This window comes from Primulina huaijiensis, chromosome 17 (genome assembly GCF_012295235.1).
Source record: "Primulina huaijiensis isolate GDHJ02 chromosome 17, ASM1229523v2, whole genome shotgun sequence".
NCBI lineage: Eukaryota > Viridiplantae > Streptophyta > Magnoliopsida > Lamiales > Gesneriaceae > Primulina > Primulina huaijiensis.
The window spans coordinates 4,600,640-4,671,885 of NC_133322.1; the positions used below are offsets into that span (position 1 = coordinate 4,600,640).

General features: G+C 36.5%; 6 protein-coding genes and 1 pseudogene across 9 annotated transcripts in view; 5 read left to right on the forward strand and 2 right to left on the reverse strand.

Moving 5' to 3' along the window:
* Nucleotides 1–6,807: 6,807 nt before the first annotated feature.
* LOC140963561 (peroxidase 44-like) lies at nt 6,808–8,547 on the reverse strand. The gene is made up of 2 exons (XM_073422936.1): nt 8,294–8,547; nt 6,808–7,658 (listed from the first exon to the last, which is right to left on the reverse strand). The coding sequence occupies exons 1-2, from the start codon at nt 8,489–8,491 to the stop codon at nt 6,861–6,863; spliced, it is 996 nt and encodes a 331-aa protein (XP_073279037.1). The 5' UTR covers nt 8,492–8,547; the 3' UTR covers nt 6,808–6,860.
* Nucleotides 8,548–11,146: 2,599 nt separating this feature from the next.
* LOC140963297 (protein PNS1-like) lies at nt 11,147–15,114 on the forward strand (annotated as a pseudogene).
* Nucleotides 15,115–19,464: 4,350 nt separating this feature from the next.
* Nucleotides 19,465–21,857, forward strand: LOC140963298 (uncharacterized). Its single transcript, XM_073422580.1, has 3 exons — nt 19,465–20,347; nt 20,442–20,989; nt 21,077–21,857. The coding sequence occupies exons 1-3, from the start codon at nt 19,465–19,467 to the stop codon at nt 21,572–21,574; spliced, it is 1,929 nt and encodes a 642-aa protein (XP_073278681.1). The 3' UTR covers nt 21,575–21,857.
* A 9,446-nt stretch (nt 21,858–31,303) lies between these two features.
* LOC140962279 (villin-4-like) lies at nt 31,304–43,130 on the forward strand. Of its 2 annotated transcripts, XM_073421136.1 has the most exons (23): nt 31,304–31,632; nt 33,055–33,157; nt 33,371–33,470; nt 34,589–34,657; nt 34,736–34,972; nt 35,061–35,238; nt 35,321–35,450; nt 35,934–36,096; nt 36,197–36,344; nt 36,501–36,601; nt 37,477–37,632; nt 38,453–38,521; nt 38,616–38,684; nt 38,791–38,928; nt 40,282–40,410; nt 40,675–40,822; nt 40,955–40,965; nt 41,169–41,309; nt 41,446–41,571; nt 41,652–41,717; nt 41,871–42,198; nt 42,279–42,490; nt 42,565–43,130. In XM_073421136.1, exons 2-23 carry the CDS (start codon nt 33,102–33,104, stop codon nt 42,676–42,678), a joined length of 2,889 nt encoding a protein of 962 aa, XP_073277237.1. In that variant the 5' UTR covers nt 31,304–31,632; nt 33,055–33,101; the 3' UTR covers nt 42,679–43,130. The 2 variants fall into 2 exon arrangements, with proteins under 2 accessions (XP_073277237.1, XP_073277238.1); XM_073421137.1 differs by lacking the exon at nt 40,955–40,965 and having other exon boundaries at nt 31,305–31,632; nt 40,675–40,837; nt 41,176–41,309.
* Nucleotides 43,131–46,129: 2,999 nt separating this feature from the next.
* Nucleotides 46,130–48,311, reverse strand: LOC140962324 (AAA-ATPase At4g25835-like). The gene has a single exon (XM_073421189.1). The coding sequence runs from the start codon at nt 48,161–48,163 to the stop codon at nt 46,637–46,639; it is 1,527 nt and encodes a 508-aa protein (XP_073277290.1). The 5' UTR covers nt 48,164–48,311; the 3' UTR covers nt 46,130–46,636.
* A 3,554-nt stretch (nt 48,312–51,865) lies between these two features.
* LOC140962427 (probable polyribonucleotide nucleotidyltransferase 1, chloroplastic) lies at nt 51,866–66,428 on the forward strand. Of its 3 annotated transcripts, XM_073421311.1 has the most exons (25): nt 51,866–52,291; nt 52,698–52,766; nt 53,046–53,152; nt 53,247–53,289; nt 55,252–55,335; nt 56,303–56,367; nt 56,476–56,632; nt 57,296–57,352; nt 57,605–57,718; nt 58,628–58,873; nt 59,051–59,125; nt 60,691–60,804; nt 61,267–61,359; nt 62,168–62,346; nt 63,120–63,303; nt 63,487–63,534; nt 63,691–63,763; nt 64,030–64,103; nt 64,185–64,292; nt 64,387–64,481; nt 64,851–64,914; nt 65,049–65,102; nt 65,179–65,220; nt 65,329–65,792; nt 65,964–66,428. In XM_073421311.1, the coding sequence occupies exons 1-24, from the start codon at nt 51,947–51,949 to the stop codon at nt 65,722–65,724; spliced, it is 2,886 nt and encodes a 961-aa protein (XP_073277412.1). In that variant the 5' UTR covers nt 51,866–51,946; the 3' UTR covers nt 65,725–65,792; nt 65,964–66,428. The 3 variants fall into 3 exon arrangements, with proteins under 3 accessions (XP_073277412.1, XP_073277413.1, XP_073277414.1); XM_073421312.1 differs by lacking the exons at nt 51,866–52,291; nt 52,698–52,766; nt 53,046–53,152 and having other exon boundaries at nt 53,270–53,289; nt 55,239–55,335; nt 65,964–66,425; XM_073421313.1 differs by lacking the exons at nt 51,866–52,291; nt 52,698–52,766; nt 53,046–53,152; nt 53,247–53,289 and adding an exon at nt 53,489–53,530 and having other exon boundaries at nt 65,964–66,425.
* A 3,003-nt stretch (nt 66,429–69,431) lies between these two features.
* Nucleotides 69,432–71,246, forward strand: part of LOC140962972 (diacylglycerol kinase 4-like) — a 7,053-nt gene continuing 5,238 nt past the window's right edge. Inside the window, exons 1-3 of the mRNA XM_073422135.1 lie at nt 69,432–69,892; nt 70,899–71,021; nt 71,140–71,246. The exon at nt 71,140–71,246 is cut by the window's right edge and continues 31 nt beyond it. Coding sequence (XP_073278236.1) covers nt 69,560–69,892; nt 70,899–71,021; nt 71,140–71,246 — 563 coding nt within the window. The 5' untranslated portion in view covers nt 69,432–69,559. The remainder of the gene's footprint in view (nt 69,893–70,898; nt 71,022–71,139) is intronic.

Here is a 71,246-nt window from a genome sequence, read left to right on the forward strand (position 1 = left end):
CATCATATAAGAATCCTATTCAGTTCTGACAATAGCATAATTTCAAATCATATCAAAACGTAGTAAAACTTACGTCCAGTTGTAGCCTACGTTGATAGGAACACAATACCGAAGTCGGATTCAAAATCTAACATTCCTTTGGAGCTTCTCTCGTTTCTTTCTGAAGATTCATGAGGTTTGCATATGTATATATATATCATGCATGTTGAAGGGCAAGTGGCTCACTTCTTTGCAAAACACGTCTCGCGCATATGCGCGACCTTCATCGGCGCATATGCGCGAGACAATATGTCTCGGCGCGTTCCAAGCACGGCAGCTCGCGCATATGCGCGCCTCATCTCCGCGCATATGCGCGAGGTTCTCTGGACCCGGCATGCACAGCTCGCGCATATGCGCGCACTTCCTTCGCGCATATGCGCGAGGTTCTCTGCCCAAATCGCGCATATGCGCGCCTCCTGGTCGCGCATATGCGCGAGGGGTACTGTCCTCGCACATAATTTCCATCTTTCCTCGTTTTTCCCAGTCCGATCCTTTCCATCTATAATTACCTTAATTATTAACAAATCATTCCGGATTACGATAATTCAAATCTCGGGCATTACATATACGGTGTTGTGCTATATTTTTCAATATATAATCCCCAAAAACTAATTTCCAATATTTTTTTTTAAAAAATAAACTCTTTTACCGACGTTTGAATTGTTCGATTGAACAGAAATCATGTGGAGCACAAATGCATGCACCCAAGTTCGATTCGAACTTTTTTTTTTTCGTTTTTTCGATCTGGTTAATTTTTTTCAGCAGAAAGAAAAATATTTTTTACTTAAAAATTAATATTTTTTCATGATTCGAATCAGATCAGAAATCCGTCTTACAAAATTGACACGTGAGAATGTGTGATGAAAATTTCTATAATATTTAAACGAACTTAATATTATTAAACCGACTTCAGTTTTATTTATACTGGGTATTCTTTATATTTTAAACCAAAATTTCCATACATACAAAACAAAAATTATATATCCAAACCATATATTTTCCGGCTTCAGCTTTATTTATTTTTAAAAAACTTAAAATTATATCTTCAATTCTTTAACACGATTTTTTTTTCCATTTTTGATCATGACTATATTAGCCTCGCTAATTTATATTTTTTCGATTTCAATCATATTTTATCGGATTTCTCGACACGAAAAATGATTTCGTGGCATCTTAAAATGTTGTGTGACAAGATACATTAACGACGTATCCGATGTCAAGTCATCACTCTAATTAGAAAATATCAAAAGAGAAAAAAATCTAGACTACCATCGAAAGATAACAAAACAAAATAAAATCTGAATAATAAAAAAAACTATAATTTGGATACAAACAAAAACAAAATAAATATCTGAATAATAAAAAATTATAATTTGGATACAAACAAAAACCAAAATTATCCAAACCATATACAATATATATATATATATATCACAAGTAAAGTTTCCCCTCACGGATGTAGCCCGACCTACCCAGCCAATAGGGTTTTGGTCCTACGTTAAAAAGTTATAATATCGAGGGATAAATTCGCACGAAAGTCCTAAGAACAAGGCTTCGACCACTTTTGGCCTACCAACAGGCAGAAGACTCGACAACGTTTTCTCGACATGTCTTAGGAATTCAACAACATGTTCGTTCGTAGCATTCAAACTTAAATTTATATTATTAAAAATGTTAATTTTTCAGGCCTAAATTCTTTCAGACAAATATTGAACATTGGAGTTACCAAGTCAATTCTAGCTACTTTTGTCTTTATGTCCGTTCCTTGCATGATTAATTTATATAATTATACATACACATGCATGAAAGAATATGTAATAGCTTAACACTTGTACGTACCAAATTTAACTGTAATTGTAATTAATAAAATATATGGAAAATAATCGACAACATCAAAATTGGCCAAAATTATATTTCCTAGAGAGGCATGTCAATCGATGCTCTTGATAAATCTTTTGGTTTTATAATTTGTATGTTTTTAATTTTTGGTCACCTTGTCGGTCAATTATATTTATAGTCAATTATTTTGTAACTTTTTTCGATTTTAGTCCATTTTCATCGGAGTGTTGAAGCGACGCAGGAAAATGATGTGTTTCTGTTGTCACGTCTGCATTCTCGTGAAGAACTCCTAAAATTGAAATAAAATAAAAGTTATAGAAGTAAAATTGTGAATTAATCGATGACATGACAAAAATGAAAAACATGTAAGTTATGTGACAAAAATGTAATTTCTCTGTAGACTTGCTATTCAGTTTATTGATATAGTAAATTATCCCGACTTGACTCGTCTAAATATTTTAAAATTTAAAATTATCCTTTTGTATACTAGAAAATGTTTAAGATCGAAGTTTATGTCTAATGCAAATGTTGTAACATGTGTGCATCAGGAAAAATTATCCCTTGAGGAGTCAACATTTTTACTTTAAGCAAGTCGAAACATAGAACTAAAAAAAGATGGGAAGAAAGTCAAAAAAATTATTTCCTTATGGGTATTTTTTAAAAGACAAAAACTTTTGTGAGACGGTCTCACGGGTCGTATTTTGTGAGACGGATCTATTATTTGAGTCATCCATGAAAAAATATTACTTTTTATGCTAAGAGTATTACTTTTTATTGTGAATATCGGTAGAATTGACCCGTCACACAGATAAAGATTCGTGAGACCGTCTCACAAGAGACTTAATTTTTTTAAAAAAAGAAATAACATAGTGGTACAAATAATTTTTATTCCACTTAGGTACTTTATATATATATATATATATATATATATATATTCAATTAACAAAATAAATAAAAGAAGTAGGATGGGTGTAATTTTATATAGAATACAGATAACATTCTCTTTTTTCGCTCCATTTTTTTAATTATAAATTATTATTATTTGATTTGTGAACTTTGACTATTAAGGAGGTGAATGAAGTCAAATGTGAACACACACACCTTATCATATTTTAACCAAATTTGAAATTTTTTTAGAGTTAATTAATTATTCAAACAAGTCTCAAAACTTGGCTAATCGGGTTGAATTAATCAACCAATTACTAATTCATACACAAGCACTTGATAACAAAGAGTAGGACGATATCACATATCTATTTTCGTAAGACGGTTCTATCCTATTCATATTTGTAATGAAAAATAATACTATTTCATGATGAGTCGAGTTAGAGATACTTCTCACTCTGTATCATATGAGTTTTTATGTATTTAAATTTATATGTAGTTGTTTCTAGGAAAAATGATAAAAAAAATTTAAAATAATTTATTGCTAAGACCAAATTTATACTTTAGGAGAAAAAATCATAGAGGTAAAATAACTATTTATAAATTATAAAATAATTAGATTCAATACAAAATAAATTCTGAATACATGATTGTGCTTATTTGATGGGATTTTATAGGATTCTGATTTTATAATATTTAGGGTTTGTACTATTTTGGGTGGTAGAATTTTCAACCCAGCGATGCGATCCGACTGCTTTTCGTGGTGGCTAATGGGTTTGAGTAATGCTACATGTACAACCAAATTCATACAACATTCTTGCAACACAAAAAATTCAATACAAAAATTTCATTTATCAAAATCTCACGATAAATTCATTACAAAATCTCACGATATAATAGCAAAATATCACGATATTATTGTTGTACATATCGTTGTCGATATTTTGGTTGTATCTATAGCATTATTCAATGGGTTTTGGCATTAGAAATAATTGTCCTTGAAGATTTATTAATTAGTTCCAAAACTTGTCAACAACTATTTTATATCCAAAATGCCAAATTATTAATTTCAAATCCAAACTCTATTTTACTTTAAATTAAATGTCAAAGATAACGATAGATGACTTGTAATTTATTTGACACCAATATATGAATTTTGAAAACAATTATAACAAATATCATCTTCAGCTCGNGCAAGATCAGTATTGATATAATAGTGGTACAATACAATAAAAGCAATTGTTATATCAGCTTCATATTTGCGCCACATCAGTATCACTTCTGAAAAAAGAACTAAAATTGTGTACAACTTGATATCGTCGATAACCAAACAACAAAGACGTAAATTTACAAGAGTAAAATTTTAATTTCTCTATTGTTTTTTTTAAATCAATTTTGTTTACTATGGTAATAATTATAATTATTTTAAATGAATCGAATTTTTATTCTAAATTCTCATANTCTCATATTTATAATAATAATAATAATAATAATAATAATAATAATAATAATAATAATAGGGTACGTCTTTTGTGAGACCGTCTCATGAATTTTTATCTGTGAGAAGGGTCAACCATACCGAAAAAGTAATACTCTTAGCATAAAAAGTAATACTTTTTCATGGATGACTCAAATAAGAGATCCGTCTCATAAAATACGACCCATGAGACCGTCTATATATATATATCCAAAATTATTCATCATCGTCAATCAAATTGTAAATATGTAAGGTGGGGGTTGATTTTGTGGTGCCACTAGGTCCCATGAACAGAATACCCACACATTATGTCTTCCACAATTACATTAATAATTCCAAAAGCATGTACTATGTTCCCCAAAAGAACAGCCAAGATGTCTGATCAGGTCGGTGTCACATCTATATAATTAAATAAATTACAATTTTATTTTTCTAAGTTAGCATTTTTAAATGAATAATTTAAATGTTGGGGGGGTTTGGTAGGTTTCCACTTTTGTCATATTCTAGGTAATAGACCTGTTGACTTTTGCTAGAAATAGAAACCATTACTTCAGCCAATTGATCAAAAGCATCAAATGGAATTTATTTATGTTTGTTTTTTTTTATTTATTCATATTAAGAACGTTTTACTTAAATTTATAATTGTATGATGTAAGTTTAACATTTTAAAATTTTAAATCATACAACAAATCAAACACATTATATTTCAATTGTACCTGCAAAGATAATACTTTTTGGACACTTTTTAAAGCATCTCAATTAACTACATCATGGGATATTGATTATATTCTCCTTTACTAACATTGGGTTTTGGTGTTGGGTGTTAATTTCTCATTAAAAATTCACAAAAAATCTTGTGAGACGGTCTCATGGATCAATTTCGTTGATCGAATCTCTTATTTGGGTCATACACTAAGAGTATTACTTTTTATTGTGAATATCAGTAGGGTTGACCCGTCTCACAGATAAAAATTCGTGAGACCGTATCACAAAATACATACTCTTAAAAATTATTGGAAAAATATCGTAAAAGAGATCAATTAATTGGCTTTATTCCTGAATACATGAAATATAAATATTACTGAAGTAGCTAATTTTTTTAAAAAAAAATTGGGCAATTTAGTAATTGTGCATCATTGGGGAAAAAAGCAGGGTTAATTAAAAGGTCTAAAAAATATTAAGAAACTAATATGTCTTTCATTTTTTTAAAAAAAAAACACATTTCGCCCCTATATTATAAAAAACTAAGACACATTTACCCCATCTTGTAGGGGTTTTATGCCTGAATTTTAGAACACGAGACTTAAAATACTATTAATTTTAAAACATCATTTTACTTAAAGGATATTATTCATTAAAAAAAATAATGGTTAAGTAATCTCTCTATCCTTATGATGCTTATTTAACTCACGATCCAAAATAATTTGAACACAATTTATTTAAATTAAGAATCTAAAAGTTACATAAAATTTTGGTCATGTAAATTTACCTATCTATTTCGATTTTTGGTGACAGATTTAAGTTTTTGCTATCTTTGTTCTTAGCAATTTTGGTTTTTTCTCCGATTTGACTATTATATAAATGCAAACATGACGCTCACGAGTCACAATAAAGTATCACATCAAAATTATCGATTAAAAATAATTTTAAAAAATATGGTTAAATGACTGGTCTACATATCTAATGCATATCTAGATCACTATCAATTGTTACATTAAACACAATTTATTTGAAACAAGATTTTATTGATATATGATTCATAGAATATATTATGCTTTTGGTAGAAAAAAACCTAGTTGATTAAAAAGATTGGAAGGTTCCCATAAAACTAAAATTCAAAAACCTTAATCAACATCAATCGCCTGAATCAAAAAGTGAAATAATGAGTTGATTGGTGAAAAAATATATTACCCGCCTAGAGAAGATCGGGTTAGTTTGTGAAGAATCGAGTGACCGAGTCACCGACTAATACTTGATATTCCGGATAAAGAAATTTGTGGGTTGTAACCCGTTAGAAGAATGATCGGACCATTGAACTTGGGTTTTTTTTGTATGATGTACAATATTGGAGCTGCAAAGTTACTATCAGCTATAAATTTTGGTAAATTAGTATACGCTTGACAATTACGAACTATTTTTGCATAACTTCCAAAATACTTTTGTAACAAAAATAAATAAACAGTGATATTTGGACACACGTTTTATATATTTATATACATTGATACGTTACTCCATTATATATATCAAAATATTGTCATAACTTAAAAATAAATTAAATATTGTTAATTAAGAAAATAAATTGCATATTTTTTAAAACATATTTTGTTAGGATTAATTTTTTACAAATTAGACTTGCAAACCTGGTAGCACTCAGCAGGCCACAGCCATCAATTTAAAGAAGAATTTATAGGGTTTAGTTTAACATTTTAATATGTATAAAGCCCAACAAATTCATAAGCTTGGGCCAGATTAATGCATATCCACACAGATCTTTATCACACAAAATACAACTCATCAAGAAAGAAACAATAAATAATGCAACTCATGAGAATCGAACACGAACGATAAAAAAAAATAAAAGAATTTGATCACGATATTGATATCGGATGATATATTTTTTTTAAAACCCTCGACGAGTATTAGTTTTTTTCGGAGGATTAAAAACCCTACAATTTTTCCGAATTTCGCCGGCACTTCCCACAAGAACATCAATCTTGCTCATCTTGATCATTGCATTTGCAAAGTTATCACCAAATGGAACCTTATTTGATGCAAAACTTTTAACGATCGGCGCAGTGGACGGATCCAGGGCAAGTTGTTGATCAATCTCCAATATCCCTTTCTTGAATATGGTCTGATTATAGAACTGATTATCCACTACAAAGGATGTGCCTTGATCCAAGAAAGCTGTTGGATCTTTACTTAATGGCCTGGAAGTAGTCCCACATAATTTCAAAAGCCTAGCAGCCAATCCCCGATCCATCGTGGGGTCGGGTTTTCGGGTGCCCTGGAAATCGGAAAGCCGGTCCTGGAAAAATGCACAATGTGACACACCCACTGTGTGTGCGCCTAATAGGGTGACCATGTCATCAAGTGTAAGCTTTTTCGCCCGGAAAAACGAAAATGCTTGAGGCACGGATAATGATGGACCAGGTAGATTGACATCTTCCATGTTGGAAACGAGGCCGTCGCGTCTCCCGGTTGGGACGTTGTATATGGGTCCCCCGGCTAGCTCAACCGCATCTCGAGTGGCTAATGTGATGATATCGGCACATGACACGTTGGAGGGACATGCGGTTTCGAGAGCTTTCTTGGCTGCATCTATCAGATCATAGCCTCGTACCGTTTCATTTGGCCCTGCATCCTTTTCCGAAGACTTGGATTTCGTGCGGTCAATCAGTATGGAAGCATCGCATCCCTGTAAATTTAAATAATTCTTTCATGTAAAAAAACATATGATAAATATATGGAAAGTAGTTTACAAAAAAGGTCGCATACTTTACGTTGAAAATATCAAATTGATTACAAAGGATATATTATAGAAAAACTATTTTTTATAAATAAAATTTTCTAACATTTGGGTTTTTTTGTGTGGTTTTGTATGTTTGTTTATTTGCGTTTTTGGTTGTTTATGTTGTCACATTTCATTGTAGTCCGCTATCTTTGATTTTTTGACAAGTTTAGTTATTATTCTGATGTAACACTGATGTGATGCATCAGTACTCCAAATGAAAAATGACTTAAATTACCAACAAAAGTGAAGATGCATGACTAAAACTGAAATTTGATAACGTTCGGTAAGTAACCAAAAATTATATGATCAGAAATACAATGTTCCCACACACACACACACACACACAGATATANTATTTAGAGTTTAGCTTAGTGGAACTTGAATCTAAACTCGAAAAAATCAAACTCCTAACTCAATTTGAGCCCAACCCCGAGTGAAAATAAGCTAATTTATCGAAAAAAATTGAACTCAAACTCGAATATATAACATACATACGTACATATATATAAGCGTATTGGTGGAGTTTGTTAACAACTTACCCTAACAAAACAATCATGAAAATGCATTCGGAGCAATGCTGCAGTAATCGAACGATCCTTGCTAAACCGGTTCTGCACGACTTGTCGCACGATCTTTTCGGCGTTCGGGCATGAAGAACTGTAGAACCCTACTCTTAACTGAGCAGAAGCAAGGTTAAGAATGCAGCATCCAACAAAAAAAGCTATTTTCTTCTCCATTCTCCCTTACAAATTTTATCAGATATTTACTTTTCTATATATGTCGATCTTAATTATCAATGATGGATAATTTATAGAGGAAAGAGATTCCAACTCTTCGGGTACTTGATACAAAGATGGTGGAAACGTGCAAGGTCAAATAATATCACTGGCCAACACGATTTTACCAAAAAATACGCATACGCGTTAATTGATTGTACAGATTTAGTATTATCATAAATATTATATTATTGTTTTTTTTTCAAAAAAAATATTTTGTTATTACATGTGCAGCTGGATTGATTAACCTTAATTTAATAATTAAACCTATACTTGGATCTGTAATTTGAAAACTGTACCATGATTTCCCTAGTCAAGCATTTGTGTTATTACCATAAACTTAATCGAATTTGTAAATTAGGTTAGAGTCGAAGTTCGACCCTAGCACAAGGGAGTTGGATCCAACGACGCCGATGTAATTGACGTGTAGTCGACGTCCCAAAATGTATCTAGACCGTCGAATCTGGCACGAGGGAGATTCGAATTTTCCTCTAGGAAGATGTGTGATCTATTGACTAATTTAATTTTTCACAGTTTTGATCTGATAATTAAACAATTTTATTAGGATGGTTCCTGTCATTATAATTAAGTGTACAATTAGGTCAAACCAAAAAAAAGTGTACTATTGCTTTGATAATTTTTTGTTACATATTGTACTTGATACATTTTTTTTAGTTCATAGACTAGCCTTTTCGATGGAATTAAAATTTCAAATGTCTTCGAATGGACTTCAAACATATTTTCAATAAGAATGATGTAAAGATACAAAAAAAAATATCGTACAATAATATTTAAAACAATTATATCTAATGAGATTTTGTATTGAATTTATCATGAGATTTTTATAAATAGAATTTTCGTATTGAATTTTTTGTGTTGTACAAATTTAGTTATACGTGAAGCATTACTCTTTGAATAATAGCGTGAGGTAGGGATGTAAATGAACCAAACCGTTTACGAGCATTTCGAAGCTCGGCTCGATAAAAAGCTCGTTTGAGTTTGTTTGTTAAACATATCAAACCAAGCTCAAGCTCGATTTTGAGCTCGAAAATTTAATCAAACCAATCTCAAGCCTAAGGATATTCGGCTCGTGAGCTCGCAAACATGTTCGATAATAGGCTCGCGAGCTCGAGCTCGGCTCGTTTAGGTGGCTCTTAAGCTCGAGCTCGAGTCGTTTAGGTGGCTCGTAAGCTTGAGCTTGACTCATTTGTTGAGTTGACAAAAAATATGTTAGTACTGATGTCAATGGAAAGAATTGAATACAATACATGTTTGAAAAAATGATGAATTCACACCATTTAGTCACAATTACATTTTAAATCTTATTTGCATATCATTATACTAAAATATTCTTTAAAATACAATAAATAAATAAATTAACAGAAATACATCAACTTATTCTTTTTCCCTAAAAATTACATAACCAAGTCATATAAAAGTTGAGTAACTTTATTATTAGTCTATGAAGGTTAATTAAAAATTTTACATGCTAAATTGATATGTCATTTGACATTAATCAATAATTTAAGTTAATTATGTCGAATTCATTTCATAATGATGTGCTGTCTTAGATCTATTATAGTTAATGAATATTCTAGATGTATGATTTTGATGATATCAGTATATCATGAATATTCTAGATGTATGATTTTGAAATATTCAATAATATACTGATTTATGTTTTTTTAGCTCTTATTTGTGTCGTTTTGGTTATTTATGAATGAATTTACATTTTTATGTCTGATTTAAAATTAATTTATAGAAATATTTAATTTTTAACAAGCTCGATTCAAACTCAAACTCGAACTCGAGCACAATTCTATGCTTATCGTGCTTGAAAACGAGACGAGCTCAAGCCAGGCTTGTTAAACATGCTAAACAAGCTATTAATGAATCAAGCTCGAGCCTGGCTTGATTAACATGCTAAACGAGCTTTTAACGATCCGAGCTCGAACTTTTCTCGAGCTCAGTAATTTCAATACAAACCGAGCTCGAGCCTGATAATAGAAGCTCGAATCGAGCTCAAGCTCGAACTCGAGTCTCAAACAGTCTTAAACAAACCAAGCTCAAGCCTGATACTGTTTGATTTGGTTTGGATCGTTTACATCCCTAGCATGAGGTAAGCACAAGGTTTAATCCTTTGTGTGTCACATGCTCATTTTATACTAACAAAACTTCAATTTATGTCTTACATGTTTGTTTTGTGATTTTTGTCTCGTATGATGTCAAACTCTGTGTTTGGTCCTGTATTTTTCATTTTTAATAATTTAAATATTTTTTCATTGGAAATGATGATATAACACTACACAAATCAGCATCATGTCGAAGTTACATAGGCTTCCGCATATGTGTCACATAAAGAAAAAACTAAAATTGCAACAACAACAAAAATAAAGATCGTAGCAATACTGAAACTTGATAACATAGATGATCAAAGCTGCAGAAAGAAAAATATCAAAGACTAATATTACATATTTCTCTTTTATATTTATATCCAAGATACCAAGATTCGTGATTATGGAGAAGGAGAAACTATTGCGTCTTTAATTAACACTAATATCTCTTTTACACGTTACATGCTTATATAGTTGAATAATTATGTAGATATGATTAGGGATGGGTACGGTATGGTATACCGTATCGAACTACGGTATCGTATACCGTACCGTAAATATCGGTATGGAAAAATCCATATCGATACAGATACCGGAAATTCGGTATATCGAATGTTCGGTATACCGAATTTTCGATATGAAAAAGTTCATACCGGATACCGTACCGACACCGAAAAAATGTCGGTATATCGAAAATATTTTCGGTATACCGACATTTTTTCTGTATACAGAACTTAAATTTAAAAAAAAAATAAAAAAATTATTTTCGGTATTTCGGTATATACCGAAATACCGAAAAAAAAATATTTACTTATCGATACCGATACCGAAAATTTCGGTACGGTATCATACCGTATCGAAATTTTCGGTATATTGATTTTTTCGGTAATTTCGGTATTTTTTCGGTACGGTATTTCGATATTTCGGTATATTTTCCCAGCCCTAGATATGATAGTTTTTGTTATTTTTTAGTTAATGATTTTTCTATATATTTTTTTAGGATTAATATAGTTATTTAAAAATTCAAAATATATAGATAAAGATATGATTGAATTTTAAAATATAAAAAATATAAGATTAAACTATTTAAAAAGAAATGCTATTTTAAGAAGGAAAAAAATTTATTATCGTTAAAGATATTTTCTTAAAAGTCTATGCTAAACTACTACCATAATCAAATTTGACATCTCATTTACTTTAATTGTAATAAATTTAAAATATATACTTAATTTCTTTTCCCATCACCAATTTCTGATTATATTTTCTCACAACCCTATAGGATTTCCTTCTCAGTGTATTTTTCTTTCTCTGCGTTTTTTCAGTTCTCGCAGATTCTCTCATTCCAGTTTGTTCGTCTAAAATTTTCTTCTGTTGTGTTAATTATATTACATATATATAGTTTAAAAATTTATATAATTCATGAAAAATAAAGAAAACAAACGTATAGATGAGATTTGGTTTTATAAATAAATGTTTAAGCTTCACATAATATTATATTATGTTTTCAGAATTATCAAAGACTATATTTAAAATTTCAAGAAGAGAAAGGCTATTTTTAAAAACTAAAACTTATATGAGATCGTTTTAAAAGTCAATTTTGTGAGGCGGATCTCTAACTTAACTTAGTTTATGAAAAATATTAATTTTTATGTCAAAACTAGTATCTTTTTTTCGTAAATATGGATAAGATCAATTCATCTCATTTCACGAATATTAATAAAATCCTTATAATATATTTTAAAATTTAAAGCTGTTTTTTTTAAAAAAGACTGCATTGGGCTAACAGTGAAACTGGTGAACCAGAAGCATTTATAACAAACACAATCCCTTTAACCAAAAAGCATAGTTTTTTATTCCCTTTACCTAAAATACAAATCAAATTGCGGAATCTGAATGATTATCCAACTACATCACGAGACGCATAAGATGGAGGGAGCCCTCTTCATTTATCTCACCATTGTCGACTTCCGCTATATCCTAATCCAAACCAAATAGTCTATTTCAAATGTTCGTGTTGGGGAAAAATTCGGAGTCCGACTCTCCCGAAAAATATTTTTAAAAACATAACATCGTCAAAGTAATATTGAGTGCACATTTAAGGTTAGACACGACCTTACATTATGTACGATAAGTTATGAAAATACTCTTGAATCCAGTTATAGTTCATCTGACATCAATCTCTCAAATTTGAGACGAGATCTCGGGTTCGAGATCCAAGTGTAAACAAAACCCCTCTCCTCCAACTAAAAAAACAAAAGAGTGGCACTAATGCTTATGGGGAAATAATTTTTAAAAGATGAAGGACATATAATGGAGCAGGACTTGGTCAATAGTGTGTTAAGTACATTAACAACGGGTGCAGCTGTAAACATGCATAAGAAAATGTCTTGAAGAAGGATAAATATGGGTTAGGGTCTTACCTTAAAATGAGTTGAAAATATATTTCCATCCTCCTATGAATCGTGGATGCTAAGCAATTTAGTGAAAAATATATATTTTTACATATTTTTTTAAGTGTCAATACATGGACAGGAAGTCACAGATCATGAGAGATGTAAATAATACAGCAACCAGAGTTTATGATCCATACCACTGCCTTTCATCAAGAAACAAGGTCCTAGACTCTCTCCACGGGGATGGGACATGAAATTTTAATCCACAGGGCAATTTAAGAAGGAAATTTGAAATTTTTTCACTTAAGGCGGTCTAACGGAAGCCTCTCCGTCCCCTCAGATTCACCCCCAGCCGCATACTTTACGCAGACTTGCTTTTGTTTCTTGACTTTCTATTATCTCAGTAAATCTATGAAAGTAATATTTTGAATGAGACAAAGGGAATCAGTGGTGCCGAGTGGGACATGACAAGGAAAGGAAGCATTTTCAGCAACTCATTTCTGTACATTTTCTACATCCACCTTCTCTTAATCACTGTCCTGGTGTTCTTTCTCACCCTTCGTGGTGTCTTGTCGACTGTCAACACCCATCATTTCCATCCAAAGAAACGGTATGTTCCAGTCCTCTCGTCAACAGCTCGTGGAGGAATCATAGGATTTGCATAGCAAGCATTCATAAGCATCAATCCTTCCAGGGATGTTGAGACCACATTATGGCTAAGCCCTCTTCTTAAGTGTGCATTCGGGATTTTGCTTGTCCTTATAGGGACTCCGGTAGTTTAGCAGCATCTGTGATTGCTAAAGTTTCTTCATTGTTTCAATCTCTATATGCATGTTGGGTGACTCCACGATTTGATCGAACCTACAGGATAGTAGCGGTTAGCATAGCACATCATCCTCCAAAAGTAAAAACTACAGTACTAATAACAATCATCACTAATACTATTTTTTCAAGTTTCTTGATGTTTGGTACTGGGGGAGCTACTGCTACCGGAACAAAGATTGATATTATATCCATATTCATAATCCTTGGAAGCTTGACATGGACAATGCAGATTGTCAAGAACACGATGCAAGTCACGGTATCACACATGAAATTTGCAAGTGGAATAGAAGTTGATTTTAAAACAATAGTGAAAAACACAACTAAATATTCAATGGGGAGTATTTGTTTGGCTCCATTCTCGTACCACTTATTCTTGTCATCAGAAGCATGGCTAGAGCAATAAGCATGGTTTCCAGAGATGTGGATGAGTTCATGTTCTCGTGTGCGGGTTGTTGCAAGGGGTTTGCATCAAGGGTTGTACCTTATGGGCACAGATGGGGATTCATGCAGTGGGTGTGTACAACAAAGGGATCGTCCAAGCTTCGAAGGATACGTGGGATATGTTTAGAAGACATGGAATGGAAAAGTTGATCGATTCTGACGTCACAAGTTCGTTTTGTTCCTGTGTGGGGTGGCAGCAGAGTCCATGTGTGGACTAGTAGGAGGTACTTGGGCACTGGTGATCCAAAAGAAGTATGCAACAGAAGTGTCTATATACGCCTTCTTAACTGGATATTTTATGGTAAGATTTGAGTCTTGAATCTCTTGGCAGAAAGCAGCATTTCCGCTATCAATAAGTGTTATAACCCTTGTTGCACGGTCACAGAAACCATGACACGGTTATGTATGTATACTTCTAAGGAAAAAATATTATTGTTTTTAAGCTTTTCACCTTTAACTTTCAAGCATATTAAAAAGTATTCCTCTGTGTCCCCACCGTGTCCGAAGTGCTAACCAATTGTTACCTTAATTTCAGAGAAGGGTGGCAATGGCATGGATACAAGCTAGCATTGCAGCTTATTATGTAGCTTATGCAGAAAATCCTCGAAGCCAGCAATTTGACTCTACTATGACAGATACTATCCGGGAGATACAAAGATCAAAAGTATAAAAGTCACAGTTCGCAAGAAATCATCCATATGATCCATATTTTAAAGAAAGATGCGCATTCTTGATATTTTTTACAATTGTACATTCATAACTTCAGACAACTAAGCATCGGCCATCGTGTACTCAAAACTACTCAAACACAAGTCCTTATCTGTTCTGTTTTTCACTAACCTCGTAGCAAGCCGTAAAATGTACATTGACTGGTTTACCCATTCTACTACGGATGTTCATTAACAAAAAAGTTCTACTAATGTGAAAATTTGAATTTACTAGAATAAGCTTATCTCAAACTGAAAAGGCTGTGAAAGTGACCAGAAGTTAATACACTAAAAAGGCTAATTTACGTGGGACATCTTTAACACTCTCTCACGTCCCAACACATATGAACTGGGTTTGAACACTGTACCATGGGACTTGGACTTGGATTTGGACTTGAACTTAAATCAATCCTTAAAGCCAACTCAATTGAAAAGATTGTTCGAGTCCATATATGCAACTCCCAAGAACTCCATCAAAGCTACATGAACATCTTAACAATAAGAAATCCGAAATTCTGACGAAAAGTTACAGAATTCATTCCATGGAAACAGAACATAAAATTTTCCATTGTGAAGTGCATCTAATGCACTATACTTTTATGATCATAATTCATATATTTTCCAATAGCTTTATCATATATAGCTGATCAAAACAATAATGAGGGATAAATGCTCAGCAAATTTAAGTAAACATGAAGGGAGCAGAAACAAAGCAAAGAAAATGCTGACCCCAGTGAAGAAGAAGCACGGGAGAAAACCACCGGTTCTTGAGATTTTCGTAAGGTATCCTGGAAAAGACCTCAAATATCCATCTACGCAGCAGATAATTGGAAGGGGAAATTATGGGCCATGAAAAAATCGTAGAATGTGTCATAATATCATCATATAACAATCCAATTTCCAAGCAAAAAAGGTGAAATTAAGAGCAAATGATGAAAATTGCGACCTACAATTTCGATTTCAAAGCTCCGAGTTTGTTTCCATGAAACCATGAGGATGAAGCTCCGTCTAAATCCACTCGAGCGGCTCATCATCCGGTCTAATGGACACGGGCCGAGGTTGGAAATCGAGTCGAACCTATTCATATGACTTCGGTTTTTTTAAAGAGAGAGACTGTGAATTATTCTTTTATATATATTTTTCCCATCAAGGCTCACATGACGTTTGCAATATTTTTCTTGAATTTTTATTTTCGAAAAATTCACTCCAAAGATATGACCTTTATTTTTGAAACTCCAAATCTTTCTGTTCGGATTTTTGTATCTTTTGAAAGTTTGCAGTACTTTATTTCTATTTCGAGAACTACGATTATTGTTTAACAATAATTATGGTCATGTAAATTGTTTTTTTCTCCATTTTTTAGTCCCAAATATTTTTACCAAGTAGGTTTCTGTTTTCAATTTTTTAGTTTTTTTCTCTCACTAATAATTTGATTTGTATGTCATATGTCACATCAACACTTTAGTGAGGTCTAAAACCGCAAACTGAAATTTTCCAAGACTATAAATGAATTTTTGACAAATTATATAACCAAAATTGCAATTATCCCAAGCTGAATTCGAAAGTTTGTAGTAATATGGAAGTGACGTGTGTATTTGTGCTTATTTCACATCCATTATTTATCGTATGGTTAAACTATCAAAGTTAATTTGGAGGCGAACTCCCAATTTTGGCCCTTCCTTGTCTATTTTGATCATGTGTGTTGTCAAATTTCAGTCTTATAGTTCGTTATTTTTTTTTTAACCATTTTCCCCTGATGTGGAACCGATACGAGACAAATGTGACACTGACGTATAGTGTCACATAAGCACTTCCGATGAAAAAAGACTAAAATTACCAAAAAGCGAAATATAAATGAACGCAAAAACTTGTATGAAACGATCTCACGGGTCGTATTATATATAATCAATAGACACAAAATTACATCATAGTAGAGTCATATATTCATCACAAAACGTTCAAGGTTGTGCACCCTTAGATTTATAGATTTGATTTAGCGAAAGATTCGAGTGATGCATTTATAAAAATGGCACTCATTGTTATTTGTCCCACATCGGTTGGATAAAATATATGGGAGTTGTATATATGGTCTTGGACAATCATCCCCATTGAGCTAGATTTTGGGGTTGAGTTAGATCTAAGTTTCAATCTTAACATGGTATCAGAGCTCAGGTTCCACCGTTATGTGTTGGACTGCCCATAGTTGGGTTACCCGTTTTGCCCATAATTGAATCATTTGTAAACTTCACGCTCCAGATGTTCATTCCTGAGCGTGAGGGGTGTGTTAGTTGTCCCACATCGGTTGGATAAAATACTTGAGAGTTGTATATATGGTCTTGGACAATCCTCCCCCCTTGAGCTAGCTTTTGGGGTATAGTTAGATTCAAGTTTCAATCTTAACATTCATTCATGAGTGTATTTGAAATCTACCACAATTATTATTGAAATTGTATAATTTTAGTGGATTTGAAATTCACTCTAATATATTATGTCCATCCAAAAAAATTAAAATCAATGGATTTATATTTCATGATGTCAAATCTGTTAATCAAAGCACAACCTAAGTGATACATAGAATCAATTTGGCAATGATATTGCCGTGTCCTAACAAACCAGGGCGAGATGACACTCCCTGAATGTATATTTGAATTGAGGGTCTCAGGGGACCTTTTTTAAGGCAATCAATGACTTCTTGGTACTGAGTGTTGGCGCCAACTTTTAGAATGCTAAAAAACCCAAGTTGTATAGATCAGATTCTGTGTCCTATTATCAGGAGCAACATATCACCCATCTAAGCGAAATCTATGGGGACGTAAAATTTCGGTATTGAACAAGTAAATGAGTAATCGATACTGATACTCACGGGAAATTTCGGGTCCGATCCCAACGAGCGTCACTAATTCAGACGTGGGCTTTAAGATTACCCTGAGCCTGAAATCAAGAATAATATCGTTAGAAGGGGGCCAGGAGGGTGTCCTGGCGTAGCCCCTCCGACGCTCAAGTCAGAGACTGAGGATATATGGGGGAGCAGCTAAGGGCGCTGCTGAAAACAATATAGTGAATGAATAATCATACGCTCAAACCTGGTATTTATAAGAGAATACCTGGGCTGCTCATGGGCCTTCACCTGTGGGCCCTAGAGATGGGCCGGGAGTTTGGGCCTGATCTTGATGGGTTCATCCATGGGGTATCACCAGTCTCCCCCTCCCGAGTCGAACTGAATCGTAGGTTCAAAGTTCGATTAACTGTGGTGTCCTTGGTTTATCGGTGATGAGGACGTACCGTGCCAGGAAAATTAATTTCGTTTGTCGTTAACGAACGATGTTACCACTGCGAAAATTACGGGGATCGACCTGCCCGGTCAGGTCGTGGGGGTTTGGGGGCAACGCCCCTAAAAGCTCTTCAGAAACAAGCACTCACAAGGGTGAGGCCGTGCATTTTTCCTCCTGTTCGTCAGTCTCCAAAGATTTGAAAACAAATCAAATCGTAATTCTGCTCTGAAGGGAAAGATATCAAATCAAATCGCAATCTTGATTTGAAAGGAAAGATTTGGTCGTGCTTCCCCTATAAATAGAGGTTGCCTTCTCCTTTCATTCTCACTTCTCCCACAAAAAATTTCCTCTGCAGTTCATTCACCAGCTCTCCCCTGCCTATGCTTCACTTGCACGTTAACACTAGTTCCGCTTCATCATCGCCTCACCATCACCCGCGCGAGCAACCGCCCTCTGCGCGCACGTTGCGTCCTCTGCGCACGCTCGCCCTCGAGCGCTTGCCTCCTCGCCGCAGCCCGCTCGCCCCCGTGCATCCGCCCCGCCGCCGCACGCTCGCCCCCGAGCAGTCGCCCCTTCGCCGCAGCCCGCCTGCGCGCACGCTCGCCTCCACACTGTCGCACGCTCGCCCCTGAGCGCCTGCCCTTCCGTCACTGCCGTACGCTCGCCTCCTGTCCTGCCACGCGCTCGCCCCGCCCTCGTCGTCTGCTCGCCTCGAGTGATCGCCTCCTCGCCACAGCACGCTCGCCCTAAGCTACCAGCCTGCCGCCACTGCCGCACGCTCGCCCATAAGCCCTCGCCTTCTCCTCGCAGCACGCTCGCCCAGCACGCCTGCTACGCGCTCGCCCGGCCCTCGTCCTCTGCTCGCCTCGTCGCAGCACGCTCGCCCAGCACGCCTGTCGCACGCTCACCCCTTCCGAGTGCCCTGCCCATCCACCTACCCGCTCACCCGCGCGAGATCACCCTGCCGCCTGCACGCTCGCCCGCGCGAACTTGCCCCGCCTCCTGCACGCTCGCCCGCGCGAGCCCGCCACGTCGCCTGCACGCTCGCCCTCGTGAGCCCAGGTTTCCCCATCGTCTCTTGCTCACCCCCGGCTCGTTCTATTGGTCTTATTCCACGAGTCTTCTCCCACGTTATTTCTAGGTCAGTTTTCTCTCCTATCTGTTTAATTATCTTTAGCACTTATGTCTTCTTCCTATTCCCATTCCGAGTCTAGTTATTCGAGTAAGTCTGAGAGATCTGGCGGGTCTAGCGAGTCTAGTGAATCTAGTGAGTCAAACCAGAGTAGGACTTCTCTAGCTGATCCTGAATTCACTCTTGATTCCCATGAGGCAATCACTACCCACAGTCGTCCTGGTAAGGAAGCCCGTCGCGTGAACCAACAAATGAACATATCTGAAGCAGACAACTTATGGTACGGTCACTTGTCGTCCCACATCCCTCCTGGTAGCGAGTCAAAACTTAGGACTTTGTGGCACATTCCTTCCTCTCACCAGATCATCATTCCTAGTCCAGAGGACCGACCCTACCTAGCCCCTAAGGGCTATTATACCTTCTTTCAGCACCACCTTGACGCCGGTCTTCGCTTTCCCTTATGCGATTTCCTTCAAGAATTGAGCAAGTACTATCAGGTGCATTTAGGTTTACTCACTCCCAACGCTCTCCGCTTAATAAGTTGTTTCGTTGTGTTACTCAGGGCCTTAGATCTCCCTTTGAGCTGCACCACTTTTTCCTACTTCTTAGTTCTGTCCAGATCAAAAGAAGGACCTTTCTATGTGACCTCCCGGTCCAGCCACAAACTTTTCGACGGGGCTCCCAGTCATGTGAAGGACTGGAAAAAATATTACTTCTTTATCCAGCCTCCTAAGGAATTAACTTGCTTTACGGATTGGTACCCTACTTTCACTAAACCCGACCTTTCCAAGGATTATAAGAAAGATAAGGAGTATCTGCAGATAATGAGTGTGTTAGGAGATCGATGTTTTAGTATTCCCCAACTCCTGTCTGAAGATCTTCTGTGCCACGTCGGGTTAAGTCCCGCGAAAATTAAGCTGAAGGAGAATGCTGGTAGATACTCTTACTTTTTATGTTTCTCGTTTTTCCTTTTACTTATTACGTTACTTGATAACACTCTCATCTGGCTCATTGTCTTTGCTTGCAGGTACTAGAGTTATGAATGCTCTATTTCTCCGCGAAATTGCAAAGAAGAAGACTGAGGGTTCATCATCAGTACCTCAGAAGTCAGTTGCCTCAGCACTCAAGACGGGGATGAAGGGAACATGCTCTACTACCGCGACAAAACCTGCTGGCCTGCCCACCCCGGCAAAGAAGAAGAAGGCAGGCTCCTCCTCTTCCACTCAGGAGCGAGCCTCCTCCCCACCTCCTCAGGCTGAATCACATCCTCCATCTGGCAAAGAAAAGACATCCGCCGACCCTGGCCCGTCCATTCCACAGAAGAGCAAGCGCAAGATTTCTGAGATCTCAGCCACAACGGTCTCCTCTCCGGAAGCACCCGAGTCGGATGATGGGCCTATCACCGGGCCAAGTATACACCCCTTATACACGCCGGAGTCGGTCATCGTCGGTCGAGGTCCTTCTCATTTAGCTCAGAAGATATTGTATCAGCTTCCTTCCCACGCAGATGCGACGTTCATGAGTTCACTGGGATGGTCTGATCTTACCCGCCGGACATGCAGCAGTATCGCTGAGGTATACTTCTCATTCTAGATTCTAGGCTGATATTCAATATATGCTTGCTTTTATTGTCGTTTTTTCACTCTTATCTATCTTACTCAGGGCATGATGTACTTAGGGGAGTTTGTGGAGCGTGCCAATGCTACCCGGTCCAGCGCTTGCCATGACTTACGCGAAAGTAAGGCTCTTTGCGACCAACTCCAGACGACCCTAGATGAAGCGAAAGCGACACACGTTAAGGAGCTTTCGGAGTCCCAAGCTCAATGTGGCGAGCTCTTGAAGGAGAAACAGGAGTTTCAGCGACTGATAGAGGACCACGCCAAAGAGAACCAGAAACTGAAGGAGGAGTTAAAGAATTCGCGAGCTGAACTTAAAGACGCCAAGGCGCGACATGCTGCAGAAGCCTCCTCCTTCAAAGAGGAATTTCTCAAATCCGAAGAATTTGTCGAGATCTGTGGTCCGAAAGCTTTTCACTACCTGGGGGTGGGTTTCGAGGGTGCAGTCAGCCTCTTCAAGGCTCAGGGCTATCCTCCGCCAGGGGCCCCTACTGACTTCATCGACCTTGAGGGCTTCATATCGAGTCTCCCCCCCGATTCTTAGACCGAGCTCCTGTGTTTATGTTATTTTTTGCACTGCTTTACTTTCCATAGGATTATGCGACTTTTGCGATGTTTACACTTGGTTATTTCCTTTCGCGCACTTTTGGCATGTTTGAAACTCGTTTTATGCAACCTTGAGTATTTTGCATTTGAATTTAGTGCTTCTCACGAATTTATCTTTGATGTTATTAAACCACAAGGGCTAATAAAATATCCAACTCTCCTTCTCTTCTAGTAGGCATACCTTAAGCAAGTAAGTAAAAATTCGACGCCCTTACCCTCTAGCTCCTCGGCTAGGCGTTGTTCTAACAGGAAAATAAAAATTCACCACCTCCACCTTCTAAATCCTCTACTAGGTGACACCTTAGCAGGAAAGTAAAAATTTCACACCTCCTCCTCTAACTCCTCTGCTAGGCGATGCCTTAGCGGGAAAATTTAATTTTTCTCCTGCCCTCTGCTCCTCTACAAGGCGATGCCTTAGTAGGAAGATTAAATTTTTCTCCTGCCCGCTGCTCCTCTACTAGGCTATGCCTCAGTAGGAAAATGACAATTTTCTCCTACACTCTGCTCCTCTACTAGCCGATGCCTCAGTAGGAAAATAAAATTTTTCTGCTGCACTCTGCTCCTCTACTAGCCGATGCCTCAGTAGGAAAATGAGAATTTTCTCCTGCACTCTGCTCCTCTACTAGCCGATGCCTCAGTAGGAAAATTAAAGTTTTCTCCTGCCCTCTGCTCCTCTACTAGGCGATGCCTTAGTAGAAAAATTAAATTTTTCTCCTGTCCTCTGCTCCTCCACTAGGCGATGCCTTAGTAGGAAAATGAAAATTTTTCTCCTGCACGCTGCTCCTCTACTAGGCGATGCCTCAGTAGGAAAATGAAAATTTTCTCCTACACTTTGCTCCTCTACTAGGCGATGCCTTAGTAGGAAAATTAAATTGTTTTCCTACCCTCTGGTCCTCTACTTGGCGATGCGTTAGGAGGAAAATTGAATTTTTCTCCTGCCCTCTGCTCCTCTCCTAGGCGATGTCTTAGTAGGAAAATGAAATTTTTCTCCTGCACTCTGCTCCTCTACTATCCGATGCCTTAGTAGGAAAATTAAATTTTTCTTCTGCCCTCTGCTCCTCTACTAGGCGATGCATTAGTAGGAAATTAAATCTTTATCACCTTCACACTACAACAACATTCATGAACTAAAAAAAAGGAACTTGATTTTATTGAATTCCAACGGATTACATAAGGAAATTCAGAAAATAAAATACATCAATAATGGAATCAAGAATAATATTTCCTAAGGTGATAAGCGTTCCAAGGCCTCTTCAAAGCCTTGCCTTGCACATCCTCCAAGTAATAGGCTCCAGAGCTCAGCCTCTCGATCACTTTGAAGGGGTCCTCCCATTTTGGGTCCAACTTTCCTCTCTGCTCCTCTTGCACCTTCCTCAGAACCAAGTCACCTACCTGAAAGTTTCTCTGAATGACTATTCGATTATAAGACTGTGCAATGCGGTTCTTATAAGCTTCCATGTGAATGCTGGCAGCCTCTCTCTTTTCTTCCAAAAGATCAAGGTCAGTAGCGCGTCTTGCATCATTGTCCTCGTCATAAAACACTACTCTTGCCGATTCCAACCCAATCTCAGCCGGGAGCACTGCCTCATTACCGTAGACCAAACTGAAAGGAGTTTCTTTGGTTCCTTCTCTCGGAGTAGTTCGGTATGCCCATAGGACACTTGGTAGCTCATCCACCCAATTACCCTTAGCTCTGCCAAGTCAAACCTTTAGACCCTGCACCAGCGTCCGATTAATCACCTCCACCTGACCATTACTCTACGGGTAAGCTACAGAGGTAAAGACTTGTTGGATCTTCATCTCTTTACACCAAGCTTGGATCTTGGCCCCTTGGAACTGTCTCCCATTATCGGATATCAGTCTCATAGGTACCCCGTATCTGCATACTATACTCTTCCACAGGAACTTCAGGACGTCATTCTCAGTGATTCTGGCAAAAGGCTCTGCTTCCACCCATTTTGAGAAATAGTCAACTGATACCAAAAGGAATTTCTTCTGAGCAGGAGCTATAGGAAAAGGTCCCACAATATCCATTCCCCACTGGTCAAAAAGACAAGCGGCCGTGACAGCCTTCATCATCGCGGCCGGTCGGTGCTGCAACCGGGCATGACGTTGACAACTATCACAAGACATCACTAACTCTTGAGCATCATGCAGCACTGAGGGCCAAGAATAACCGGAGAGCAGCACTTTCCTCGCCAATGCATAAGCCCCAAGATGATTTCCACAACATCCCTCGTGAACTTCTCGGAGCACATAATCAGCCTCTTGATAACTCAAACACCGAAGAAGCGGCCCTGCAAAAGACGTTCTAAACAACACTTCTCCGACTATCACATAACGTGAACATTTCGTCTTCAACTTACGAGCCTCGCAAGGGTCATCAGGAAGCTTTCCCTCCTTCAAGTAATCAGTTATAGCGGTTCTCCAATCCTCTTCCTCTTGCTCAACTGCAGGTGAACTCATGTGAGGCGTGAGTTCGACCTGCAAGACCACATCTCTATTCTTCCAACTTCCCATTGTCCCAGCCGTTTTGGCCAGAGTGTCTGCCTTTTCATTTTCTTTCCGGGGAATCTGTTCACATGTAATATCTGTGAACTTCTCTCTGACCCTGTCCACTTCTCGAGCATACTCAATAAGTTTCTCATCTTTCACATCATACGCTCCCTTCATCTGTTGTGCCACCAGCTGAGAGTCAGAAAAAATAAGTACTCGGGTAGCTCCCACATTCATGGCTGCTCGAAGTCCTGCCAACACAGCCTCATATTCTGCCTCATTGTTGGATGCTCGAAAATCCAACCTAACCGCTAATTTCACCTCCTCCCCAGCTGGTGAAATCAGTACCACCCCTACCCCGCTTCCCTCCTTCGAAGAGGAACCATCCACATATACTTTCCAAGTGTCCTCATTTTCTTGATGCACGGTCTCAGCCAGAAAATCGGCTAAGGCTTGTGCTTTGATAGATGTTCTTGGCTCATACTGGATATCATACTCTCCTAGCTCAGTAGTCCACTTGATCAAACGGCCAGACATATCCGAATGGGTTAGGATTCTGCCCAATGGACTGTTAGTGAGCACCACAATCGGATGAGATAGAAAGTAGGGCCTCAAGCTTCTTGCTGTCACTACCAAAGCCAAAGCCAATTTTTCCAACCCTGAGTATCGGATCTCTGCCCCTTTGAGTGCATGCGAAACATAGTACACCGGCTGCTGAACTGACCCATCTAGCTTAACAAGGACTGAGCTTACAGCCCCTTCAGTGGCAGATAAATATACCCAAAAAGGCTCACCCACCACCGGTTTGGCCAGGACAGGAAGCTCGGCAAGGTACTCCTTCAATTCTGTGAAAGCCTTCTCGCACTCCGGACCCCACTCAAATTTTCTCGCTTTACGCAAGGTCTGAAAGAATGGTAAGCTTCGGTGGGCGGACCTCGAGATAAAGCGTGCCAGCGCAGCAATCCTACCTGTCAGCTGCTGAACATCTTTGGGTCCCTGGGGAGAGACCATATCTTGGATAGCTTGAACTTTCTCGGGGTTGGCCTCGATCCCCTTTTCTGTCACCATATAACCCAGGAACTTCCCGCTCCTCACCCCAAAAATACACTTCTGAGGAATCAACTTCAGCCCATAGGACCTGAGGGTGGAAAAGGTCTCCACTAAGTCAGGTATGAGCTGGGTTGAATCCTTAGACTTTACCATGATGTCGTCCACATACACTTCGACATTCCTTCCCACCTGTTCAGAAAAGACTCTATCCATCAATCGCTGATACGTGGCTCCGGCATTTTTGAGTCCAAAGGGCATGACCACGTAACAGAAAGTTCCTTCAGAGGTGATGAAACTCACTTTATGTTGATCCTCCACAGCCAAAGGGATTTGATGGTACCCTTGATAAGCGTCCAGCATGCACAAATACTGATGTCCAGCTGTGGAGTCCATCAACTGATCTATCCGAGGCAAATGATAACAATCTTTAGGACATGCCTTGTTGAGATCTCTGAAGTCCACACACATCCTCCACTTCTCTGAACTCTTCGGGACTAGGACAACATTCGATATCCAAGTAGGGAATTGCACTTCTCGAATGTGCCCAGCCTCAAGCAATTCGCCGACCTCTTTCTGTATAACTTTATCTTTCTCAGGCCCGAAATGTCTTTTCTTCTGTTTTACTGGGCGAGCATTCGGCAAGATGTTCAACCGATGCTCCGCCACATCCGGGGCCGTCCCAGTGAGCTCTTGAGCTGACCAAGCGAACACGCTGAGATTGGCCTGTAAGAAAGCAATGAGTTCCTCCCTAACCCTTAGGTCAAGGTCACAGGCTATTCTGAGCATTTTCTTTTCGGGTCCCAGCACTATGACCTCCGGTTCTTCCTCCATAACCTCCCAAACCTCCTTCCTTGCTACGGGCAGCCCACTCCTCCCCCTTCTAATCATATTAACTTCCACCCGCGCCCTCTTCCCCTCCTTCTTCACCGTCCCTTCATAACACCGACGCTCGACCTTCTGGTCCCCGCACAAGACTCCCACTTCCTTCCCCACAGGAAACTTCAACTTCTGATGATACGTGGAGGCTACGGCTCTGAAATCCTTTAAGGCTGGCCACCCCAGGATTCCATTATATGATGAGGGGGTATCCACCACTGTAAATGTTATCATCTTTGTTACTCGTCGAGGGTCGCGCTCCAAAGATAGGGGAAGAGTAATTTGACCGAGCGGCGGAATGGCATGTCCCGCGAACCCATACAGAGGAGTGGAGACCGAATCAAACTCGAACCCTTCCACCTTCATCTGATCCAACGTGCTCTTGAACAATATATTTACAGAGCTCCCATTATCAATGAAGATCCTTGCCACATCGTAGTTGGCAATAGTGGCTGTCACCATCAAGGCATCGTTATGAGGAGCCACGATACCTCGAAAGTCTTCCGGCCCAAAGCTGATGACAGGATCTTGGGGTAAGTAAGTACCCCTGGATATCTCAAAATTCTCCAACCTCCTCCCGTGTGCTTTCCGAGCTCGCCCAGAGTTTCCATCAGTAGCACCCCCCGAGATCATGTGAATCATTCCTCTCGTGGGGTGGTTATCTTCATCTGCTCTCCTCCTCGGCTCGACAGGTTCCCGAGGAACATCTTGACCCCGCCTTTCTCTTCTCGGCTCTCCGACCCTCTGGTTGATCCAAGGAGGACCTCGACCTCGCCTAGGAGATGGGCGAGGCTTCAGTCGGTCCCCGAATGAGGATGCCTCTCGTTTGTCCGCCGGAGGCATCCTAACACCGCCCTCCGCTCTCTGCGACTTCTCCCACCTTCTCTCTGGCTCCCTCACCTCCATTACCTTATCGCGATTCCTGTTTAGAGGAACATGTGATGAGAATTGTCCTCTACTTCTATTTCTGTCCTCCTCCTTCTCCCCTGAACCTCTCTTCCTACCTCCTCTCTCTCCCCCCTCCATCCTACTTCCCCCGGGCCGCTGCTCCATCCTTCTATACCGTTGGGCATCCTCTAGATTTACATACTTTTCCGCCCGAGCCAGCAAGCCATCATAGGTCGACGGAGGTTTCTTGACCAGTGATTTAAAAAACTCCCCTCCTCTCAAGCCTTGGGTGAAGACACTTATCATGATGTCCGGGGTAGCTGATGGTATCTCCAGCGCTGCATTGTTAAAACGCTGGACAAATTCTCGCAAAGTCTCAGACTCCTGTTGTTTCATCACGAACAGGCTCAAATAATTTTTTTGGTGCCTCTTGCTGCTAGCAAATCGGTGCAAGAATGCAGCTGAAAAGTCCTCAAAAGAACGTATGGAGTTGGGCTGTAGGGTGTTAAACCACTGCTGGGCTGACCTCACCAACGTGCCCACAAAACACCCTGCACCTAACTCCATCTGAATATTGGTGCAACAAAGCCGCATTTTCAAATCTCCCCAAGTGTTCCTCAGGGTCAGTATGTCCGTCATACTCACCAATGTTAGATTGTCGGAAATTCAGAGGAAGCCCTTCCTCCAAGATGGCTAGTGAAAAAGGGCTTCCTCTCTTGGGTACCGGCGCTCTGCTTCCTACCTGCTCCCTCAACCTCCGTATCTCCTTCCACATCTCCCCCATCTCACTAATCTCCCCAGTTGGGAGGGGTTGCGTCTCCTCCACCCTGTTCTGGTGGATTTCAACATTTTCCTCACGTTCCTGACGAGCGGCCTGTTCCTCTACAAACACAGACTCTTGATTCCTTTTCATGGCCTCATCCACTGTCCGGGTGATAAATTGGCCCAACTGCTCCAGGGTCAAGTTCCCCACGTTCTCATTGGGACGGGTTTGCTCGACCCTTGTCTCGTGAAGGGGCTGCTCGGTTCTTGTCTCTTGACGAGGTTGTTCATGTCTAGTCTCAAGACGCGGTTGTTCATGTCTTGTCTCAACATGAGACTGTTCGGGTCCCCTCTGAGGACGCGATGATGCTGAGGTAGCCCTTCTACTTCCTTTCCTGCCTACCATCTCTACGTCTCAACTCAAGTTTTCCCACAGACGGCGCCAAGTGATACTCACGGGAAATTTCGGGTCCGATCCCAACGAGCGTCACTAATTCAGACGTGGGCTTTAAGATTACCCTGAGCCTGAAATCAAGAATAAGACCGTTAGAAGGGGGCCAGGAGGGTGTCCTGGCGTAGCCCCTCCGACGCTCAAGTCAGAGACTGAGGATATATGGGCGAGCAGCTAAGGGCGCTGCTGAAAACAATATAGTGAATGAATAATCATACGCTCAAACCTGATATTTATAGGAGAATACCTGGGCTGCTCATGGGCCTTCACCTGTGGGCCCTAGAGATGGGTCGGGAGTTTGGGCCTGATCTTGATGGGTTCATCCATGGGGTATCAGATACATTGTGAATCGATCCACAGCCAACGTCGATCGATCATTCCTTGTTTGGTAATTGTGATATAATATTGGTTGAAAAACAATCATAATGTGAATGGTGTTACTTATTTTATATATTGTCTGAATTATTATTTGTACGTGCTTGATATTAGTAACCATGCATATTAATCAACTGTTTGTAACGCTCGATAATATTTTTTTTAAATATTTCAAACACTCTATAAAATTCACTTGTTCGATATGACGTTGTTAGGCACTAAATAAAGGAGTGACAAGAGAAATATATAGTTATATTCTATATAATTATATTTACTAGTGGACGAAGCACATACATTTATAATAAAACCCTCGTATAATAATGTATGATTGTGTCAAATAATTATATAATTGGATATATGTTTTAATAATCATTTACGCACGTAGAATTGTAGTAGATAGAAAAAAATTGGGAATGGTAATTTCGGTACGTACTCTATATTGTTATGCCGAAAACCATTTCATTTATTTCTTTCTGTTTTAATACCAAAACGTACCATTTGTATATTACCTTTATGTTTAATTTTTTAAATAAAAAAAACATAAATAGTAGACCGATTTGTTTTCATTTTGAAACATTTAACATTATTGTGTCATTTTGCTTCTAATGTTATTAGTTATTATTACACAAGCAATTATGTTTCGATACCCCCTATGGGGGCATTCATGTTCAAATTATAAATTATATACACACACACTCATTGAATTAGACACAAACATTGGAAATTCATATGTGGGTGAAAGTCATGCAAATGATCACCTCACAAGGCTTCCTATGAATTGAGCAAGTATTGTTTTTCCATACAAACTTCGCAAACAATTGTGGAGATTCGAAATTTTGAGAACTGAATACGGGTGTAAACGAATCGAATCGAGCTGAATATGATGAACATTTGAAGACTCGAATTAGTATCATTCTAGTTCGAGCTCGATTTTAGAAGTTCGAAAATTTTAAAACTTTTGGCTTGGTATCGGTTCGAATTAAAGCTAGACTTCGGCTGAAAATATTCAAATATGCTAGCGAACTATTTAAATTATTGCTCGAAAATAAGTAATCGAAATTTATTTATATAATATATAATTATATTTTATTAATAAAATATTAAAGCTCGCGAAGTATCGAACAAAATAATTTGGGTTCAAGTTCGGCTCAAAAAAAATTTGAATACGAATCAAATATTTTTCAAACGGGCTCGATTCGTTTGCATCCCTAGAAGAGACCGAATCATTCTTTAAAACTAATGATGCCTTGACAAAAATGCACAATTATATGAATGCCAAACTTGGAATATGTGCAATTGGGGTAAGATCGTGCTCAGATAAAATCCTTGATTACAAATTTCTTGATTTACTCAGTTGGATATAATTCAAAGTGAATATCAAATCAAGTAATATATATCAAGTTAAGTAATTTCAGCAAGGCAAAAACTTGTGTGAGACGGTCTCACGGGTCGTATTATGTGAGACGAATCTCTTATTTGGGTCATCCATGAAAAAATATTACTTTTTATGCTAAGAGTATTACTTTTTATTGTGAATATCGGTAGGGTTGATCCGTCTCACATATAAATATTCGTGAGACCGTCTCACAAGAGACTTACTCTTTCAGCAATAGCTGCGACAGAAATGATACAACCATTTTATCTTGGTTATATATTGCAACTATGTTTTGAACGAATTAAATATGAAAAATCATAATATTTATTTGTAAATTTTATTTTTTCAATTAATTTTAAAAATGTATATAAAAAAATAAATTAATGTTTTTGAGACAGATGAAATCATCTTTAAAATTAGGGATGACTCCCGCAAATTTAGTTGAAGTTCAAAGATGTTCCATGTCTTGCCATAGCTACAATGGTGATCAAAGAATTTTAAGTCAAATTATAATACCAAACTCATAGCTAGCACGATCCCCCCACTCACGGGAAAAATTTGTAAAATAACCTCAGTCTAACTATTTAATTGATAAAATGACTTCTTCATGTATTTTTTAAATAAACACGAGAAAATCATTTTCTTAATTAAATAGTTGATCGAAGTTAAAAAACAAAATACCTCATATCATGATCAAATGTTAATCATTAAATCATCAAATTAATTTTAAAAAATACGAAAAAATTATATAATTTAATGATATTGAAATTAGGATAGAAGCATGGAGAATAACCCGAGCATCTTCGCATTTGCTAGCGAATAAGAAATGAGACCCTTTTTACCTTTATGACTAGCGCAGCGCCTATTCCGGTCTCCAATCGGAAGTCAAGTCATTTGCCATTTTGCCCACCCCCTAATTATGGATTATGGAATTTTGCTGTTCTTTTTCTACCGTGGAAATATAATTAATGGGCTACCTAAACGTTTTCCTGTTTTTATTTGAATAAAGATGTGTGTTCATGGGCTTCCATCCTTGATTTCTTTTCTTTTTTTGATGATATAATAAGTAATAAAGATGTGATTTTTCTTTAATAATGGTTGATGGGTCCTGACTCCTTAAAGTGGGGATTCAAGAAAATTTTAATGTAATTTCTTCCATATCATTTGTGGGCTTTCAAAAGAAAACTATTTCCCCGTCGAATATTGAGCAGAAGTTTACTGTTTTGGCACATTTGAAAAGGTTCGATTGATCCCTACCCAGATGGATTACTTGTTGAATTTGTTGTTTTTATCTTCTTTTCCATTAATTTAATTGATATTTGTTTGTTTAATAATGGGTTTAATGAATCATTACAGTTTATACATGATTATGCTTTGTTAAGACGAGCCTTCTTTTTTTTAGCTGTGTTAGTGATAGGCACGACTGCCAGGTGAACTCGCAATCATACCCTTCACCCAAACCCTTCTTTCTTTCTCTCAACACAAAAACACACACACGCTGTTCTCTGCCTCTCTCTCTGTCTTTGATCCTTAAATTTCCGTAAATCGAATTTCTTTTGGATTTTCCTCTTTTTGGGCTGGAGAACCCGGTTGAACCCACCTTTTCTCTTGTAATCTGTGCTGGAATCTTTGTTGATTTAGCTCAATTGAGGGATTCGGTTGGATCTGGCTGGAGTATTTTAAGTGGGCTCGAGGCTTACTTGCATATTTCACGGATAAAAAGGTTATTGGTTTAGCAGAGTTTCCTTGCTTTCTGTTCCACCGGTTTTAATTTTATTCAGCATTAATGTTGTATAAGATTTGATTTGGTGTGATGCTATAAGCCGTGTTGTTGTCTTTTAATTGTTAAAAATCGAATCTTGATGATGAGGGACGAGACATTTTTCGTTTGGACTAGTGATGGGAGCATTGAAAATTGTAAATTCTGAGGTTTGCTATCTCTCAATATTGAAATGCCGTTAAGTCTTTTATTGGTTGATCGTACAATTGTCAATTTATGACTTCATCAGAATGAGACGTGAAATTTAGAAGTTCAAGATCACTGTCCCGAAATATTGGAGAAAGAGAGGGATTGTTTGGCTGAATGAGTCACCAATCGGTTATGCGTAGAGAAACAAATTGGAAAGCTGCACTGCTTTGCTCTTCTCTTCACCTCGTTCTCTCTCTCTCTCTCTCTCTCTCTCTCTCTCTCTCTCTCTCTGGGTGTATGGGATCCTGCTCATTGGTTTATTTATCCATTCTCGATTCTCGAATGAGGGAGGCCAGGTAGTTATTAATGGGAAGAGCAGAATGTAGTTTCTTGAGAAGAGCGGAATGTAGTTTCTTGCATCAAGCTTGATCATAATAGATGGCTATATTTGTTGGTTCATGGTGGTTTTCCTGGGAGAATATCATTTTAGATTGTCCGTTACCCTTATGTCAATATTTTACAAATTGCTCCATGTCATTTGCGTAGTTCGTATATTTTAACAACTTGGTGAGTTTATCTACAATAGAAAGCATGGAAGTTAGACCTTTGACAAATAAAAGAAAAGACATGAGTACGTGGCTTAGTTGTTGATGTCTTCTGACTTGGAACTGATAATTGCATGACATCTGGAGTGAGAAGCATGAATCTGGATGTACTTACAAAATTGATTACACAGAATAGTGTTTAGTGGAGAAGCGGCTGTTTCCAGTCTGCTTGTGGGGGGAAATAATATGCAGAGAAGTATATAGTCTTGCCCCGACGAGCCGAATGAACTTATAGATCGTTGTTGCGGATGTATCTAATAGGCATTTATATTGAGAGTAGCTGGTTTGACAGCAAGTAGTTTGTGTCTTTGTGATGTATCCTGGGCCTGGGATAAGGTTTTCCTGTTAATTATGGAATGTTGATTGCCTTGGGACTTCTGGTATGGATGTGTGCAGTTCAGTGATATAATTACGTGGATTGATATCTTTAACTATATACAGTACTGACAGTTTCCAAGATTGAACAATATCAGACAATTGGATCGAATGCCGATTGTAATTGATGTTTTAGTTTTTCCTGATCATATGTGACTATCATCATGTGTTTTGTAAAACTAAGAGTTTACCTTTACCTTTTAGTTTTTATATACCCAATTAATTGCTATTGAAGGTTATCCTTGTCTTGTTTCAGGTCAAATTTGGGTATAGAAAATTCTTAAAAGTCTTGAGGAAAAGAGCATGTCAGTTTCAAATAAAGATTTGGATTCAGCTTTCCAAGGGGCAGGACAGAAGGCGTATCCGAATGCTGCCAATCAAACTTGTCTTTGCATTTCATTATTATTAAGTTGCAAATAATTATGTCTGATCATTTCTGTTTGAAATCTGTTTGCATAATTTTTTTTACCGCTGCCATGGCAACTGGATTTTTACTGTTACACTTGCAATTGCTGTGATTGCATTTCCAGTATCTGGAATCTCCACATGTTTAGCTTCTTGACTCGGTCTAGTGGCATTGAAATATGGCGAATTGAAAATTTTAACCCTATTCCAGTCCCAAAGTTTCTACATGGAAAGTTCTTTACTGGAGATTCCTATGTGATATTAAAGGTAACTTTTGGCTTTTCTACTCCAACAATAGCCATTTGCATCTATCTTGATTAAGTAGTTGCTCACCAGAAGCCAATGTTGTAATACCTTCTCATTTCGATTTTTGTGCACTTTCATATATGCATTTGCTCACCTTAGTATTTATTTATTGTATAGCTTTTCCTCTGAAGTTTTTAGCCAACCATGGGTAATCTTTTTTTCTTTTTCTTTTTGCTCCGATTCCCAGTTTGGTAATAAATATACCTTCACTTGGAGGATCACACAATAGTCGTTATTTTTCCTTCTCAAACCTTTTGCTAGCCCTATGCATTAGAATTTCGTTGACCCAACAGCTATCCTCTCGATATTATAAAACATGCCTTTACTTAGAGATGTTACTGGAAGGATTCTATTCTACATGCTGTATAATACCGATTTCATGCTATCAGTTTGTTAGAGGTCCTCGAAAATTAGAAATTGTGCTTGTAGAAATTTACCTGGAAGTAGAAATCATACCTGTTGAAAATTTCTTTGATGGTTTAACTATCAAATGTAAAGCAATACAGTTTCTTGTTCTATCATTACAAATGGTGCTGCCTTTTTATAATTTTTCTTTACTCATTTTATGAATTTTAAATACATAAACTACTAGAGTACCATATGTACTCTTTACTGTTCATTTGATTTATCTCGGAGAAATAGTAGCTTTTCAGTTTATGCTTACCCCATGTTATGTTGTTTATATTTATTTTGCATCAGCCATTCATCAGAAAGTAAAAGTTTCCTTAGAGCCTATGGTGTAGTTTAAATGGAAGAATTTGCCTGCTTGGTGAAGAGGTACAGAGAGGAATTTTAATGGGAGAGGACTGAGAATGTTTGATATCAGCTAACTTAATTTTGGTCACTTGGCAATGTCTGGCCTGCTGCAACTCATAGTTTGTATTTGGTTGCTGACCCAAGTAATTTTACTTGGACATCGCGTGGCAATAGTTCAATTGGCTTTTTACAATGTTGGAACGACTACTTATGCTATTTCTATTTGCCTTGCTATCGCACTTTCTTTTAAGTTTTTGATATTACTATTGACTATGATGTTGGAAGTATGTATTTCAATTTAATCTTATATTTCTTTTCTGCAGACAACTGCCCTGAAAAATGGTGGCCTGCGCCATGATATTCATTATTGGCTTGGTAAAGATACGAGTCAGGTAGTCCCTAATGTTGCTTTTGAAAAAGTTAGTGTGCCTCTAGAGATGTCATTATTACCCAAGTATTTCCTTACGTAGGATGAGGCCAGCACTGCAGCCATCAAGGCTGTTGAATTAGATGCAGCACTTGGGGGGCGGGCTGTTCAATATCGGGAAGTCCAAGGCCGGGAAACGGAGAAGTTTCTTTCCTATTTTAAACCATGTATAATACCTCAAGAAGGTGGAGTTGCATCTGGATTTAAGCATATCGAGGCCGAAGAGCATCAAACCCGCTTGTTTGTATGCAAAGGAAAGCATGTCGTACATGTGAAAGAGGCAAGATTTTTTTGGGTTGTTCCCACACTTTTGATGCACTATCTTAGTATGCATATCTTTATCATTATCTTGTTATATGATTGTGTAGGTGCCTTTTGCCCGATCTTCTCTCAATCATGATGACATATTTATTCTTGATACAAAGTCTAAAATTTTTCAATTCAATGGTTCCAACTCATCTATTCCAGAGAGGGCTAAAGCTCTGGAAGTTGTTCAGTATGTTAAAGATACTTATCATGATGGAAAGTGTGAAATAGCAGCTATTGGTAAACATACTGCTCATTGGTTGTTTGAAAGTTGATGACCAAGTGATGGATGCGTCACAGCTGTCTTTTCTTTTGACTGCAGAAGACGGAAAATTAATGGCAGATGCAGAGAGTGGTGAATTTTGGGGTTTCTTTGGTGGATTTGCTCCACTTACGAGGAAAACAAACTCCGATGAATCCAAAAGCTCTGATGTTGCTCCTAGACTTTTCTGGTATATAAAACCGCTTTCAATAATCTCTTTCATATGTCTCATGTTCTTAGCAAGGCATGATTCATCATTAATGTTCGGTCTGTGAATATCTCAATGTATTGGGAAATTTACCCAAATGAAGCTCTGAGTAGTTCTTATTTATAATTGATTTCATTCACATGCTGATAAATGTTCATGAAATAAACTGATACAATGTCTACCTCTTCTTTTGTAAAGCTTCTTTTGGTTTTCAGATGAATGCTGCATAAGGCTGCAGTAGGACATTTTTTACCCTGTTCCTTGGAATTTGGATTGATTGTTGTTGGTGTTGGCTACATATTCTTGATGTAGGATGAATGTCAATTCGTTTTGAGCACATTTTATTTGATATTTTTCCTACAAAGTAAATGTTGCTGTCAGACTATTTGAAATTTAGCCAGATGGTGGTTATTTGTTTATGATGAGGAGCTATAGAATCTTGACTTGTTAGAGTTTATGATCAAGTGTTGAAAAGGGGGAAGCAGTACCAGTGGAGGCTGATTTTTTGACGAGGGAGTTATTAGACACATATAAATGCTATTTTCTTGATTGTGGGATAGAAGTTTTTATCTGGATGGGGAGAAATACTTCACTTACGTCGAGAAAAGCTGCGTGTAGCACAGCTGATGTAAGTATAGTTTCTTTAGTTACTTGGCCTTTTCCAATGGGTTTTGCAGTTCTAACTTCTATCCTATCCATGAACTTAACAAATGCCTTTTCATGTGCAGGAATTACTGCACAGCCTTGATAGATCCAAATCTCATATTATCCGTGTGATTGAGGGATTTGAGACAGTCAAATTTCGGTCGAAATTTAAATACTGGCCCCAATCAAGCAATGTGTCTGTGACAGAGGATAGTAGAGGGAAGGTTGCAGGTCAGTAATACACTGATTTATGTTCTATTGTTGAAAGACAATGTACAACTACAATTTGCTTTTGTTTCCCTTGTATTTTTGTTATCCTATATATTGTCCAAAATATTTACCTGTAATGTCTTTAATTCACACTGTTTTTCCAATTGATGTTTCCAGCACTTCTAAAACGCCAAGGGGTTAACGTGAAGGGTATTCTGAAAGCAGAAGTCCCCAAGGAAGAACCTCAACCATATATAGATTGCTCAGGAGATTTACAGGTGATGTGAAACCTGTGGTAGATCTGGTCCTATGTAAAGTTTTTCAGGAAATTTGGCATCGTCTATTGTTAACATTCTCTTACGATGAATAAGTAATGTTTGGTCAAGCAGGTTTAGGACATGATTTCTTTAGAAGGATGTTACTAAAGTTAACTGTCTTTTAACAAGAAACTAACTTGAGTAATTTGGTGGTGCACTTTGAACCATTGTTCAAAATTCAAAAGCTATCTACCACTATTGTTTAAGGCTCAATAATGTCACTTATCTTTTCGCCCAGCAACTGATTGTTGAGGATGTGAGAGGATTTAGTTGTCTATGATATTATGGGTTTGGCGTGGGTTGCTCCAATATCAGCACGCGAATTGTTCGTTTTAGATATTGGTCGCGATATTAGCAAGAGATGCGGTACTTTTTGGAGTGTGGCAGTCCATTGTATCTTTAGGTCAATCTGGCTGAAGTGAAACATCAGGATATTCGATGATACTGAAGAATCAGCGGAAGAATGTTGGGAAAATATCAGATTCAGAGCTTCAGTTTGGATTTGGAAGCATTCAGAATTTAAGAATTTCTCGAAATTAGATCTAGTTAGGAATTGATTTTTTATATGTTGTTGATGTAATCAGAGTTTCATCTATCTTTGACGTACCTGCGGATATCTTGGTTGCTCTTTATGACTGTTATCTTTTATTATCCTAGTATAGTTTCTCATTAACAAAAAATTGTCTATAATATTTGATTTTATTATCCCAAATGAAACATGTCTCCAGTGCTCTTGTTTGTTGATGATGATATCTCTTAGGTGTGAGAAATAAACCTTGTGCATTATGATTGCTTTAAACCCACTGACACTGATTTATAATTTACTACTTTTCTAGGTTTGGCGTGTAAATGGTCAAAAGAAGACTCTTCTCCCAGCTTCTAATCAGTCAAAGTTTTACAGTGGAGATTGCTATATCTTTCAGTATTCTTATCCTGGAGAAGAAAAGGAGGATCATCTCATTGGGACATGGATAGGGAAGCAAAGTGTTGAGGTGAAATCGCGCTTTGTTATCTAATGCCACTGTGCTCTAATCTTTGGAAATATTTATCATTTTAACTCAAATTCACCAACGTCTATCTTTGCTGATGGAGATTTGAAGCTGGTAAAAGCTTCTGAACAGCCAAATTATATGAAATTGCATCATGGACAGATAGAGTTCAAGATGGCGAGAGAGTTTATGAAGCTGACTTTGACGATTTAGATGTAAAAAACTACCTCATTGACTTAAGAAATACACGCTGAATAGTCATGTCTGACAAATCTCTTCTCCTTGAGTAGGGAAGAAACAACATAATGACATGGCATCTAATGGCGCTCAAGTAAGGCCAGTTAATGGAATAAATAACAGGTCAAAAAGTGAATCACTTTTATGTTCATGTTAAGGGTGGGATTTGACGTGTCAGAGGCCAACCCAAGGAAATGTAAATGGATAGAGGTCAATAATGCAAATAGAATGAAGAAGCACAGGGGAGCAATATTCTTCTGGGGTTGTCCCAGACCATTATTCCTGGTTTTGAAGTTTTTTTTAAATGAATTATGAGCCCAAATCTCTGTTAGTGGTGAAAAGTTACTATTTTTTCATTGTATGTACTAGGCTGGAAAGTTCTGGCTGACACTTCTAGTTGTCACTTTTCAGTACTGAATATGGCTAGATTTTGGAGTACTAACATAATGGTAGCTTGACCTAAATAACCATAATTTAAAACAATTGTTTATTCCATATTTGGAAGAAATCATGGCCATATCTACCGAATTTATAAATTTAGTTTTCATGAATTATTAGTCTTGTTGATAATATGGTCAATTAACAGGTAGATAGAGTATCTGCAACTTCACAGGCAAGCAAGATGGTCGAGTCTCTGAAGTTCTTACCCACTCAGGCAAATTGCTTTCCTAGGAGTAGTCATTATTTTTAAAAACAATATATTACATCTTTATATTTGTGTTAATAGTTGAATAAATGTTAATTTCTAGGCTTGCGTCTACGAAGGGAATGAGCCAATCCAGTTCTTTGTCATTTTTCAGAGCTTCATAGTCTTCAAGGTTCTGGAGGCGCAAATATTTTTGGATTTGACATTTCTCTTGTTTCTAGTTTAATACGGTTGTAAGCATACTATTGGTGACGAATTAACTGTCTGCATATCGCCAGGGTGGTCTCAGTGAAGGATACAAGAATCGCATAGCTGAGAAAGAACTTCCAGATAATACGTATGCAGAAGATGGATTGGCATTATTTCGAGTTCAGGGTAGTGGACCTGATAATATGCAAGCAATTCAAGTTGAATCTGTAAGTCCTGTGCGATAATAAGCAGTCAAAAACTCGTGTTCAGAAAATGGACGTGTTATGTCATGCGTGCTTAAGAAATCTAGGTGTTACTGAGAATGCTATCAGAATCGGGTGATTACCTTGTTTGTCTCGTGAACTATATAAGGGATGTGCTCCGCTACCAAAAACATAGCACAAGTGTCTCATGTTTTAGCAAGAAAACAATCTATAGCCAGATCTAGGGCGGAGGCAGGATATAAGACAGCCGAAACTGCTGCTAACAAATTATATGGATTACACAAAATTGACTATGCTTGCATCCAACAGAGACACCTTATTTGGTTAACATACAAGTGCAATAGACATAACTAAGAATATAGTATGCACTCAAGAACTAAGCACGTTGATATATGACATATTCTTGAGAGAGTTTTCAAAAGAAAGACATTGGATTACAAGACATCTTCATTGATTAGCAAGTCGCAGATATCTTCACACAACGCAGATATCTTCATGAAACCATTATAAGGGCTAAGTTTTCTCAATTTCACAATCATTTGGGGTCACTTGACTTGGAAGTGTGAGGAAGATCATTGTAAATCAAAATATTTATGCATTCAAGTGAGAGTGAACACTGGCTCTACGTGTTAGAATAGGAATGGTTAAAGTTGTCTTAACTGAATATTTGGATTAGACTGCTCAATGGAGTTCTATTTGTTATCTCAAAGCTGATCCCAGACCAAAATAACATACTCAAGATAAATCAGAAATGGAATTACGGAATGGCTTGTCTTTAACTGCCATTTAATTTCAAATTTGAGTCACATTACCACTGCATCGATCCTCATGTTTCTTCCTGATACATGGCGTTGTCCAAGCTATATATGTATGTACCTATATAAAACTCCACATTTTAATGTCTTTTTCACGCCTGCTTAGTATATATTAAATATATGAAAATTAGTCATATCAAGATAATATAAGCTGATATCTATAAGGTGGGATATTTTAGGAAACAAAAGAGCCACTCTAGAGAAACTAGAGCTGTTACTGTAGTTCTCTCAGCAACAATAAGCACGCTTGTAAGCTCCTTTATCAAATGGTTTCAGATATAGTTGGTCTGAGATTGATTATGAATGCTAATAGTCGGATTATAGAGATTCCATATGGCTGGCACCCCACGTGTATGCCTGCTGTGGAGATATTACATTGCTTTTATTTTTACTGGTGATTGGATATTACCTTATTGTGCTATCCATGTTCTCACCCCCTAAAAAACATCCAGTTTTAATGTTCTGCCTCTTTTTAACCCTGTGCTTGTTTTTATCTATTTATGCAGCAAGGAGTATAAACTCGTGTTTATTTGATTCTCAGGTGGCATCGTCATTGAACTCCTCCTACTGTTACATACTATTTAATGGGTCCTCTGTATTTACCTGGTCAGGAAGCCTTACCACATCTGAAGACCAGGAACTTGTTGAGAGGATGCTGGATCTCATAAAGGTCTTACCGCTGTAATAGATGTTTCCTATTCCTTTAGGAGTTCAGCATCAAGAATTATCAGTTGGTCACATTGTGGTTTCTTAACTTTGTCACAATGTTTTGCAAGATGAGCTGTGATGATGGCATTTGTTAGTACAGTTTATGCATCTTACTGCAGACTGTATGGAAGAATTGTATTACGGAAGGATTGCAATTTTTGTTTGGCTAAATTGTATATGGTATATGCATGATGTCTGCTTTGCTTATCCAGCTTTTTATCTGCAGCCAAACATGCAGTCTAAACTGCAAAAAGAAGGTGCAGAATCTGATCAGTTTTGGGATTTGTTAGGGGGGAAATCTGAGTATCCAAGCCAGAAGATTGCTAGAGAAGTTGAAAGTGATCCTCATCTATTCTCATGCACATTATTGAAGGGTATGTCGTCATCTAGTACTAGTTTAGATTTTTGGTCCATTTTTGTTTGCATATACGAATAGCTCAACTGAGACTCTTTTTCTTTTTTTCAATTACTATTCTACCTTGCTCAAATTCACCGATGGTTTTCAGAGGATCTCAAGGTATGAGTATCTCATTTCTCTTTATTTTCCTGGGAAAAACAGTAACTGAATCTGGTTTGTGCTTTCGACCCTGTTATGTTTTTTTTCCCTTGACAATCCTGTATTTATCAGTGTCGAGTGTCCCAACAAAGGCATTTTGCATTAGTTTCCTTTTTTACTGATAAATTATCCTGTATGAAACTTAGTTATATTCTCTATTATAGGTGACAGAAGTACACAATTTCAATCAGGACGATCTGATGACCGAAGATATATTCATTCTTGACTGCCACTCGGACATTTTTGTTTGGGTTGGACAACAGGTGCAATCCAATAACAAGATGAATGCATTAAATATTGGGGAGGTATGTCTGAACTTGATTTCATGCTGAATTGGATACAAACTGCTGCTGTTAATGAAAGTACACTGACAAGCTATTTTGTGAAAGGAAAAATAAAACGTTATTTTGACATATTTTTAACTTTTATTGCTTTCAACAGCAATTTTTGGCGCATGATTTTCTTCTTGAGAAGGCATCTCTCCAAACTCCTATGTATATCGTTATGGAAGGGTCTGAGCCAACATTTTTTACTCGTTTTTTCTCTTGGGACTCCACGAAATCTACTGTGAGTTCTTTTACTGTAAGTCTTGTATGCACCTTGGAATTCAAAGCTCATAAATATACTCGGTAATTATGGGGTTACAGATGCATGGCAACTCTTTCCAAAGAAAACTTTCATTTCTTATCAATGGTGGCGCTCCTGTTATGGATGTAAGTTTCTGTTCTTTCTGATTCCTCTCCTGTTTCTGCCATCTGACCATGAGTTATATTTTCACAAATATGCTATGACAAAAAATCTGATCAAATTCTTCTGGTGATCGTGAAGCTCTTGTATTTATTTCTTGTATGTTTCTCACCTGTTAGAAACCCAAAAGAAGAGCGGTTGTCTCCTATAGCGGAAGATCTGCTGCACCTGAAAAATCACAGCGTTCAAGAAGCATGTCGTTTAGCCCTGAGAGAGTTCGGGTAAGAGGCAGGTCTCCCGCTTTCAATGCTCTCGCAGCAAACTTTGAAAACGCTGGTGCAAGAAATATGTCAACTCCTCCTCCAACAGTGCGAAAGATTTACCCAAAATCGGTGACCCTGGATTCAGAGAAATCGGCTTCAAGATCATCAGCTATAGCTGCTCTTAGTGCAGGTTTTGAACAGCCAGCACCTGCACGCAACTTCATCATTCCGCGTTCCACTATAGGTATAATCTAAATTTCTTTAATAAATCATGTGTTCGTTTGCTAAAATTTTATTTCTAATGTTTCTGGTATTGCGTTAAAGTGATCCCTGTGTCACCCTTACCAAAACCTGAGCCTGAGAAGAACTCTAAGGAAAAATCAGTGGAAGCAACAAAACCCAAGCCAGAAACCATCCAAGAAGATTTGAAAGAAGGTGGCGCGGAGGATGAGGAAGGGCTCACAGTATACCCATACGAGCGGCTTAAAACCACATCAACTGATCGAGTGGCAGATATTGATGTGACAAAACGAGAGGTATGTTTATGGAAAAGTATAATCATGATTAAGAATCCAATCTTTTCATTACACATAGATGAATTGTTTTGCAGACATATTTGTCATCAGTGGAGTTCAAGGAGAAATTTGGTGTGACCAAGGATGTTTTCTACAAGTTACCAAAATGGAAACAGAATAAGCTTAAAATGTCACTTCATTTATTCTAAATCTATTCAAGGATTCCTCCGGTGAATGTGTTCTTCAAAATTCATTATCTGTTTTCACGAATGGATTGCAGAGATGCCTTACTCTATACAGGAATATATCTCCCAAGCGTAGGGACAGCACTTTTCAGCTGCTGCTACTTCGTTTAGAGCTGAACTTCGATATATATACGAAGTTTGGAGCAAAGGAATTTTGTTTGATCATTGTTGTATCATAAGTTAATTTCTTGGTATTCGTTTTGGTTTTCCATGTTTGATTTGAGCTTGTATACTTTTCCCCCTTCATTGTGTTTCATTTTTTTCGGCTATCGATTTTTAGCAGAGTGGTTAGGAGCTTGAAAGTTGAGATTCTTAGTATAGACAGTAGTTCCAAGGCTGGAAGGTGTATACAGGAATGTAACATTTTACTCATTATATTTTACCAGACAATAAGAAAGTGTGTTTTTTTTTTTATTTCAGTTAATTGTCTCTCACTCAGTACTCTTTATCAAGAATTTTATAGCAAACTGTTGTCATCTTGCATCATGTTTACAAGAACTTTGAAGTGCCTAATAAGTTTGGGAGATTTTTCGCCAAAAAGTTCGCCTTTTGGTTTTTTTAGCTTCGCTCTGTTTATCCTTAGTTCATCACAATCAATTTTTAAAAATTAAATTTGTCTGGCACAAAACCATAGTATTGGGAGGGGATCTATTTCAGTTTTTTTGACTTGAGAGATTTGTTGCAAAATGAATCTCGAACTAAGATTAAATCTTAGTAGGTCTCTTATGAGACGGTCTCACGAATCTTTATCTTTGAGACGGTCAACAATATCGTAATTTACATATGGTAGTAGTTATTACCAAGCACTGGTAAAGCTGCCATAAAAAGCTTTGTAATGGAAAATAGTACTGGACACCATCACGTGAATCCTTGTACTGGAGAAAGCGCAGGCTCTTCGATTACAGTATTATTGTTGAAGTTATTTGGATATCGATAAATAAATTAAATAAGAAATTTAAATGAAAATATATTCCCTTAATCCATCTACTTTATCTCAATTCCATCGTAATCTTAAATTATTTAATTTGATTTTACAGATAATAGACAACTCGAAGCAATCTATTCGACTCTTGTTTTCGATCACTACAAGATATTCAAATCGTTTTAAGAAAAAATTTAGATTTTGTTTGGATTAAAAGATTTGAGATTGAGTAAGTATTTGAATAAATGATTCGAAATGACTCAATCTTGAGATTGATTTGAAATTCAACACAATGACTTAAAATTACCGTTTAAAAATCGACCTAGGCGCTAGATAACCAATCGACCTAGGCGCTAGATAACCGCACGCCTACCGTCTACGTGCTTTTAGAATATTGCTCAAAATATAAATATTTGATATTTGAAATCCATTTTCAAGTAGATTTGCTCAAACAAATCTGATCGGTAGGTGTATTATTCTACATTTTCCTAAAAGAACATTTTTTCCAACATGAAAGAGTACATTTGTTATAATTGATTTTCGAACTCGAAATATTGTTTAAAAAATCAAGATATCCAAGCTATAAGTGTGTCCTCGCTGGTTTTCTTAGAAGAATTGTGTACAAAATTGATGCTTTGACTGAAGCATGTGCCTCCCACAGTCGTCGATGGGTCCATATATGACAGAAAATGAGCAACTTTTTACATCATTGGAGTAATCTTCGATCTTTTGACTGTTTAATATAAATCTTTTAACTATTTTGTCGTAAAACGAGTAAATATTATTTATATTTACAATAAAAAATTAATATTTTTGACATAAAAAATAATATTTTTCATAAGTAATCCATATAGAATATTCATATCACAAAATTGATCTGTAAGACAATCTCACATGAGTTCTTGCGTTTTTTCTTCTTTTCTTTTGCATGTACGTACATAGATCCAAGTGTTTAAAAAGTTATTGGATCGATATAAACTAGCGATTTGTAGGCGATTAGTCGGAAACTTGTATGTACATAAATAGTAGGTTTTTGTGAGACGATCTCGTAGATTTATACTTGTGAGACGCGTCTCTCAATCCATACATTGAGCGAAAAATAACACTTTTGACATAAAAAGTAATATTTATTCATAAGTCGGTCAGATGGTCAGATAAGATATTTGTCTCAAGAAATTTATCCGTTTTCGTGTTATAACAAAATACACATGTACGGATCATATCAACACATTAAAATATAACGACTCGAACATTTTCAAACATACATTTGCTAAGTCATAAGTGCAATAATTTGTACCACGGCCTCGATCTTTTCGTTTTTCGAATCGTCTTCTAGTACAAAACTCTCAAGCATATAAACAAGAGAGCGACATTTTCTCAAATGATATATCAGTTTTTAAACTTTTTTTTCCTTTTATCTCGATTTAGAATTTGAATTTCCATTCCAATTTCTCATATTTAAATAAATTCACTTCCTTTTTTTATATAAATTAAATAAAAAAATAATATCATTGAAAACAAATTAATATTACTCCAATTTATTTTTCAAGCATCTACATTGGTGAATTATTAATAGAAGAACATCTGAAATTGCATAGAAAATGGTATTTTTTATAATTAACATTTGAAGTAATGACATTTTTTTAATTAAGGGCAACGAAATTTTCTAAAATGAATAAGAAATTTTGTTTTGAATAATTTGTTCGGTTATAACTTTGTCTATTATAACTATTAGCATAAAATACAATTTTTTTTATGAATAAGAAATTTTGTTTTGAATAATTTGGTCGGTTGTTTATTGTTTATCTTTTTTTCCTGAATCCAGCAACTATCAAATTCGATTCCATATTGAAGTGAATAATTAAATTGATTAATCGAGAATTCAAATTTTAGCATCTAATAATTCAATATCTTTTATATAAACTTGAAGAAATCCAAGAATTTCTAAGAACATATTATTATATTTCGAAAAGAGTTAGGATTCTTTGTTTTCCTTGTGCTAAGAATGTTGTGTTTAATTATTTTATTAATGAACGTCGAGGTTCCAAGGTGCGGTCGTTACTTGCCTGAGTAAGGCGTCGAGGTTCGAAGGTGATCGACTGCGGTCGTTACTTGCCTGAGTAAGGCGTCGGAAGTCCCCTAAGGTCGGAGAAGAGGAATGATGCATGGGAGAGAATGATGGAGACCCCCTCTTTGTAAAGATGCTACGTAAGTTCATGCAAAGCACTTCTGGGGGAAATCTGTTTCTTTAAGCCAATTCTCCAGTTTTTCAATATCAAACATGGACATTGCCATTTTCCCACCACCAACGTCAACACATGGATGCATTTATCTTGTGAAAAAAGTAGGTAAATGATATATTTAATGTCACACCATCGACAAGTAAAAACAACATTGGCTCTAGGTACGTATCCATTATTACACAGCAATTCAAGATCCAAGCAAAGCTCCAACAAATACTATACTACCACATAAATGTACGCGTTTCTCCATGGTGACAGGACAAAATTTGCAGGGTGCTCAGTGGAGATTGGAATGGCATCTCATGAAGTCAACAAATAAATAGTAGTTCATCTGATTATGAACGAATTTGAAGTCTCTTTGGAGTTGTTGCTCCTTTGGTTTCGAGTTAGTTCGGTCGCACTCCTACTCCGACTGGATATAAACTGCGTGACGGATGTGTTGATCTGGTCCATAGTCCGACATGAAACAGCAAAGATTAAAACCAACACATGATTACACACCACATGAAAATCGATGGAATGTATCGATCACATAATAATTGTACTAATGAAATTAGTACCAAGATTCTAAGCAGCAAAAATAAATGACATTGAATTAGATTACAGTACCCTCTTTTTTTTTCCCCAGTCCCACAGCATTAATCCCTCTAGTCCAGTGCCCCAATCAATCACCCTTTCTTGCATATCCTCAAATCTCTCGATTCAGACAACACTTACGGTACATCAGTAAAAAGTTACTAAAATCAGAAAACAAAATTCAATGCATTTTCTGATCATCTTCATCTTCTCCTTCAGATTTACTGCAATTTTCTTTAAAATCACCGTCTTCCAATGGGCTATCCAATGCCCTCTTCTCTTGCTCCTCCTCTTCAACCTCATCCCCATTTTTCTTCTTCGATTTAACCCTTTTGTTCTTATCGGCTTTCGCCTTCAATGTCACCAACAATTCCTCCATCGCCCTACGCCTACTGCGACGGTACTTGATCAACACTTCACTAATATCTGCAGGATTCATCTCTGCCTCCTCAATCACACATTCTAATTCCTCCAGCATTTCTTTCTCCGGATCATTCTCCTCAGTTCCCAAATAGTTCTTCAGCAGAATCTTCAATGCAGGAGATGAACAATAGCTCATGTGTATATGCATGTCCATTCTCCCACTCCTCAGCAATGCCGGGTCGAGTTTATCGATATGGTTTGTCGTGAACACGAAAATCCTCTCACTCCCACAACAAGACCACAATCCATCGGTGAAATTCAACAACCCGGAAAGTGTTATCGTGTTTGCTCCGGCCTCCGCGACATTAGACCCCGGAGGGGATGCAATGTCGAAGCTATTTTTTCTACAGCCTCCATCGTCATTATTTCTGTTAGCCAAGTTAATAGAACAATCAATGTCTTCAATAACAATAATGGACTTAGAAGTAGTTTTCATCAACAATTTTCTCAATTCAGAGTTGGTATTCACCTCAGTTAACTCAAGATCATAAATATCATACCCAAGAAAATTAGCCATTGCCGCAATCATACTAGATTTACCAGTGCCCGGGGGACCATATAACAAATACCCTCTTTTCCATGCCCTCCCAGTTTTCAGATAAAAAGATTCCCCACTAGCGAATTCCAAAAGATCAGCCATAATCTCAGATTTCCTGACAGGATCCATGGCCAAGGTATCAAAAGTACTGGGATGCTTAAACGGCACAGATTCCCAGGGATGACCCCTCGAATCCAAAGACCCGCCTCTCGAGTTCGTATAAAGCAACCTATCTTGATTCCTCCTCCGCAAATCATTCGCCTTTTCCATGACATAATCAAGATACGAACCGAGCACCATCTGTTTGCTCTTCTTCCTTACCCGGAGGGTAAAACCTCTTTTCTCCTCCGGCAATGGGCGCCACGAGAAGGTCTGAGCTTGCCTCTGCGTGACGATATGCTCCCACTCCACAGTCACCCCTTTATAAGAATCGATCAAACGGTCGTTGTTCGACAGGCCATAGGTGATGGAGGAAGAGTTCAGACCACGGGTAAGACTGAGGCGGGTGCCCGATATGGAAGCGGATGAGCTCAGATACAACTGGACGGCGTTGTAAAGCTCGTTGGTGTTGACACCATCGATTTCGGTGATGTCGTAGTAGTAGCAGGACGAGAAGAAGCTGAAGAAATGGTGGAAGAGTTTGAAGGAAGCGAAGCGGAGTTCCGGGGGGAAAACTGTATGAAGGAGGCTTTGGCAGAATGCCCAAACGCCCATTATCGAAGCCATTGTTGTCCAAATCTCCTTCATCCTCGCTTTTTTCCGGGCTCGCCGATGTTTGCAGAGGATGAAGCACGGAGAACGGAGAATCTGTGGTTAAAGAAGAAATGTAGAAGTACAAAAATGGAGGCTTCGAGGGAAAAAGGAGGACAAGTTTGGGTGTAAAGTGGAAACACAGTGAGCCAATTGTCTGAGATTTATAGAACTGGTGATGGTGATGGGTGGACAAAATTTTGTCGGAGAAATATTTTAATAATATATATATATATATATATATTAATAAATAAAGATTCCACATTAATATTCAAATCTTTGACTCGATTTCCTTATTTTATAAATCTATATCATTTATTTAGTATGACCTATATACACTATTTTAAGTAAGAGACGTTCGTAAATTCAACAATATTTTGTTTCAAAATTATTTCTTAATTTAAAAGGTTATTAATCATTACAAAAAAGGAAATTTATGTTTCTTTTAGTAGGTCTCTTGTGAGAAGGTCTCACGAATCTTTATTTGTGAGACGTGTCAATCCTACCTATATTCACAATAAAAAATAATATTCTTAGAATAAAAAGTAATATTTTTTTATGGATGACCCAAATAAGAGATATGTCTCATAAAATACGATCGATGAGACCGTCTCACACAAGTTTTTACATTTTTTTTTCTTTTAATTTGTATGTTTTTTTTATTTTAGTTCTTTTTCACGGGAATATTGAAGTAGTAATGAAACATGATGTAATGATATTAAAAAATGATGATATGACATCGAACATAGCTGATATATCCGATTTCATGTCAACACTCTAGCGAAAATGATTAATATCGTAAATTGAACGATTTACAAGACAAAAATAAGGTAAAAAATTTACATGACCAAAAACATATAAAAACACCATCAAGTTAACAAAAAAAAACCCACCTCTTACAAAATAAAAACAAAAATAAATAAATAAAAAAACCATAAAAACAAATAAAATAGAAAATATTAAAAGCTATATTTAAGAAAATATTTTTAGCTTTTTATAATTGGAAAAAACTAAGTATGTATATAGAAAATATTTTTTTAAAAAAATTTATTCTCCAATTATAATTTTTAAAAATAATTTAGTGATATTTTTGTAAAATATTTTGTGATTGATATATACATGATAAAATTTTGTAATTATTTTAAACTATAAAATAATGTTTAAAAAATAGTTGTCTAAACATATTTTAAATTGTAAAATTTTTTTATAGAATATTTGTTCAAACACATATTTATTTTTAAAATTGTTTTTTATAAAATTTTGTAAAAAACTCTTTTACAAAGTTTGTGTTAATATCATTTCAAATACAAAATTTCTTCTCAAATTTGAGATTTTAATATATCTGTGTGCGATAAAGACAAGTCATGATATATACAAAAAAGGTCCGAAAAAGGGCACGTGCGTGGTAAGTGATACTCATTTCATTTGGCATGTAAAAAATGTAATATTTTCTCATAATATAATATAAGAGAAAAAGCAGGTCTATTGTGAGATGATCTCACGAATTTTTATCTGCGAGACGGGTCAACCCTACCGATATTTACAGTAAAAAGTAATACTCTTAGTATAAAAAATAATACTTTTTCATGGATGACCCAAATAAGAGATCCGTCTCACAAAATACGACCCATGAGACTGTCTCACACAAGTTTTTGCCAAGGGAAAATTGCAATCTTGGAAAGAATATTTACGGTTATGGAGAAATTAATTAATTGACCATTTATGACATATCTTAATGAGATATTTTGTTTTTAAACTCCGATAAACTATTTAATTAAAAAAATGACATCTTCATGTGTATTTGAAGAGATTATTATTTGAAGAGGTTATGTTCTTAATTAAATAGTTGACCGATGTTATCTTATAAATTTTTCCTGAAAAGTACACATGACGTAGTCATTTTTTTAATTAAATTGTTGATCGATGTTATTTTACAAATTTTTTCTATCTTAATAAGGGTTGAAAGGATGCTATTGAGTTGACATAAATACAGATAATATACATTTCAACTATTAAAAAATAGAAACTCTTATTATGAATTGGTTTTATGATATGATATCAGTTAATCCGTGAAATGTTCTCATATGAGTTTTGTGTTGATCATAAAAAATAATAATTTTTTATAAATCGGGTCAAATTGAAGATTCGTCTCACAAAATTGAGCCGTGAGAATTTTGTGAGACACTTTCATAGGAGTTTTCGTGTTCTCGTAAAAAAATTATATAAAGTATGTAGAATAAAATACAAAATAAATAAGTTTGAACGAACAAAACGAACAAATTTGTTTGTTAAACCAAATCACCCAAGAATCTCATCAATTAGTTTAAAATTTTAAGGAACCAATATATTGTATATACTAGCCCTAGTTTGTCCCTGTTGCATGTATTTCTAGTTTAATTTCTTTAAATATCTACTCTTGTTAAAAATTGAAGTTAAAATTGAAAAATTAAATTTTATGCTTTTTAATAAGTTTTTCAATTTTTTTTTACATATAGATTTAATTTTTCATACAAAAAAAAAGGACCCAAAAAAAGAGAGGAGTACTTTGTGAATTTTACAAATTACACCAAAACACTATTTTGTCTTTGTTATGGTTCAAATATTATATATAATGATTTATTTAACAAAAAAAAATTGCAACCGTCGGCCACGTTCCTAATTTGCTTATCGTTATCAGTTATAATTTTTGATAAAATATCAAACTTTCGATGGAAAAAATGCATGGAGTTGTTCGTATTTGCTAGGGAAAAAAAGTTGAAATTTATTGCGAAATCTGAACCTTTCGTTGATTTTTCTTGGTGAATAAATGATACATGAATTTGAATGGAATAGTCTGGTTTCTGCATTACATGGAAGAGGCACGATGACAACACCTGCCATTTGTGTTAGATTTCCTCTGCATATTTTCTTTTATACTACCCTTCAACTCATTGCAATAATAAAATATATTTTTAAAATTTTTCATCACAAGAAAATATTACTACGACGGTATAAGTTAAAGATCTCATACATCATTGTCTTTCGTAGTTTTCATACAGAAAGTGAATTGTATTCATATTATACAATTGAATTTATTCGATTAGTTAATACGTTTTATTCGAGTAGTCAATATAATAAATATCTTTTACTTATTTAAAAAATTAATATCAGTTACTTTTTTTTAATAAATATATATATATACAATGATTTTTTTTATAATAATTCAAGAAATATGATATGGACATTAATAAAGAAAACAATTATTTTTCATGTAATCAAAAATCTATTTTGTTGAATCAAAAATCACTTTTTAAAATAATAATTTATAATTATCGATTAATTAATATCTATCTGAGTTAATAAAATATCACGATCCCGACATAATTAATTTATAGAGATTTTACCGTATTTCAATTTGAAAATGATTATTAAGACTAAGAAAATAATAAATAAAATCAACACGAAAATAAATTAACATATAAAAAACGTCAAAAATAAAATCTAATTCATATAAACAAAATTTTTATAAATAAAATTTTATTTTTATTATATAGAAACAGAAAAATGATGTCAGAAAATTGAATGATTAATAAATGGCAAAAATCATATCCGTGGTGATATGGGCTGTTGTCAAGCCCAAAAGAGTTCATTGGGCCAGACCATTACTCAAAATAAAGCCCATTACCAGCCCGCCATCAAACGATTCCACCTGCCACCTTCCATTTTTCCTCATCGGATAAGCCTGCAAATGCTACACACACTACACACACAGTGACGGTGGAACCTTGGGAAGACGAAGAAATGCTGGCAGCACGTCCCGCTTCGACCTTCCACACCCCACCATTTCAGTCCAAAGTGTCAACTTCCAAGAAAGCAGGAATATTTTCTCAATCTTCTACTGTGAATTGCTTTAATTCCTCGGTTAATCGTCATTTTGCTTCCATTATATTGCCGAATTTCGTATGTCGAAGTTCAAGAGCGAGAAAATTAAGAAATGGAGGCAGTAAGTGGATGAGTACATTGTTTGATCGATTTAGGATTGAAGCGTCTTTGAGGGGGGAAGATAATGCTCGCATTGAGGAGGCTCCGTTACCGCTGCAACCCTCTGCTCCTTATTCCATTAAAGTCCCAGTTGGCGATCGTCATGTTAGGCTTTTGAATTCGTTGCTTTTTTTTTTTTTCCCGTTATTTTTATGTATTACGTTTCATATTGCTAGTTTGCTGCTAATGGGGTTGGGGACAACTATGCTAAAGAACAATGGTTAAAGATTGTTTCTTGAATATGATTTGTTGAGAGGATGCTGGGTTTGGGACATTTTTGTCTGGTGATTATGCTTTGCTTCAAATATTTTCCTTATTATGATTTCAGGCAGAATAAATTTGGTTTTTTTTAGGCATGATAGCTATGGCGTTTAAAATGGATCACAATAATCGTGGTCCATTTTGTCTTGCTTAATTATTCCCCTAGCATATTTTTTTAGTTGTGTTATTTGGATGTTTAACAAATTTTTTAGTTGAATTTTTACCTCAAGCTGTTCTGCATTTTCTGCAGATATTTGTTGAGACAGGTCACACAGGGAGACAAGCTAGTGGTGCCGTTACTGTTACAGATGGAGAAACCGTATGTTTTGAACTTAATATGTGTGTATCCCAATTAAGTTCTACCGGATTATTTCTCGGGATTCCCCTAGACCAGAAAAGTGATATATGCTGTTGGTTAATCTTAAAGAAGGTCCATTCAGATGCAGATGCATGTGCTTCTCAGTTTGGTCGGTTTGATTGGAGTAAAAGAAGAACTTTAGTGTGAAGTTCAAGCTGAATTGCCGAACCTACCGTGGATAGATGTATAAATGTGTTAGCAGCATGTTGTTTAAAACACTTTTTTTTATGTTTTTTGTAGATCATCCACACAACTGTTTGTATGGCTGAGGATCCTAGCGAGCCTTCTGATTTTTTTCCTCTTTCGGTAGATTATCAAGAAAGATTTTCGGCAGCTGGTCGAACCAGGTAAATATGCACATTTTCTCTTCCTTCTAATCTTTGAAATCCATGGATGTTCTGTGATGGAGGATTAAGTTTTTGTTAACCTGCCTCTGTGCAGTGGCGGATTTTTTAAGCGAGAGGGAAAGACCAAGGATCATGAGGTATTTCCACTTTTGTAACCTGCTAAGAAATTTTACTGTTGGGATACCATGGTCTATTTCATGGTTAAATGAGCGCCATTTAATTTTTACATGCTTGCATGACATTCTAATTTCTTTTGTCTGGGTAAAACTAATGCATTTGATGCTGATGATCTCAGTATCCAGAGAGAGGTTTTTTTTTGCTGATACCAGTGACTGCCTTTGCTGTCTCTGATAACATATATTTTTGAATTATAGAATGGTACTCTATATCTCCCCTCATCACAATTCATTAATTTATAGTAAACAGTAATATTTGGTGGAAGAACCTTTCTATCAAATCACTCATCGCAAATATTGTCGAATTCAAGTATAAAGTTGTTTTGCAAGGACCGCACAATTATGAAGTTAAAATTTAGGGCACATAGTTGAATAATAAGAGATTGATGGTAGTGACCGATAAAATTATTAAATGAGAAAAAACAATTCGACATACAAATGTCTACACTCTGGATTCATATGCACATGAGATATTCACAAAAGAATAGTTGAGAAATGATCTAACAATTCAACATACGAATGTCTGTAAGCAAAGCAAGAGAGCATTCATTCGTAGAAAGCTTATACAAAAATACAAAACTTGAAATTGAGGAAACATATTTTTACGAGTGACTGAGAAATAGACAGGAGTTTAGAGTAATCAATAGAAACTCGTATGATTGTACAAGATTCTGTCAGCTCAGTCAAATCAACGTTATCACGAAATATGATAACCCAGTTCTAGAAGAATGAGAACATATACAAAGAACTAAACATAAAGGCGTAAAAATTCAAGAAAGCACAAAAAATGCGAAAAAAGCCTGAAAACATAGGAAATTAAAGAACCATTGGCCTTTTTGTATTATTACATTACATTTGAGTAATGTTCTACGCCTTTACATGCTTTATCTTTTCGCTTCTTTCTAATTGCCTGCCTATTTTGAAACCTATTATGATAACTTGACGACTTAATACTATGCGTAGGATCTCAAATGTTATTAGGAAAAAAACATAAAACTAATAGCCGAATTTTTTCCTTTTTGTTTTTTTATCAAAAAATAAACCTAGTTCGAGAAAGACACTGGATTCATCGCCACTTTGGTCCTCATCAGTCTTTTATATTCGGGCTACTTCTTATGACTTTGCACCTTGGTCTTCCTTCTTTATTCAGGAAGGTCTTTCAGCTTCAAACGACCTTCACGTTCGGATCGCCTATCCCTCTTAGACAGCCTTCCTACTTGAGGCTGTCTTAGACTACAAGTTGTGGGCAGTTCATTTTCGATTGCCGACTTTTGTCTGTTATACGTGTTAAGTTGGTCATCAAATTTAGTTTGAGCTTCCAATTGGTTACTTACCGACTGCTACACCATTAATTGGGCTCCTGATCGTCCTAGATTGTCAAATTGAGCTTTCTAACACTCTTCCTGATTTGCTCAATCGGACGAGCATCCAACTTCCCAACTTCTCAACACTTGCATTTTTGGACTTTTCTCAACCGGTAATATCGTTACTATTTAATTTCTTTTGGTTGACCATTGTCTTCCAATTGACTTGCTGTTGTCCATTGACTTTGTTCTACTTCCGATTGTGTTTCTTGCTTAAAAAGTTCAGCCCCTTTGCACCATAACTTTCCAAAATAATGGGAAGTGATTGTGTAACTGCTTGCTTTGTCTATGATAAAGTAAATTAATGTATTGGGAAGAAAGTTGCTCAACTTTTTATACCACTAGAATAAACAAATACCAAAACAATTGATATATAATCGGCATCACTCTTGTATTTTTTTTAATTGGGCTCGGGGTTGATTATGTGATACTTTTACAGTTGTGGATTTTACCAGTAAATATGTTACTGTATTTATTGACATTTGGAGGTATGCTTCTCCCCCTCTATCAAATTGTCTATATGTACCTGACATTTGAATTAAGTAGTTTCTTCTTGCAGGTTCTCATCTGCCGACTCATAGATAGACCTCTTCGCCCAACGATGCTCAAGGGATTTTATCATGAAACACAGATATTATCTTGGGTACTTATTTTTCTTGTGATCCAATGTTAGGTTATAAACTTCAGAGGTGTACCATCCCAAAAGAATTGTTTATTGAGTGTTATTACCTTCCTGGGTTTATAAGTTACTACTTATTAGTTTTAATGTTCGATGTAGGACATTTGTAGCATTGCCGATCTCTTGAGACGCCGACATTCGTGGAAGCCAACTCTAGACGGCTTTCACACACCTTTCAGTATTCAGTGCATGCATCATGAACCTTAATCTAGCCTATAATATGCATTTTTTTACAATTATCAACACTTATCCGATGATGGCCCTTTACTAGGTCGTCCCTTCCGTTATGCCAACTCTCAATGAGTGCACCGATGTTATGTTATAAATCCAAGCAGTGTACCATCCGAAAAAGCTTGCCTATTAGGTGGTATAACTTTCTTGGGTTTATAAACTACTCTTTATTAATTTTAATGTTTGATGTGAAACATTTGCAACATTTAACAAGTGAATCAGTGAAAATAGCCCTCTGTGTTGTTTTTCCCGTACATTTCTTTCTAATGTCATTCTGTCAAATACTTGTTCTCATGGAATAAATATTGTGGAAATCCGAAAGTCAGTTGCCTTTTAAAGACTTTTAAAGATGGAAATCGCTGTGATTTTGATGTATATAAGCAAATATCTGAAACATTATGAGATGACTAGCAAATCTTGAAAATCGAATTTTTGTTTAGACTGAGTTGCAGATGTCAGCTATAGATATCTTCAGATAATAATTAGAAAAACTACGCTCACCGGGTTTGAGCCAACTGAAATGAGTTGATTTTTTAGCTTAAATACGAGTGATATGAGTCAGCCACGTCACATGATTTTGAAGTGAGGTTCTTTTTGTCAGTTTTAGTTGGATTAACTACTCATGCCTAGCCAGCTCATGATTGTGCAACACCGACAGTATTATTTCATGCCTTTTGAATTTCATTATCCCCTGGGACAGGTTCTAAGTTATGATGGTTTACATCCCCCAGATTCTTTGGCAGTAACAGCAGCTGGAATTGCCGTGTATGCCCATTTCTTTTTCTTTCTTTTTACTGGCTGACTATATCAGGTTAATCAATTTGATCTAATTTATGAAATTTAATTTTTTATGTGAAAAATCTTATATGACAGAGCTCTTTCAGAAGTGCCAACTTCTAAAGCGATTGCTGGGGTACGAGTTGGTCTTATTGGCGACGAGTTTGTCGTGAATCCAACTACCAAGGAGATAGAAAACTCTAAGCTGGACTTGTTGCTAGCAGGGACAGATAGTGCAATATTGATGATAGAGGTTATTTTTTAAAATTTTGAGATCTGTGCTTTTAATTATATCTAGAATCCAGGAATTGACTGGTAAAACAGAGTTTGACGGTTCTATGGAAAAATCCAAAACATTATGATCAAAAAGTTTGATTAATCTGGTGCTTGCTTGTAAAATTTGGTTTGCCTTTTGGGCGGTTGGAATATATATGTCGTAGCTTTGAAATCATATTACGATGTCTATATTATTCCCTTACCTAAGACATATGGAACAGTAATTGATGCACTTGAACTTCATAAATTGGATTGCCCGAGGTCTCATGTCTTAAATATAGCATTAAAAGGTTGATTTACAAAATAATGATCCAAAAATACTCTCTATTTAGTAGAAATTTTCATAAATCAGATTGTCATCATTTATAGATGTTATTCACATAGATTATTGGTTATTTACTAAAAACTACCAGCATCAAAGTTTGGTAGTTGGTACATATTCACTGCATCCTGTTGCCAAACACTGGCTTACTGACCTTAAATTCAAGCAGAAAGGATATATCCATAGGTTGGTTAAAGATGTTTCTCACTGTACAAATGATTCACATTTATTTTGTATAATAAAGATTATTTTGAAGTACTGCATTCCTGAGATTTTATGTTCTAACCTCTTTTGTGTTCAATTAATGGATCATCGTAGGGTTATTGCGACTTCCTTCCTGAAGAGAAGTTATTGCAAGCTGTAGAAGTTGGACAGGTTCCTTGCTTCTGTGCTTCTTATCTTGATATGCCATGTATTGATTTGTTGTGGTTCAATTGCGGAATAGCAGTATGTCTGTGTGAATGAATATTTTTTGTGTTTCTCAAAATACATTTGCAATTTCTGGCCCACTGCGGACCATAAGCTACCTTTGATGTTATTTAATCCACTTCAATTTTTTTAGAATAATCATAAATCTCGTTAAGCTTTGTGTGAGTGACTAGAATTTTTTACTGCCTGCAATGTCAGAACGCAGTGCGGACTATTTGCAAAGAGGTGGAAATCTTGGTGAAGACGTGTGGGAAACCAAAAATGCTTGACGCAATCAAACTGCCTCCTCCTGAGCTGTATAAGCATGTTGAAGTATGCTTCATCTTCTCTTATGACATTATTTCCCATAATATTTTTTCATGTTATAAATTCTAACTTCATGATCTTAAAAATAAATCCTAGCCAAATTTTATTAGTATCACATCTTTATTTGTCCCAGTGTATTGTTTTTATCTCGTACTCTTAGTATCCTTTTAACCGCAGCGTGTGGGAATTGGGATAAACTCATGACATGGAAATTATCAAGTCATTTTGTCTTTTGTGTGGTTGTAACCTTTTATTCACCATATAATGTATTAATATTGGTATTTTTTTAGTTTTTCATTTCCTTTTGATTTGGGATGTCTGTGCACATCCAAAACATAGACATATAGGTACAGATCTACTGACGATCTTAAATTTTATTGCAGTAATTTTTTTATCTATCCTATCAAGAATTTTCTCATCTTTCTTGTATAAATGCTGGTGAGACTTTCCTCCGTATATCTAAATGCAAGTAGTACTTATGGCGTAAGGAAAAATCAGTGAGTTGTGAGAACACTCAAGGAACAGTGCAGATCAACTAAGGCATTGATTGTTGCTACACATTTTGGTTTCTTTGTTTGAGAGGTAAGTGAGGAAATCCAGTATTTGAGTGGAAGAGCAGAGCTTATTATTTGAGTGAGTGAGGCATTACTTGTTTTGATATGTCTTAAGTAGGTAAGCATGTTTCAATCTATATTTTCAACTTTTTATGAGTTCATGTCTCTTGGATGTTTGTTTGGTAGATAAACACTGTGTAGGGTTGAATATTATTGGCTTTCTAAACATGCTGTTTCCTTTGTAGCGCCAATTAGTGAAACATCGTATAAAACTATTTCGAACCTCTGGATATTAAATCTTGTTATGATTGTAAGTATAGTATCATCTTAAGTCATGACAGTGATTTTTGATAATATTCAGGAAATTGCAGGTGATGAGTTAGTTCAAGCTCTTCAAATTAAGAACAAAATCCCTAGAAAGAAGGCGTTGTCATCTTTGGAAGCAAAGGTGTTGAGCATATTTACTGAAAAAGGATTTGTTAGTAAAACAGAAGCTGTTGTTTCCATGCTTGATGATGAAGAAGAGGATGAGGAGTTTGTAGTGGATGGTGAAGTTGATGAAGGTGATGTTCATATCAAGCCAGTCTCAAAAAAACCCACCCCCTTGGTAATTGTTGGCCATGGAGGCAACCTTCATACTTTTCTTTTTACGGATGATTGCTCATTTGCATCTATGGTTGATAACGCAAAAAAAATGTTTAAATTCCATATTTCTTCCTGAAAATTCAAGTGTTACAGGTGTTATTAGAATTAACATAGTTTGCGTCAATTCATTTTCTTCTAGTTTTACTCTGAAGTAGATGTGAAGCTTGTTTTCAAAGAAGTTTCATCCAAGTTTTTGAGGAGGCGTATTGTGGAGGTAAGATTTCCTATTAAGCATATGTTATCTTAATCTATATGCTTTTATGTTTGAAATTGAACTTATTTTAAAATCAAATTTAATATTATTACATCACGGTGTATCTATGATATGATTTGATTGTGGTTTATCTAAGGGAAAATCCCTATCATATCTATATCTCAATTTATTTTTACTTATATAGAGAGATATTAATTGTATCATAATTAAAAGATGGTTTCATGCATGATTTTTGTCAAGACATTATTGCCTTTTAAGTTCAACGCTTCAATTATGATATCCATGTTTGGCTTCTGTGGGAAAGTTAAAAATAAAAAAAATATATATTGGAATAAGATCTAACATATTAAGTTTTGATATATATTTGAACGATTTATTTGTAATCTAGTTATGGGGAAAATTTAATACCATATTTACCTCAATATACTTTCTTTTGCATGAGGATGTGACAGTTGTATCCTAACATAATAGAAATTTAAGAGTTTTTCCCCCCTAGACACTGTTGTGGGATGTGGCCTTTATGTTTGAATTATGTAAATCTTCAGAATTGTAACTTGCAGTTTACTTCAGTGGATCCTCACTCTTATCCAAATATATCATCTTGTTTTTAATTGTTGTCCGCCGCCTAAGTCTTGTAGTTTTGTTTATATTTCACATTGATGTTAGCATCATATTGTGACATGGTTATTTATTAGCTTTCAGTGTCATATGGTTGGATTTGATTTTGCATGGAAAAAGCGAAGTTGTTCACTTACAGTGTGTTTGGTTTCATAGATTTCATGGAATTTGGTAGGATTTGGAATTAAAAATTCTATTTTGAGTGGTTGGTATAATGATATTTTAAAATGGGATTTGTATTTATTGGAATTTGATGAGATTTGATAGGATTTGACGTGACTTAATGAAATCACAACAAAAATGAAAGAACTACGTGAGATTTGGGTTATATGGACAAAATATTTTTTTTGTGCTTTTCAGAACTTATAAAATATCGGTTTCACAAAAATCACTACATTTGATTCACACACACTTTATATACATTTGAAAAAACTATTTTGAAATCAATTAAAATATTTATGTATTTTAAAAATTATGTAAATTTTTCTTTTGGACCTGGATTATTTTTAATACTAAAAACCTGATTAATCATAATCCGGTGGCTTTATCTCAATTTTCTTTTGATGACTTTTTTCATTGCTAAAAATAATTTTTTTCTTATATTTTTATCTATAATATTTAAACAATACATGGTATCAAATGTTTCTAATTAAGAAGGGATTCAAAAAAAAAAAAGTAAAACAAAATTTTTAAATATCAAATAATATTAATTTTAATTATCAAATTGAATTCTTAAATATTATTTGTCAAACACCAAAATAGAATTCTAAATCCTAATCCAATTCCCAATTTTAGTTTTTCCAAACATGGTGTCAGTGTTCAAATTCTTATATAATTTTTTTTGCTTTGCCATAACATAAATTATAGCAGTTTTTTCCCTGATGAATAAATTGCTTTTCTTGTTCCATGATTTTCACTCTGGTATCTTTTATCTCTCATTTATGTAGGGAGGAAAAAGAAGTGATGGCAGAAAACCGGAGGATTTACGGCTGATTACTTCACGTTGCGGATTTCTTCCTAGAGCTCATGGTAGTGCTCTTTTCACTCGTGGTGAAACACAGGTTTGGTGATATTAGTTTGTTGCTCTTTTACATTCTTCTCATTTTCTTTTCATCAACCTTTTATTGCATATTAGACTGTAGGCTATTTTAGTTTTTGGAGATTGAAAAGTTTTGATTGTGGAAAAAATAGTTATTTTTTTAAATTTCTTTTAAAATAGTAAATAGCTGCACTCTAATAAAAATGATTATGATGAGTAAAAACATTTTGGATCACAAAATGAGTTCGAAATTCTCTACAAGCAATTTTATTTATTTCACGTAAAATTACAATTGATAAAAAAGATATGCGAGTATAAACATTATAGATAACGGGAAATGTTAAAATTATTTGTCTCATATGGGATTCCACTTGGTTCTTGTATAATTAATATAGATGTATGGAATAGTTTTCCAGCCTATCAATAAATTGTAACATCCTTTCATTTTGAAAACTTAGAATGTGTTCTCATTCTTGTTTTGTAGTCCTTAGCTGTGGTTACACTTGGTGATAAACAAATGGCACAGAGACTAGACAACCTTGTAGATGAAGACGAGTTCAAGAGATTCTATCTTCAGGTAAAACTTTGTAAAATTTTTTTGTATCTCTAGTTGAAGCAGTTATATTAGCTGCTGGTATAAATCCATATTAGTTGCAGACTTGACCTTGATTTCGACAAGTTAACAACCTGAACTTCTGGTGATGTGCTCTTTCCTTTGCAACATTTTTTATATTGAATACTGCTTCCGCCATAGCTAAACAGTTTGGTGGAACCTTTCCAATGCACTAACCATATGTATTTTCTCAATTCTAAAGGTTAGCGGTTTCCTGATTATGTTTGTTAATTTTCTATTTATTGACCATATTACTCTAATTCGCATATCTGAAGATCACATGAAATTTACTAGAAGAAGATGAATTAATTGATGATGCAAACCTATGTTAAGGGTCTAAGCAACTCCTTTATAATTGTGCACTGAATAACAGCTGCACAAACAGTTTTAATGTGGGGTTTTTTTTACTCTGACATTTAATTCATTTATTTCAATTACACATCAATTAAACTAAATTAAATTAATAATCAAAGCATATTACATTTTATAACAGGCAAGTGTGACAATTATCTAGAATCTCCACATGCTTTTTTTAAAAATTGTCAATACTTGTGCTTCAAAGCAACGTTACATAGGAAGGTGTTCCAATTTTCTTCCGCTCCTAAATGAATATTCATTCACAAGCACTATTATTTCTAGATTCACTGGCGTTGACTCATCTATTTGGCCCGTTGGGCTGTATGCTGTCTGTATGTCATTCTGAATTGAAAATCCAAGGCTTCAGTTAATAAAATCAAGAAAGATTCTGTATCTGTTTTGGTTTCACATGTAGTACTCTTTTCCTCCCTCGTGTGTTGGAGAAGTTGGCCGTCAAGGAGCGCCATCTAGAAGAGAGATTGGCCATGGAATGCTTGCTGAGAGAGCTCTGGAGCCTATATTGCCTTCAGAAGATCACTTCCCTTACACTATTCGTGTTGAGAGTACCATAACGGAAAGCAATGGCTCTTCAAGGTAGTGCATCGTGTTAGTTGGTTCGGTGACCAAGTATTTTCTCCTTATGTTCTTTATGCCTCGAATTGTTTCTCATAACCCTGACGCTGCTTGTAATTTAGAAATGAGGTTGGAAGACTAAATGTTTTCGAGTCATTCCATGCTTTATTGATATTTGATAGTATGTTTGAATCCACAAAAGCTACTTTCAAAGCAATACTAATTCCAAAAAATGTGGAATCTCCTGTTGTTTACCTCGTTCCCATGCGTTTGGCCTTTCCTAATGATTCTGGGAATGAATTCGTCAAATAAATTAAGAATACGATGAGGCATATCCTTTTTTTAATCCTGTTTCCCATCTCCTAAATACCTCCCTTACCACCACTCTCTGCTGTCCCTGCACCTATCACCTAACCACTAAATCTCTGCTTACATACCATTTTGAAACCATACTAGCCATTTGGCACTCTTTTGCTCAGCCACCACCTCTTTTCATGACTCGTCCCTGGATGCGACAACCACCCAACACTGCCACAAATACTCTAACCCCATCCTTGTTCGTTACTGCCGATCTATACCCTTAACCCTGTCTCAGTCAGTGTGACTCTGCTCTGCAGACCTAGAACCATCCACCACCTACCACTCTTTACTTGAACCAAGTAACACCAAGTTTCAACCCCACACCTTTTCTTAATAAAAAGTCACCCCACGCCTTTTCTTAATAAAAAGTCATTAGGTTTTGCTAGTGATTAGTTATTGATTTTTTTTATATATTTAGTATTTGCGTGTGGCAGTATGGCGTCCGTTTGTGGGGGTTGCTTAGCTTTACAAGATGCTGGCGTTCCAGTGAAGAGTTCAATTTCCGGAATAGCAATGGGTATGGTCTTGAACACTGAAGAGTTTGGAGGAGATGGCACTCCACTTATCCTATCTGACATAACAGGTGGTGAAGATGCTTCAGGAGATATGGATTTCAAGGTCGTGGCTACTTTAATTTCCTATATTAATTTGTTTTCTTGACTTCTCTCTTAGTTTGTTTAGAAAAATATGCGCTGTTTTCCTTTGCTTCTTTGGTCTAGAGGAATTCCATGCTGTGTTGTCACTCATGCATTGATGAAGTTGCTAGACTCATGTTGAGTAAATTATAATTTGGCGCTTCAGGTTGCTGGAAATGAAGATGGGTTAACTGCATTCCAGATGGACATAAAGGTCAAATCAGTTTTTCATTGTGAAATTTATTTCTGATCCATGTGTATAATTGACTTAGCTAATCATGTACTCTGGATCTATCTTGTCCTACTATCGATACTGTATCTGTTTGTTCATTATTAAATAGCCTGGGTTCATTATAAATATGTATGGCAGGTGGGAGGAATTACTATACCAGTCATGAAAGAAGCTCTCCTGCAAGCAAGAGAGGGTCGAAAGCAAATTCTTGGTATATTATTGAATCATGCTATCAACTGCCGTGATATGAGATCTGACCTGTACGTGCCTGAAAATCTTGGAGAACCAAATTGGAATTCACAGTGGCCTCTAGCACTTTAGATAAGCAAGCGGATGAACAGAACTAGGATAATAAAGTCAATTTTTGGATATCTTTTAAGGAACCAATAGATGCACCAAGAATGAAATGTACTGTTATAGGTGGTACCTTCTACCTTCAATCTCTGACGCTCATTTTCCTTTCTGTTTCTTCTTTAGCCGAGATGTCAAAATGCTTTCCTCCTCCTTTGAAGAAACTCTCCAAATATGCTCCTATAATTCATGTTATGAAGGTTTGTCAATCTGGATGTCCATCTTATGTGATTTTATCAGAACTGAGATGTGGATTTATTATAACTTTTATGCTAAAGCAGGTGAAACCAGAGAGGGTTAACCTTATCATTGGTTCAGGCGGGAAAAAAGTGAAAAGCATAATTGAGGAGACTGGAGTCGATTCTATAGAGGCTCAAGATAACGGAATTGTTAGTCAGAAGATAACTTATCCTCTCATTGTTGATTGTTGATCTTAGTTTCTTTTCAAGAATGAAGCATAACATGTGGATGTCACACTGACAGGTTAAAATAACATCTAAGGATTTGTCAAGTTTGGAGAAGTCTATAGCCATTATTAGCAACCTCACTATTGTTCCAAGTGTTGGTGACATTTACAGGTCTCCATTCTATTTTATCTGTTCTTATTCTGCCTTGGACATTGTTCATTTTTTGAGGAATTCCTGGCTATAAGGGTACGTTGACTGACTTTGAGAGGCTATCAACCGAGACTATGGATTTTGGAGACGTTCCGAGTTCCTGAATAGTGTCACGTAAACTGAATTTCAGTATTAATTTTGTGAGGATTTTGTAGTGCATAATAATTTATCTGTTGGAGGTGGCTGCTGAGTCTATATTAAGAGTTTTGAATCACTGTAGAAACTGAATTTGCCTCTGAAAATGTTCTTTGTTGGAAAGTATATAATAAATGATCTAAACCTCTGTCTCCCAATTGTTACCAGAGTATCTGATTGTGATTTTGTATTTAGGAATTGCGAGATCACATCTATTGCTCCATATGGAGTTTTTGTGGAGATTTCACCTGGCCGAGAGGTAGTCCAAAATTTGAAAAAGCATTTGTGCTGCGTGCATTAGAGAATCATTTAATAATCTATTTTTATAGCACTTTATGGATTCTTGTCATTCCTCTGGCCTACCATGGTGTAGTTGTTATGTTTATGCTTCAGGGACTGTGTCATATTAGTGAATTGAGCTCAAGTTGGTTGGCAAAGGCAGAAGATGTAAGTATTCTGCACTGAAGTTCTTTAACGAATTCTTAAGGATTGTGATGCTAACATATTCAAGTGCAAATCACAGGCTGTCAAAGTTGGGGATACTATTGATGTAAAGCTCATTGAGGTTGATTTTTCTGCTACAGTTTTTATGTTGCTATTGACTCTACTAATGTAACTAAATCGTTTTTGTTAGTATTGTACTACCCCGAATTACGATGGTTATGTTTTATAGATCAATGGAAAAGGACAACTTCGGTTGAGCCGGCGTGCCTTACTTCCAGATTCCAACACTGAGAATTCGGGCGAAAAGCAACTTACTGTGGACCTCAGTGAAGAAAATATCGAGAAGAGTAAACGAAAGAGAGTCACGAAGGCTGTAGAAGTTGAAAATGCTGAACTATCCGATGAAATAAGTGTTGATATTGAAGTCACGAGGTCCTCCAAAAGCAAGTCTGTAGAGGCCAATTCCCTCATGGAGGATAAGTTTGTCAAGAAATTGGTAAGTTCGGCAAAAGATGCAGTTGAATCTGAAAGAAGTAGGCCAAAGAAAAGTAGTAACAAACCTGCCATTAGTATTTCCAGCAAGAATGAAACCGCAGTAGTAAATGGAGAATCCAAAAGTGGATAGATATGATAACAGAAGGATTTTTGCTATACAACACTGATGGATCGAATTTCCTCCGATGGAGAACAAAGGTGTGAAGCAGCATCTCCATATCCTGTCAACTTATATTTATTGGCTATTACACATCAATAGTTTGTCATCTTTCAATGTTTGAAAATACAACTTAACACATTGATTTTTAATCACTTGGGCTTGGGCTGTGTCTAAGAGTTGTCTGAAACTTTTGCCGTTATTTCTGATAGGAAATTTACTCCCATGAAGTTGACCAGCTTGCCTATATCCATACGTGATACACTTTTTAAAACCAACGAAGGGTGTTATGTCTTTTATGCATGACAAACAAGAGTTCCAAGTGTCTTGTAAGCTGGATAAACTTGCTTCTCGTTTTCATTCTACTAGCGGTAATACCACGATGAAGATCTCCACGCTTCTCCAGACCTGTTTTCTCGTCTGCAGCTCGCTCACAATATCTGCATTTTCCATGTGTTACGGGTTGTTTTTCTCATCTGACACACTACTTTTTCATGTGGTTCCCTATTAAAGCAGTTGAGTGCGGGCGGCAACCATAGCACATTTTTTACACCTCGAATTTAATGCACGAGCAGCAGACGAGGGTGTATAAAATTGTGATCACCCTCGTAGCATGTTTTAGTTCTAAGGTAGGTAGGTGCATGTACCTCCTCTTCGTTTGTTAGATATTAATGTATCAATGTCATTCAAATTACAAAATTCATTCTTTTCCCACAGACATCTCCATAACAAGCTTCTTATTATTGTTTACTTCATTCTTTAACTCAAATGATTTAAATTCATTCTTTATCCACAAGCTCCATGTTCTAGCGCACATTTTCTCGTACCATCTCAATTTTAAAAATCGATAACTTTTATTTGAAAATTAAAACAAAAATACTTTCTTCTACGTAGAGTAGAAGCACACGATTAGACCCACAATGTTTCTATAATAGTAACGGTGATTATTAAAATTTGGTGTGCATGTAGTGCATATCCTATTGCTAAATACGTCTGCTTCCCACACGCCGCCACAAATCTTGTGCCTTCCCAAGAGAGCCATGTTGTACCCCAAAACTCCAACAAACAACGTTTCAGTTGTATTTTATGATATTAATCGAAGATTGTCACTCGATTATAATAATCATATGCTTTAAAATTTATTAATTAATTATATAGTCATTACTATATATGTTATATATATGTGTGTGTGTGTATTATGTATGTATAATATAAGCAACAAAATTTTATAAACTCTCTTTTGCACATGCATGCATGAACTCCACACCAAAGTAACCTTTTTCGTCTCTCTTTCTATCTCTAAAAGATTCACTAATCTTGCCATCCCTTTCACGAGAGTTACGTGCATTTCTTCTTGTTTTAAGCCCCTATATATTAAACCACACAAACCAACGAATTTCCTTAGCTTTTGCAAACTACCCTTCCTGCATGGATCACGAACCACAGAGCGACTGCACGCTGGAGAGGCGTCACGGCGCCTCAAGCCTTGAGGAGGAAGTGCTTTAGTGGTTGTGTTTTTGCTCCTCATTTCTGGTCTGACCAGGGTGTGGCTCGGTTCGCGGCCGTGCACAAGGTGTTTGGGGCTAGCAATGTGTCGAAGCTTTTGTTGCATATTCCGGCGAAGGGGCGACACGATGCGGTGGTTACGATAACCTTTGAGGCTCAAGCCAGGCTCTCAGACCCCGTTTACGGTAATTGTGTGTCGACTATTATTGCTCTGCAGCAACTCGTCTGAACAAATATTTGATTATCTTTTGGAACTCTATATCTGCAAAACTATTCAGGATATCTAAACACCAACTATTTTGTATTTCCGATTGTGGTTAATCCAAAATTCCAAATGATTCAAAATTTTCAAATACAACCTTAGCAATACTGATTAGGACTAATTTCTTATTCCAAATACAAATGAAAATACAATCAAGTGTGTGTGTGAGAGTTTACCGAGACAGAATGAAGAAGGTATGCAAAACATACATCCAACATATATTTGAACTTTCTCTACCATTTCTTGTCTTAAAAAAAACTAAGAGGGTTAGTTTAGAATAAATTAAATTGTGTTATAACTTATAAGTGTCGAATTATGCATGAAAAATTTGGATAAAATTATTCTAAATTATTATAAAGTAATATATTTTCGAGTAAAAACATAATGTACCAATGAATTTCATATCTTCTGTAACATATAATTATATATGAATTACTATAGCATGAGATTTTTTTTGTGCCACAGTGACAATTATCAACACATGCAGGTATCATCTCTTCAAGGAGAGATTTCAATGGTACAGACTAAGTTGATTAACAGCAAGCTCGCGTCGTCGAATGCGTTCCAGAATTCTGCAGCACCGCAACAACACCACCCCGTCGCCATGCTGCAGCAGCCAGCTTATTCCAACACCTCTTCAGCTTCGAACAATCTCATTAACTAATTCGGCAACACTTACGTTGGCCCCAACTTCGTCGAGACAACTGCCACCTCCACCTGTTTCGAACCCGGTATTCATCATCTGTATAATCGTGCTAACCATGGACGAGAGGATGATGATGAAGAAACTCATGATCAAGTTTCTTTTACCAACCATATTTTTCAGTGAGACATGAAATATTATGAATAATAATATAATTTTGCTAGAGAGTGGCAATTATCATTTTCTTGGCTGAGATGAATGCTAGTTCTTGAGTTTCAATTTGGTATATTTTTGACTGAAAATGGTATAGATCAACTAGATTATCGAGAATCAATGTATCAACATTGCTCTCTCACATGGACTAAATTTACCATACTTGTTTCTTTTCTATTTTTGTTCTTTGTTTTATCAAATTAAATCGGTTGTAATTATGTTTTTTTCCTTAATGTCAACATCATATCAAAAAAATATTAAAATTTGAAAAAATAACAAAAAGACAAAATGATCCTGGGTCGAACTTCTAAGGCTGCGTTTGGTTGATGGGGTAAGGTGGATTTATTTTTTTTAACCCACCTTATCCCTCATTTGGTACGCGTGATTATTTAACCAAGTCAATCCCTCCTATGAATGATTAAGTTATATTAGGTAGGTTAAAATAATACCTCCTCACCCCCTACGATTATTTATCCCACTCTTAATACATCCTATTTTTCCAATTTTACCTTTCTTCTAAATTCAAACTCACCACCACTTCCTTCCACCCACCGTCCACCGACAACCCCCGCCGTCGACCACCGCCAGCAGCCGCCGGCAGACAGCCACGGCAGGTTTCCACCGCCGGCCGCCTACCGCCGCCGACCGCCGATTGCCGACGCCGCTTCCGGCCGACCACCGCCAGTCGCCGACAACCGCCGCCGTCGCGCCGTCTCCGGCCGCCGGAGTGGAAGAATAAAAAAATAAGAAAGAGCAATTTTGTCATTTCATCAAAAAATTCAAAATTATCCTCAACACTTAAAAATCTTACCAAACATACTACCATATATTACATATCTACGACAATAATTTTCTTTATCATTTACATACTAATCATTAGTTTATTTTATCCTGCAACCAAACGCAGCCTTAATCCATTTAGTCACATACGATATGGAAAATTGGGAAAAATGTGATAAAGTTTATATAATGTTTTTTTTAAAATCTTATAAATTTAAAAAATATTATAAAGTTGTAAATATCATAAATAATAAAAATTATTCGATTAAAAGAAATATTTCGTATTGGTATTTTTCTTGATAAATCCAGCGACATGGTAAACCGTTGAGCACGTATGCTTTTCTGCAATTTTCCTGGACCCAGAAGAAGATCAATCGTTGGAATCGGCATTTTCTACCGCCGGAATGGACTACCCGGGCACGCAGACCCAGGTCGGCTCCGCTCGGTCATCCGTCATTGACTCCATACGCGGCTGCACGCTGGCCGGCGTGCGTATCACCAAGGAGGAGCTTAGGAAGAAGATCACGTTCCCTGAGTACATCCGGCTCGCCGTCAGGGAGGCGATCCAGGTTAAGGATGTTGAATCGGATGCAGTTTCTCGGCTTTACGACGAGGCTCAGGCGGGAGGAGCTGAGCCGCCGGAGTTTCCTTTGGTCGTGTTTATCAATGCAAAGAGCGGAGGGCGGCATGGGCCCGAACTCAAGGCCCGACTGAAGGAGCTCATGGCTGATGAACAGGTAATCTGGACGCGTAGAGTTTGACTTTGGAAGTACGAATTTTATACATGTACTCTACGTGTGTGAGCACGCATTTGTACGTGTTACAGACGAATTATGTCACAGAAATTTGTAACCTTCAGGATTGGGTATAATTTTTCCTGCGAACTTCTGAAGGTTCTTTTTCGATTTTTTACCCCAATAATTTCCCAATTAGGATTTGAAGATGGATAGGAAGCGCGGTACCAATCATTTGTGGAAGTTCAGAGCAACTGATGAGCTCTTCGTTTTGTCAATGAAGTGAAAACATTTGCAAATACCATTGTTACTTTGTAGTGGGATCATTATGAGTATAGGGTCAAAGATATCCCGTTTTGTCTGGCGAATCCGTCCAAAATTAACTTGCAGCGTACAAGCCATCTACTTTTGTTAATAATTGCAATTTATGTTTCTCTCTTTTGGACCAACGTTGTTTGATTCTATTTAGTCTCTTTTAGACCAATGTTGTTTGAATCTATTTCCCAGTTCATAAGTAGATTATTTGCTAATATGCTACGAAAATGGGCGTCAACAGACAATGCTACTGCTTAAATCGCAATTATACTCCTCTTTTCAGGATTCTTGGAAATACACCATATTTAAAAATAATGATGTGAAGCCACTATGTACCATACATCCCATTTTGTTAAGTGTCATATGGGATGCTCAAACTCAGCTTTCAAGTTCTCATTTTCTACTAATTCCAAATTGGGTATTTGATAAAGCGGATGAATTCCCTTGACAAAATCTGATTGGTGGTTATATATCTTTTTCATATTTAAGGGACAGGATGTCGGGTGCTTGATAGTCACTGGTGTTATGTTCTGATCCATTGAGATCCTTATGAGATTGAAAGTTGCCTAAATTTCTTTGACATTTGGCTTATTGCTTATATTATGCCAAAAATTGTAATATTGTGCTTCAGAGTTGTACATTAAAAATGCACTGTGCAATTTGTTCCTCATTTTCTTCTTTTCTATGCCGCCAGATTTTTGATCTTTCAGTTGTGAAGCCTCACGAATTTGTTCAGTATGGATTGTATTGCCTGGAGAAGTTTGCTAGTCTTGGAGATGGCAGTGCCGCAGCAATTCGAGAAAAACTTAGGATTGTGGTTTGTATCATCTGCTGACTTTCTAATGTGTTAATAGATACTGCTTGCTACTTCCCTCTGAAATATTGCTTGTGTTTGTGGATTGGTTACATTGGGAGATGTTTCTGGTGTTTTATAGGTGGCAGGAGGGGATGGTACTGTTGGTTGGGTCCTTGGCTGTCTTGGAGAGCTTAACAAACAAGGCCGGCTGCCAGTTCCTCCAACTGGAATTATACCACTTGGGAC

Excerpts from the sequence above, each read along its gene's own strand:
- LOC140963561 (XM_073422936.1), bottom strand. The coding sequence starts at position 8,491 with ATGGAGAAGAAAATAGCTTTTTTTGTTGGATGCTGCATTCTTAACCTT. Across the intron at positions 7,659-8,293 it reads TTCATGATTGTTTTGTTAGG|GGATGCGATGCTTCCATACT; the intron begins GTAAGTTGTTAA and ends TTAAATTTACAG.
- LOC140963298 (XM_073422580.1), top strand. The coding sequence starts at position 19,465 with ATGTCTTCTTCCTATTCCCATTCCGAGTCTAGTTATTCGAGTAAGTCT. Across the intron at positions 20,348-20,441 it reads TAAGCTGAAGGAGAATGCTG|GTACTAGAGTTATGAATGCT; the intron begins GTAGATACTCTT and ends CTTTGCTTGCAG. Across the intron at positions 20,990-21,076 it reads CATGCAGCAGTATCGCTGAG|GGCATGATGTACTTAGGGGA; the intron begins GTATACTTCTCA and ends TATCTTACTCAG.
- LOC140962279 (XM_073421136.1), top strand. The coding sequence starts at position 33,102 with ATGTCAGTTTCAAATAAAGATTTGGATTCAGCTTTCCAAGGGGCAGGA. Across the intron at positions 34,973-35,060 it reads ATGTCGTACATGTGAAAGAG|GTGCCTTTTGCCCGATCTTC; the intron begins GCAAGATTTTTT and ends ATGATTGTGTAG. Across the intron at positions 40,411-40,674 it reads GGATGCTGGATCTCATAAAG|CCAAACATGCAGTCTAAACT; the intron begins GTCTTACCGCTG and ends TTTTATCTGCAG.
- LOC140962324 (XM_073421189.1), bottom strand. The coding sequence starts at position 48,163 with ATGAAGGAGATTTGGACAACAATGGCTTCGATAATGGGCGTTTGGGCA.
- LOC140962427 (XM_073421311.1), top strand. The coding sequence starts at position 51,947 with ATGCTGGCAGCACGTCCCGCTTCGACCTTCCACACCCCACCATTTCAG. Across the intron at positions 53,153-53,246 it reads TCGGCAGCTGGTCGAACCAG|TGGCGGATTTTTTAAGCGAG; the intron begins GTAAATATGCAC and ends GCCTCTGTGCAG. Across the intron at positions 56,633-57,295 it reads GTGCAATATTGATGATAGAG|GGTTATTGCGACTTCCTTCC; the intron begins GTTATTTTTTAA and ends GGATCATCGTAG.